The sequence below is a fragment of the Triticum urartu genome, chromosome 7A, assembly GCF_056163025.1.
Source record: "Triticum urartu cultivar PI428250 chromosome 7A, HENAU_Tu73, whole genome shotgun sequence".
NCBI classification, from domain to species: Eukaryota; Viridiplantae; Streptophyta; class Magnoliopsida; order Poales; family Poaceae; genus Triticum; species Triticum urartu.
The window spans coordinates 579,103,408-579,174,666 of NC_141879.1; the positions used below are offsets into that span (position 1 = coordinate 579,103,408).

At 47.3% G+C, this 71,259-nt stretch overlaps 4 protein-coding genes across 6 annotated transcripts; 3 read left to right on the top strand and 1 right to left on the bottom strand.

The window, feature by feature from the left end:
- Positions 1-38,256: 38,256 nt before the first annotated feature.
- Positions 38,257-43,544, top strand: LOC125525704 (uncharacterized). Its single transcript, XM_048690708.2, has 3 exons — positions 38,257-38,657; positions 42,130-42,389; positions 43,117-43,544. The coding sequence occupies exons 2-3, from the start codon at positions 42,131-42,133 to the stop codon at positions 43,194-43,196; spliced, it is 339 nt and encodes a 112-aa protein (XP_048546665.1). The 5' UTR covers positions 38,257-38,657; position 42,130; the 3' UTR covers positions 43,197-43,544.
- A 957-nt stretch (positions 43,545-44,501) lies between these two features.
- TSBTYPE2 (tryptophan synthase beta type 2) lies at positions 44,502-47,422 on the top strand. Of its 2 annotated transcripts, none has more exons than XM_048690706.2 (5): positions 44,502-44,839; positions 45,617-45,941; positions 46,010-46,764; positions 46,845-46,943; positions 47,042-47,422. In XM_048690706.2, the coding sequence occupies exons 1-5, from the start codon at positions 44,806-44,808 to the stop codon at positions 47,290-47,292; spliced, it is 1,464 nt and encodes a 487-aa protein (XP_048546663.1). In that variant the 5' UTR covers positions 44,502-44,805; the 3' UTR covers positions 47,293-47,422. The 2 variants fall into 2 exon arrangements, with proteins under 2 accessions (XP_048546663.1, XP_048546664.1); XM_048690707.2 differs by having other exon boundaries at positions 44,503-44,839; positions 45,620-45,941.
- Positions 47,423-49,904: 2,482 nt separating this feature from the next.
- Positions 49,905-52,710, top strand: RDM1 (RNA-DIRECTED DNA METHYLATION 1). Of its 2 annotated transcripts, none has more exons than XM_048685609.2 (3): positions 49,905-50,099; positions 50,178-50,327; positions 52,137-52,710. In XM_048685609.2, the coding sequence occupies exons 1-3, from the start codon at positions 49,928-49,930 to the stop codon at positions 52,532-52,534; spliced, it is 720 nt and encodes a 239-aa protein (XP_048541566.1). In that variant the 5' UTR covers positions 49,905-49,927; the 3' UTR covers positions 52,535-52,710. The 2 variants fall into 2 exon arrangements, with proteins under 2 accessions (XP_048541566.1, XP_048541567.1); XM_048685610.2 differs by lacking the exon at positions 52,137-52,710 and adding an exon at positions 51,590-52,112.
- Positions 52,711-62,617: 9,907 nt separating this feature from the next.
- LOC147960512 (uncharacterized) lies at positions 62,618-63,472 on the bottom strand. The gene has a single exon (XM_087532958.1). It carries the CDS (start codon positions 63,470-63,472, stop codon positions 62,618-62,620), a length of 855 nt encoding a protein of 284 aa, XP_087389084.1.
- Between the last annotated feature and the right edge of the window lie 7,787 nt (positions 63,473-71,259).

Below are 71,259 nucleotides of genomic sequence, written 5' to 3' on the forward strand. Positions count from 1 at the left end.
GAGTCGAAGTCGAGCATGTCGGTTAAATCATCGACAGTGGCTACGAAGTGGGTGGTGGGTGGGCGTCAAATTTCTTCGTCGTCCGCATCCCAATCCTGTTGGCCATAATCCGGCCAGGGCTCTCCTGACAAAGAGAGAGAGACCTTAGTGAATTCAGAATGTCGCCGAAGGGCGAGTGCTGAAAGATATCCGCGGCGGTGAATTCCATGATCGGCGCCCAACCGGATTCGATTGGCAGGGGCGCGGGCGGTTCGGAGTCAGAAAAAGAGTCCGGCACCTTGGAGTCACGGGCTGCGCAGAGGATTATGCTGGTGTTCGGCTCGATCGCCATTGAGACTGCAGCCCCTAAGGCAGTGTCTAACCACCCGTCCTCGATTGGCGCAGTTGGCTCCGAACTAAGGGTCGGAGCTAATGCGGGCGCGGCCTCTGGGGTACTGTTCGGCGGCAGAGCTAGGTCATACCCATCGTGACAGTGCGGTGCGCCCGGCTGTGGCTCGAATCCGTCGAAGATCAAGTCTCCGCGGATGTCGGCCGCGTAGTTCAAACTTCCAAATCTGACCTGATGGCCAGGGGCGTAGCTTTCAATCTGCTCCAGATGGCCAAGAGAATTAGCCCGCAGTGCAAAGCCGTTGAATACGAAGATCTGTCTGGGGAGAAAAGTCTCACCCTAGACCGCATCGCTATTGATGATAGTAGGAGCCATCAAGCCTAACGGCGACGACACAGAAGAACTCTCAATGAAAGCACCAATGTCGGTGTCAAAACCGGCGGATCTCAAGTAGGGGGTCCCGAACTGTGCGTCTAGGACGGATGGTAACAGGAGGCAGGGGACATGATGTTTTACCCAGGTTCGGGCCCTCTTGATGGAGGTAAAACCCTATGTCCTGCTTGATTAATATTGATGATATGGGTAGTACAAGAGTAGATCTACCATGAGATCAGAGAGGCTAAACCCTAGAAGCTAGCCTATGGTATGATTGTATGTTGTGATTGTTGTCCTACGGACTAAAACCCTTTGGTTTATATAGACACCGGAGAGGGTTAGGGTTACACAAGGTCGGTTACAAAGGAGGAGATATCCATATCCGTATTGCCTAGCTTGCCTTCCACGCCAAGTAGAGTCCCATCCGGACACGAGACAAAGTCTTCAATCTTGTATCTTCATAGTCTAACAGTCCGGCCAATGGAGATAGTCTGGCTGTCCGGAGACCCCCTAATCCAGGACTCCCTCAGTGGTCATAGCACGCACGTGGGGCTTGTTTAAGGCCATAGAGTGCCTTATTGAGTTGATACACATGATCGGGAAAGTACGGATCCTCGAACCCGGGGGGTTGCTTGACATAAACCAATTCACTAATAGGACCATTAAGAAAAGAACTCTTCACATCCATTTGTTGTAACTTAAAGTTATGATGAGAAGCATATGCAATCAACATGCGAATGGATTCAAGACGAGCAACGGGAGAAAAGGTTTCACCGTAGTCGATACCCTTGACTTGGGAGTAGCCTTGTGCTACCAAACGAGCCTTGTTGCGAATGATAATCCCATGGGCATCTTGCTTGTTCTTAAATATCCACTTGGTTCCAATGAATTTGTGGTTCCCCGTTGGTCTTGGCACCAATCTCCACACTTTGTTGCGCTCGAAGTTGTTTAGTTCTTCATGCATGGCATTGAGCCAATCCAGATCTTCGAGCGCCTCATAGACCTTGTGGGATTCGACACAAGAGACAAACACGTGATGCTCACAATAGTTTGCTAATTGTCTACGAGTGCTTACCCCCTTTCTTAAGCTTCCAAGCACATTCGTCATGAGATGATCCTTGGTGGAGAGCTTGGAAGCAACCTTGGCGGCACGACGCTCCAATTCCTCCTCGGGGGTGAGACGAGGAGTGGTCAATTGATCATCTTGAGCGTCGTCTTGAGCTTGTTCTTGTTCTTGAACTTGCTCGGGGGAGATAACTTGACCTTGGGCATCACTTGGTGTGTCAACACCATCTTGAGCATGATCTTGCCCTTGGTCTTGTTCTTGAGGATGAGGGCCTTCATGTTGTTCTTCAGAAGCGTGTGGGCCTTGGGTTGGTGATGGCTCCACTTGAGTGGAGCATTGTCCTTCTCCTTCAGCCACAAGGGGTTCCTCAATGGGTAGGATAAAGCCAACACCCATTCTTCTTATGGCTTGAGGAGGAATTTCATCACCTACATCACAAGTGCCACTTTACTCCACTTGGGAACCGTTATTCTCATCAAACTCCACGTTACACGTCTCCTCAATAAGTCCCGTGGATTTATTGAGGACACGGTAAGCATGAGAGTTTGTAGCATAACCAACAAATATGCCCTCATAAGCTCTAGCTTCAAATTTAGACAACCGAACACCTTTCTTGAGAATGAAACACTTACACCCGAACACCCGAAAGTACTTGAGGTTGGGCTTGTTACCGGTGAGTATCTCATATGGAATCTTGTTCAAGCCCTTGCGGAGGTAGAGCCGATTGGATGCATGACACGCGGTGTTGATGGCTTCGGCCCAAAAGTTGTATGGATACTTGAACTCCGCCATCATGGTCCTTGCCGCATCCATCAACGTCCGGTTCTTCCTCTCCGCGACACTATTTTGTTGGGGGGTGTAAGGTGCGGAATATTGATGCTTGATCCCCTCATCACTAAGAAACTCATCCAAGGTGTAGTTCTTGAACTCGGTGCCGTTGTCACTTCTTATTGTCAAGATCTTTGCATTGTGTTGACGTTGTGCTTCATTTGCAAAGTCAATGATGGTTTGTTGGGTCTCGCTCTTCCTCTTGAAGAAATACACCCAAGTGTATCTTGAGTAGTCATCCACAATCACCAAGCAATACTTCCTATCCCCAAGACTATCGAAGGATGGAGGCCCAAAGAGATCCAAGTGAAGGAGCTCCAAAGGCCTCTTTGAGTAAATGATAGTCGTGGGAGGGTGAGCCTTCTCATGTAGCTTTCCTTCGATACAAGCACTGCGAGCATGATCTTTAGCAAAACTAACATTCGTTAGTCCACAGACATGGTCCCCCTTGAGAAGACTTTGCAAAGATCTCATATTGACATGGGCTAGACGGCGATGCCAAAGCCACCCCACATCAACTTTAGCCATTAGGCATGTCGCGGTCTTAGTGGGTCGCTTCGAAAAGTTAATCACATATAGACCGTTCTCGACATGCCCAACAAAGGCTACTTTAAGAGTCTTGCTCAACAAGAGGGCCACGGTATCGATATCAAAGAAAGTGGCAAAGCCCATGATTGCAAGTTGATGAACGGAAAGTAAATTGTATGCAAGGGACTCAACAAGCATGACCTTCTCGATCGTGAGATCATGAGAGATGACTACCTTGCCAAGTCCCAATACCTTAGAAGATGAGGCGTCACCCCACTCAACATTGGTGGGCATAGATGGAATCTTGTGCACGTCCACCACCAAGTCCTTGCGTCCGGTCATATGATTTGTAGCTCCTCTATCGAGCAACCATGATCCCCCACCGGAAGCAAACACCTACAAGAGATCAATGCTTGGTTTTAGGTACCATTTTGTAATGGGTCCTTTGATGTTAGTAACATGGGTCTTTGGAACCCAAATAGACCATTCAATGTACTCATGAGGAGAACCAACGAATTTGGCATAGACATGCCCATCACTAGCATGACATAACATATAAGATGGATTAAAGTCGCCGGCTTTGATGGGAGAAGTGGCATTGCCCTTTTTGACACCGCCACCCTTCGCATTGTTCTTCTTCTCCTTGGAAGCACTCTCTCCCTCCTTCACAAAGGTTTGCATGAGAGGAGGAGGTCGTTTGGTCTTGTCATTCTTCTTCTTGTGCTTGGACTCGGGCACGTACCCAACCCCTTCCTTGGCCACAACTCCCTTTTGATTGATCAAGAGGTCGTTGAGGTTCTTCTTGCCTTGTATGCAAGTCGCAAGACCTCTCTCAAGTTGCACCTTTAGCTTAGCGTTCTCCTCAACAAGATTCACATGCTCACAACACGGGTTAGTAGCATTTGCATTATCAATTAACATGACACGAGGAAAAGTGGCTTTTTCCTTGGTTAGCTTTACTTGAAGTTGATCATGAGACTCTTTGAGGCTAGCATGAGCACCCTTCAAGACCTTGTGAGCCTTGTCAAGTAGATCAAACTCCTCTTTGAGTCTAGCAAGATCAACCTCAAGTTCGGCCTTCTCGGAAGCACATCAGAAACAATGAGAGGATGATCATAATCTTTCTTTAACTTAGCATGATCAATGTTGTGTGACTCCTCAAGAGCCAAACAAAGACCACGCTCTTCCTCAAGAGTATTGCAAAGATCCAAAATCTCATCAGCATAGTCACGACTATGCCCTTCCATCTTAGTGATGGTATCTTCGTGAGCCTCGATCATGTCATTGGCTTCACCAAGTTGTTCCAAGAGAGCAACAAAGTGCTTATTGGATTTACCCTTAAGTTTTCCCATAAAGGCCTCAAACTCATTCGCATCCACATTAGCTCCCTCATGTTCATCAATGCTATCCATCGAAGAAGGATGATTAATGATGGTAGTTTTGATGTTGGGGGTTACCTTGTTGGTGGCTTTAGCCATGAGGCACTTGGCGGTGATGCTCTCATTGGGTGAGTCGGAGAGAGACACCTGTGGAGTCGTCGCAATGGCAACTGAGGCCATGGCAACTGACTCACCATCTTCATCATCATCATCATCCTCATTGTACTCTTCTTGTACCACCAATGCCTTGGGAGGAGTCTTCTTGGTGAAGTTGCTCTTGTTGGGGAACGACTTGGCCTTGTCCTTTCGGATGAGCTTGCCACCATTGTCTTCCCTCTTCTCATATGGGCACTCCGCAACAAAATGACTCACATTGCCACAATTGTAGCAAGTGCTTACACGTTGCTTGCTCTTCGTGCCACTTGAGTTGTTTTTGTAAAAGTTTGGCCTTGAGTTTTTCTTGCTCCAAAATCGCCTTGAAGCGAGTGCCATGTGTTCATGATATGCATACTTTGTATCTTCAGGGTTGCTCTCCTCTTCTTCCTCTTCTTCTTCTTCAACGCAGAGCTTGGCCCTTCAATGCAAGGTTGGGCTTCTTTGCCCTTTGAGAACGAAGCACCACATTGTCGGTGGTCTTGTCCAAAATGTTCATGGCCACAAACTCATCCAACACTTCGCTTGAGGTCAAAGTGTGGAAGTCCGGCCTCTAACGAATGACGGAGGACATGGCCTTGTGGTAGGGCATCATTGCCTTGAGGAATTTGCGCTTGATCCAATTGTCATCTGTGTCCTTGCTCCCGTGATCTCGGAGTGAGACCGCGAGTTTGGTTACTCTCTAATAAAGCTCACAAGGTTCTTCATCTTCTTTCATTGCAAACTCATCGGCCTCATCTTGCACCACTTCATAGTTGGAGCATTGAATGCTTGCGCTTCCCCGGTAGAGAGAGACAACACGAAGCCATGCGTCTTTGGCCAAGGCGAAGGGCCAAAGATGAGGTAGATCTTCGGATGGAATTGCATCTTGAATAATGAAGAGAGCATTTTCATTGAACTGATTATCCGCGGCTTCTCGAGGAGTGAAGTTGCTTGGATCATGCGGATAGAAACCTTCTTCAATGATTCTCCAAAGATTAGTGTTGACATGATTTAAATGACGTTTAAAGCGGTAAACCCAAGAATCAAAGTCCTCATTTTTCACAATCTTAGGGGGAGGACCAGCATGATTCAAATGAGTGGAAGGAACCGGTCCACCATAAACAAGTGGTGGTTCCACATGAGCAAAGATGCCGGTGCCATTCTTACCACTAGAAGAAGGAGCCTTTTCACTACTAGCTTCCCCCTTATCGGAGGTAACATCCGTCACCTTGTCGGTGGGATCACTGTCGGTGTCAAAACCGGTGGATCTCGGGTAGGGGGTCCCGAACTGTGCGTCTAAGGCGGATGGTAACATGAGGCAGGGGACACGATGTTTTACCCAGGTTCGGGCCCTCTTGATGGAGGTAAAACCCTACATCCTGCTTGATTTATTCTTGATGATATGAGTATTACAAGAGTTGATCTACCACGAGATCAGAGAGGCTAAACCCTAGAAGCTAGCCTATGGTATGATTGTATGTTATTGTGTCCTACGGACTAAAACCCTCCGGTTTATATAGACACCGGAGAGGGTTAGGGTTACACAAGGTCGGTTACAAGGGAGGAGATATCCATATCCGTATTGCCTAGCTTGCCTTCCACGCCAAGTAGAGTCCTATCCGGACACGGGACGAAGTCTTCAATCTTGTATCTTCATAGTCCAACAGTCCGGCCAAAGGATATAGTCCGGCTGTCCGGAGACCCCTAATCCCGGACTCCCTCAGTAGCCCCTGAACCAGGCTTCAATGACGATAAGTCTGATGCGCAGTGTTGTCTTCGGCATTGCAAGGCGGGTTCCTCCTCCGGATATACCACAAAAGAGTTTAAATAAAAGGATAGTGTCCGACCCTACAAAACAAGTTCCACATACCACCGTAGAGAGAATAATATTTCCACAAATCTTAATCTGCTGACACGCTTTGGCAACATGACATCAGGCCACGGCTTGGTGACTATTCGAACCGTTTTTCTTCAACCAGCTCCACACACAATGCGAGGCAGTTTCTTGACACGTCTTGTCAAAGTAGAGATCGTGTTCCCCTAATTACGGGATTCTCATCAATACGGTCGTGGGTAACCCAACCGTGCCTAGGACTCCTAGATTTTAGGCAAGTCCCAAACGGCCACTAGGAGGACGCTTGATATTCACCCTCTTTATAAAGGGACAAGGCTTTTACTTTTTTCCCTCCCGTCCTCAATCGAATCCTTCCCCCGCCTCGAGATCCAACACCCAAAGCCCAGGTCAGGTGCTTCGGACCTTCAATCATGTACAGATCTAGCCTTCAAGGTCGGTGGATGCCCTCCTCCATCACGGAAGAGGATATCAAGAAGTTCAGGGAGGCCAGATACCTGACCGCCGAGGTTTCGCATCGGCTGCCTGCCCGAGGGCAGGTTGTCCCTACTCCCGAACCCAACGAGAATGTTGTGTTCATCTCCCACTTCCTCCGAGGTCTAGGCCTCACTCTGGATCCCTTCGTTAGGGGTTTGATGTTCTATTACGGGCTAGATTTCCACGATCTAGCCCCGGACTCCTTTCTCCACATCTCGGCATTTATTGTCGTATGTGAGGCCTTTCTCTGCATTACCCCTCACTTCAGCCTGTGGCTCAAGACCTTTGACGTGAAGCCGAAGATGTTCGAGGGGCAGCATGTAGCATGCGGAGGCGCATTAATAAACAAGATCGCTGGAGCTCCATGGTCAAAGGGTTCCTTTCCAGAGGTGTCCGGATTATGGCAACGGGAGTGATTTTACATCACAACTCCCAGAAGTGCCAAGTGGGTGGCTGCCCCTGCTTTCCGCTCGGGCCCTCCACCACAACTGATGTCATGGATTAGCAGAGGGCTGAGCTGGGGTCTAGCCAAGGACGTGCCTATACTGCAGAGACGCATTCAAGATCTCTTCCAAGGAGATTTCAGTCTGGTTACGGTGGTGCAAGTCATGTTGGTTCGTCGAGTCCAGCCTTGCAAACGTCGGCCCCTCCGCATGTGGGAGTTCTACCCAGAAGGACCGTGCACTATTCAGAATTTCCTCGGCCTGACGCATGAGGAGATGTATAAATCATTCTTCGGACCCCAAATAGAGTGTCTGGATACTACCGAGGACGTGGGCCTGAGCAGCAACCGTATCGCCGACCAAGTAACTAATCCTCTAGTCGAACACACCGTCTTTCATTTATCATGACGTAATTCTGAGAAATCGCTCTTTGACCAGGACTGGCTAACAAAGGCGAAGATGATTCGGTGTTCGGCCCCCCTTCCTGGGGGTTTGTACAATCCGGTACTGGAAAAGAGGCTCGAGCTAGCACCTTGCCCGGAGCCCTCAAAGGAAGATAAAGGGGGGAATAATGAGGGCGAAAGCGGGCCTGCATCGCTACCAATTCCAACCGAGGGAATGAGCGCCTCCGTGAAGGAGGATAACCAAGGGGAAGAATCTGACCTTCTCTCACTTTGGGGAAGGAAGAGGACTGCCTCTGAAGATCCAGAAACCAAGGTTTCCAAATGGGAGAAGAAATCTCCAGCAGAGGGTCCTGCCTTGGAGGGTGCTCTTGCCGCACAAAGTCCGCGCGGGGATCGGCCCTCTAACGAGCTGTAAGTAATCAAAAAGTACTTTAATAGTGAAGATATTATACCTTATTTCTGAGGAAAATACCGAAGCGTTTATCTTGCAGTTCGGATCTTAGCCCTTCTCAACAGAGCTCGTCTTCAGGGGATCTTCTTCCGGAGATGATGGAGAGCGAAACGCCTCCCCCGGACTCCCCCGCTCAAGAAGCGGGTGACCTTGAAGTGTCGTCACGGAGGGCCTCTCTAGATCCGGTGAGGCCAGAAGATAATCCTATAGTCACCCGAACTCCCCAGCATCCCGCTCTTGAAGAGAGCAAACAATAGAGTCCGGCGCCGTCTGGTGTGCGGTCGGACTCACTGAGGGATCTGCTAAGGCGGGCGACCATCTCGGAAGAACACCATACATTGATGGGTACGGTGATGGAAAGGATTTCATCCGCCAAAAGTGGGTTGCATGACGCCTTTATGAGTCTACTGACGGGTTTTGAGGTACGTAAAATGATGTACATTTGTGATGGTAGCGTACATTTTTAGGTGTGCCCTGTGTAGATAGTAGCCCCTGAGACTCTGGTTGTCGCCGAGAACGGCGGCAAACAGAGGATCGTAGTCCCAGGTAATAACCATACCGCTTTATGTGCAGGTGATGGAAGCTCCGGTGGCTAGCCGGACTAATGAGTTTGCCGAACTAAAGCAGCAACTAGATGCGGCAAATGCTGACATCGAGCTTGTTAACAAGCGGCTTGACGAGGCACAGGGTAAGTGATATTTTCTGGTGAATGTCACATAGTAAGAGCAGCGTGATGCCAGTATCTTTAATATTTTATGACTGCAGATGGAGCTGCCACCGTGGAAACCCTTCGGGCGGAACTTGCCCGAGCCAAAGAACAAGCAAGGAGTAGTAATGCAGCTGCTTTGAAGGCGGCCGAAGAGTTGAAAGCCGAGAAGGCCGTGCATTGCGAGAGCAAAGAGAAGATGGCCGAGATGGCTGTAAAGTTAAAAGACATTGCCGACCGTTGCCAGTTCCTTGAAGAAGAAAACCGAGCGAAGGCGACGGACCTCGAAAAGGCCACGATGGCGACCAAAGACACCCGCTCTGCCATGAGAGCGAAGAAGGAGGAGCTACGTGAAGCTGGTGATATTGTGGCTGGGAAGCCCTTTTTGCTGCGGAGGAAGTTCGGAGATCCGTGGTATGCCCCTCTGGATCGGCTGTGGAGTTCGGCGGACGCATATCTGGATTTGACGGCAAGTGCTGTCGATGCGGTCGAATACTTCCGAGAGCAAACAGATCGTGAAGTGGACAAGCTATTCTAGTCGCAGTTTAACGTTCCAGAGCGTCCGCTTCCACTAACTGATCAGCTTGCCGAATGGGCCGAACTCAATAGATTGTCCGGACTTGCCATGAGGTCCGTCGTAGATCATCTGTGGTCGGAAAAGCCGAAGCCGAACAGCTATTTCAGCTTAGTGCAGCAGTTCCTTGGTGCGGTGCCGCGCATTAATGCGATGAAGAGGTCGGCGTGCATAGAGGGCTCGCAGATGGCCCTTGCCCATGTCAAAGCATACTGGGCGGAGATGGATGCTACCACTGTTGCGGCGCAGGGTTCGGCCATAGGCCGAGTGGCTGCCGAGCACTATTTTGAAGAAGTTCTTGAGGGTGCTCATTTGATAGAGGCCTAGTGCTCGAAGAATATTATGTTTGAGTGACATGTATTCCCATTGTAAAAACAATGTTTTATTGAATTTATCAAGGCTATATTTATACTTGTGCCCGAAAGTATTGTGATGCCTCCTGTGCGGTCGTTTATGTATACATGTGTATAACCTGAAAGATTGCAGTCGTCGGCTTCAGCCCCCACGCATATAATGTGGGGGTGTTCGCAAAAGACGCGTGTTCACACTTAATCCAACGTCTTGGTCCTAATAAGGAGGTGATAGCGCAGCGAACTAGGCAACCGGACTATAATGCTTTAACACTTTCACTTAGCCATAGGAGTTTGATAGTGGGGCTACTATATAGCCCCTGGTGGCTCCGCACTCGCCTGAATTCGGGGTGCGTACATGCCTGGCCAGGAAATGGCCCTTCGTTAAGGCGGAGGAATTCTAACATTCCGGTAGGTCATCGAGTGGTTGACCAGTCTCACGCTATATCATGACAGTCAGTTTTCGGCTTTCTCTACTAAGGTGCTCGTCCGGATGAACCAGGGCACAATCACAGTAGTTCTCCTGGTGCCGCCTTAGCTGATAGAGCGGAACGTAAGGCAGCAAAACACAGGAGTCAGGCAAACCCAACATTTGACCAAAGACATGATTCGGAGCTGATGCATATAAGGACAAACTCGCGACGTCGAACACTCCCTAAGGTATTCGGTCTTTATGGTGTAAACCAGGCCTAAACAGTGCCCTTTGTAATAAGCCCCTGGTGTCCAGGTACGCGCATTATTCTGACGTGGCCACATGCCAAGACGTCAGCATCCTTCTCAATAGTACTGAGAATCCGAGGGATGTGTATCAACAAGAGACAGTAAAAAAGGTTGATGCAGGGTCTTAATCTAAAAAGAATCCTTTGAACGGGGTCCCTGCTGCACGTCTGCGCCTGTGTCTCCGTTGTGCCGTATCCTAGACAGGTGTAGCACGATGGTCATCTGTAAAAGAGAGGAACTTAGGTGAAAAGTTGTCGTGCAAAAAGGTAGGTTTTAAAGAAACCATGTACAATTCAAGATGAGTAAAAATTGCCACTTGTCTGCGCGCGTTGTGCCCCTTGTATTTGTAATAGGGGTGTGGCCATCAAGCCTGTATGAATTACATATAGCTGCGCCGGACTCGTCTAACCGTGTCCGTGGTCTTGACGACCTATCGAATGCTTTAGTTGGTGAGGCCGTTTTAGTGTGCGGCTGCCAAGGCAGCCGCACTCTCTTCGGCGCACAGGGATCGCTCAATATTTCCATTTACTGTAATGATGCCGCATGGACCGGGCATCTTAAGCATGAGGGAAGCGTAATGCGGTATTGCATTAAAGCGAGGAAAACTTCTCCAAGTAGTGCTTGATAGCCACTTTGGAACGGAGCAATGTGGAAGGTTAAATTTTCGCTACGGAAGTTATCGGGGAAGCCGAATATAACCTCTAGTAGCAGGGAGCCCGTGCAATGAGCCCATGGGCCTGGCGTTACTCCTTTAAAGGTAGTATTGTTGTGGAAAATTTTCGTTGGGTCTATCCCCATTTTGCGGACTGTGTCCTGATATATCAGGTTTAGACTACTGCCACCGTCCATCAGGACTCGTGTGAAGAGGTATCCAACAATTATTGGGTCTAATAACAAGGCAGCCCATCATGCACGCCAGATACTTGCTGAGTAATCCCGATGGTCGAAAGTGATCGGTTGAGACGACCAGTGGCAGGACTCCGCGGTGATAGGCCCTTGGGCATATTTCTCTGGGAGTGCCGCTTTGTTTCTCCCCTTGATCACGTGTAACACGTTTACTGTTTTGACTTCTGGTGGAAATTTCTTTTGTTCCCCAGTGTCTTGCTTGAGAGGCTCATCCTCGTCTTCGCTTGGTGTATCCTCCCCCTTGTGTACGGTGTTGAGCTTGCCGGACTGCTTGAAGACCCAACATTCTCTGTGGGTATGATTAGCGGGTTTACCAGGGGTGCTATGGATCTGACATATTTGGTTCAGAATTTTGTTTAAGCTGGATAGTTCATCTCTGGCGCCTTTAGGGGGCGGCTTTTGCTGACCTGGCCGAGAGCTTCTGAATCCGGCGTTTACCGTCGTGCTCTTCGGGCTGTCTTCTTTATTCTGGCGCTTATTATTTTTGTTGCGTCGTGATTTCCCGTTTCCATCTCTAACTTCGAATGTACTTGGGTCGCTGGTGCTGCATCGGGCTAGCCAGCTGTCCTCGCCCGCGCAAAAGCGGGTCATGAGGCTTGTTAATGCTGCCACTGTTCTCGGCTTTTCTTGGCCAAGGTGTCTGGCAAGTCATTCGTCTCGGACGCTGTGTTTAAAAGCTGCCAAGGCTTCGACGTTCGGAGAGTCGACTATTTGGTTCTTTTTCGTAATAAACCTGTTCCAAAGCTTTCGGGCTGACTCTCCGGGCTGTTGAGTTATATGACTTAAATCGTCAGCATCCGGAGGTCGGACATAAGTCCCTTGAAAATTTGCCCGAAAAGCATCTTCAAGCTCTTCCCAACTTCCAATGGAGCTTTCGGGGAGGCTTTTAAGCTAGTGCCGAGCTGGCCCTTTGAGTTTGAGGGGTAAATACTTAATGGCGTGGAGATCATCTCCTCGAGCCATATGGATATGGATGATATAGTCCTCAATCCAGACCCCAGGGTCTGTTGTTCCGTCGTATGCCTCTATGTTTACGGGTTTGAATCCCTCTTGAAATTCATGGTCCAACACCTTGTCGGTGAAACATAGGGGGTGTGCGGCACCCCTGTATCTGGGTGTACCGCGTTGTTCGGATGTTTGTTGTGTTGCATCGTATGCTAGAGCGTGCTTGCGTGGTCCATAGATGGATCTGGTTGCGCCGTCCTTTTGATGCGAGCCCACGCGTGGGTCGTGTATTGGCTTATGTGCGGCGTTATTTGCCGCTCTATGTTGGCCGTGAGGTCGTCTATCTGGCCAGATGGCCGTTTTAATTTTTGGCTGCGGGGGATCTAAGGCCTCCTCATCGAATTCAGGTAGCAACTTCCGCTTCGGGTAGCTCTTGGTGGGGCGATTACAGCCGTACTTCGCTGCTATGTTGAGTACTTTACTCCATCTAATTTTGAGTGTGTCTTGCGCAACCTTGAGCCTTTCCTTCTGCTTTTTTAGACTCCTCGCGGTGGCAACAAGCCTTTGATGGGCATTCTGTTGCTCCGAGTGTCTGTCCGGTGTGATGTCGTCCGGACTATTATCTTTGACAGAGTCGGGTTGTTCGGTTTGATTCTCCGTGTTGCCGTGGTCTGGCGATGGTTCACCCTGCTCTAACGCTGGGTCTATATGATCGTTGTTTCTGCCGAGGCAGGATTTGGAGCGGCGCTTACGCCGCCGCTTTGACTGCTTCTCGAGGGGACAACCATTCGATGTGTCCTTCCGTTCCTCGTCGTCGTTTTCTTTTGGTGTGTCCACCATGTATACGTCATGTGATGAAGTGGGCGTCTAATGCCCTGTGGGTAGTGGTTCTTGTTCGTCTCCTGCATCGTTGTCCATACCGTCGATGTCTTCGGAGTCAAAGTCGAGCATGTCGGTTAAGTTATCGATAGTGGCTACTAAGTGGGTGGTGGGTGGGCGGCGAATTTCTTCGTCATCCGCATCCCAATCCTGCCGGACATAGTTCGGCCAGGACTCTCCTGACAAGGAGAGAGACTTTAATGAATTCAGTATGTCGCCAAAGGGCGAGTGCTGAAAGATATCCGTGGAGGTGAACTCCATGATTGGCGCCCAGTCGGATTTGATAGGCCCGGGCGCAGGCGGTTCAGAATCCGTGGTCGGGGAAGGATCCGGCAGTTTGGCAACACGGCTCTCGTGAAGGGTAAGGTCGATATTCGGCTCCATCGCCGCTGAGGATACGGCCTCCGTGATGGGGTCTATCCACCCGTCCATGGATGGCGCAACTGGCTCCGAATTGAGGCTCGGAGCGGCTGCCGGTGCGATCTCCTGAATACGGTCCGATGGTAGAGCTAAATCGTACTCATCGTGGCCGCGTGGTGCACAAGGCAGGGGCTCGAATCCGTCGAAGATCAAGTCTCCGCGGATATCAGCCGTGTAATTTAAGCTTCCAAACCTGACCTGGTGGCCAGGGGCGTAGCTTTCGATCTGCTCCAGATGGCCAAGAGAGTTGGCCCACAGTGCGAAGCCGCCGAATACAAAGATTTGTCCGGGGAGAAAAGTCTCACCCTGGACTGCATCGCTATCGATGATCATAGGAGCCATCAAGCCTAACGGCGACGACACAGAGGAACTCTCAGTGAAAGCACCAATGTCGGTGTCAAAACCGGCGGATCTCGGGTAGGGGGTCCCGAACTGTGCGTCTAAGGTGGATGGTAACAGGAGGCAGGGGACACGATGTTTTACCCAGGTTCGGGCCCTCTTGATGGAGGTAAAACCCTACGTCCTGCTTGATTTATTCTTGATGATATGAGTATTACAAGAGTTGATCTACCACGAGATCAGAGAGGCTAAACCCTAGAAGCTAGCCTATGGTATGATTGTATGTTATTGTGTCCTACGGACTAAAACCCTCCGGTTTATATAGACATCGGAGAGGGTTAGGGTTACACAAGGTCGGTTACAAAGGAGGAGATATCCATATCCATATTGCCTAGCTTGCCTTCCATGCCAAGTAGAGTCCTATCCGTACACGGGACGAAGTCTTCAATCTTGTATCTTCATAGTCCAACAGTCCAGCCAAAGGATATAGTCCGGCTGTCCGGAGACCCCTAATCCCGGACTCCCTCAATCACCCACTTTCAATGGTGCGGTGGATAGTTTAAGCCCTTCAAGGAATTTAGTAAACATGCTTTCAACCTCGATCGTCATGGAGGTTTTCAATGTCTCCAAGGCCACATTGAACTCCTCACGTGAGACCGAGGTTCCCCCATCGCCCGTAGACAAGATCGGATTCACACCGGAGTGTTCCTCCACACCGTCTACGGTATCAACCATACTCTTCGGACGGCAAAGTCCTTAATAAAGAGACGAGGCTCTGATACCAATTGAAAGGATCGATATGGTTGACTAGAGGGGGTGAATAGGCAACTAACAATTTTTAGCTTTTCTTTAACAATTTAAACTTTGCATCAAAGTAGGTTGTCTAGATATGCAACTAGGTGAGCAACCTATATGATGCAACAAGGATAGGAACACAAGCAAGCAAGAGATATAACACAAATAAGTTTGCACAAGTAAAGGCACGAGATAACCAAGAGTGGATCCGGTGGAGACGAGGATGTGTTACCGAAGTTCCTTCCCTTTGAGGGGAAGTACGTCTCCGTTGGAGCGGTGTGGAGGCACAATGCTCCCCAAGAAGCCACTAGGGCCACTGTATTCTCCTCACGCCCTCACACAATGCGAGATGCCGTGATTCCATTATTGGTGCCCTTGGAGGTGGCGACCGAACCTTTACAAACAAGGTTGGGGCAATCTCCACAACTCAATTGGAGGCTCCCAACGACACCACGAAGCTTCACCACAATGGACTATGGCTTCGCGGTGACCTCAACCGTCTAGGATGCTCAAACACCCAAGAGTAACAATATCCGCAAGGGATTAGTGGGGGGAATCAAATTTCTCTTGGTGGAAGTGTGGATCGAGGCCTTCTCAAACACTCCCGAGCAAATCAACAAGTTTGATTGGCTAGGGAGTGAGATCGGGCGAAGATGGAGCTTAGAGCAACAATGGAGCTTAGGGTTGGAAGAGATGAGTCAACGGGGAAGAAGGGGACCCCTTTTATAGTGAGGGACAAAGATCCAACCGTTATCCACCTACCAGCCCGCAGCCAGCGGTACTACCGCACCAAGCCAGCGGTACTACCGTGGGGCCACGCGGTACTTCCGCTTGCTGCCAAGCGGTACTACCGCAAGGTCATGCGGTACAACCGTGCAGGCCCGCGTTACTACCGCTGCACCAGTAACAGCTAGGGCAGACCTGTAGCACGTGCTGAGGGCGGTACTTCCGCGGGCGCGGTACTACCGCTCCCCCTTGCGGTACTACCGCAAGGCAGGAACCCCCTAGCCTGGGAAGAGTGTGGATAAGGAAACATACGTGCCTACTTCCGCTGAAAAACGGAAGAAGCAAAAACCCGACATAGTACTACCGCAGAGGGGCGGTACTACCGCCTGACAGCTGAGCATGGTACTACCGCGGAAGGAATGCGGTACTACCATGGTAGGCGCGGATGTAAAAAATTACATCCGCCCCTACTACCGCGGGGGAGCGGTACTAGCCTGGTGGGCCACGGTAGTGCAGCTCCAGGGGAGCGGTACTATCGTGGGCACCTGCAGTACTACCGCGCCGCAGCACGGTACTACCGCTGGTGCCTACGATACTACCGCTCACCTGGGAGCAGTACTACCGCGAGCCAACACAGCAGCCAGAAACAAGGTGACGAGATAACAATGGAGGAAGCTCCAAGGTGCAGGGGGAAGGAGGGGACTAGGAAGAAACGTGTACGTGATGATTCCACCCAAACCTTTCCGACGCGGACCCCCTCTTAATAGTACGGATTTCCTACGACTCAAATCCACCAAAAAGAAACGTAGAAAAGATGCCGTCTTCAACAGTCTTCGAGGGGCACCCAACCGTCTTGTGCCTAGCGATGAAACGTCTGGGATACTCAAGGCACACGATTAGTCCGCAAACGCATTGTCATCAATCAACAAAACACCTTATGGATAAATATGCCCTTACACCCAAGCTTTGGCTTTTAGGTGTCCTTAGATTATCTTGGGGGTGCCATGGGCATCCCCAAGCTTAGGCCCTTGCCACTCCTTGTTCCATAGTCCATCAAATCTTTACCCAAAACTTGAAAACTTCATAACACAAAACTTAAAGTAAAAAATCTCGTGAGCTCCGTTAGCGAAAGAAAACAAAAGACCACTTCAAGGTACTGTAATGAACTCATTCTTTATTTATATTGGTGTTAAACCTACTGTATTCCAACTTCTCTATGGATTATAAACTATTTTACTAGCCATAGATTCATCAAAATAAGCAAACAACACACGAAAAACAGAATCTGTCAAAAACAGAACAGTCTGTAGTAATCTGTAGCTAGCGAAAGATCTGGAACCCCAAAAATTCTAAAATAAATTTCTGGACGTGAGGAATTTATCTATTAATCATCTTCAAAAATAATTAACTAAATATCACTTTCCAAATAAAAATGGCAGCAGTTCTCGTGAGCGCTAAAGTTTCTGTTTTTACAGCAAGTTCAACAAGACTTTCCCCAAGTCTTCCCAACGGTTCTACTTGGCACAAACGCTAATTAAACACAAAAAACACAACCAAAACAGAGGCTAAATAATTTATTTATTACTAAACAGGAGCAAAAAGCAAGGAATAAAAATAAAATTGGGTTGCCTCCCAACAAGCGCTATCGTTTAACGCCCCTAGCTAGGCATAACAAGCAAGAATAGATCTAGGTATTGCCATCTTTGGTAGGCAATCCATAAGTGGCTCTCATGATAGATTAATATGGTAATTTTATTTTATTTCTACGGAAGTGTTCCATGCCCTTTTTTAATGGAAATTGAAATCTAATATTCCCTTCCTTCATATCAATAATTGCACCAACCGTTCTAAGGAAAGGTCTACCGAGAATAATAGGGCAAGAAGGATTGCAATCTATATAAAGAACAATAAAATCTACGGTCACATAATTCCTATTTGCAACAATAATAACATCATTAATTCTTCCCATAGGTTTCTTAATAGTGGAATTCGCAAGATGCAAGTTTAGAGAGCAATCGTCAAAATTACAGAAATCTAGCAAATCACACAAAGTTTTGGGAATAGTAGAGACACTAGCACCCAAATCACACAAAGCATAAAACTCATGATATTTAATTTTAATTTTAATAGTTGGTTCCCACTCATCATAAAGTTTTCTAGTAGAAACTTCCAATTCAAGTTTTTCTTCATAAGATTGCATCAAGGCATCAACGATATGTTTAGTACACGCTTTATTTTGACTATAAGCATGAGGAGATTTTAGCACGGATTGCAACAAGGAAATACAATCAATCAAATAGAAATTTTCATAGTTAAATTCCTTGAAATCCATAATAGTGGTTTTAGCAACATCTAGGGTTTTAATTTCTTCAATCCCACTTTTATCAAATTTAGCATCAAGATCAACAAATTCCGAATTCTTAGAACGCCTTCTAGGTAAAGGTGGATCATATTCAGTCCCATAATTATCAAGATTAATATTGAAAAACAAAGATTTAATAGGGGACACATCAATAACTTTTAGATCTTCATCATTATTTTCATAGGAACTAGAAGAACACGCTTTTATAAAGGCATCTTTCTTAGCACGCATCCTAACGGTTCTTTCTTTGCACTCGTCAATGGAAATTCTCATGGCTTTGAGAGACTCATTGATATCATGCTTAGGTGGAATAGATCTAAGTTTCAAATAATCAACATCAAGAGCAATTCTATCAGCGTTCCTAGCCAAATCATCAATCTTAAGCAATTTTTCTTCAATCATAGCATTACAATTCTTTTGCGGAGAAATAAATTCTTTAATATTAGATTCAAAATTAGAGGGAATCTTATTATAATTTCCATAAGAATTGTTGTCGGAATTACCATAATTATTAGAGGCATTACTAGGATAAGGCCTAGGATTGAAATTTCCTCTATACGCGTTGTTACCAAAACTATTCCTACCAACAAAATTCACATCCATAGATTCATTATTATTCTCAATAAAAGTAGACAAAGGCATATCATTAGGATCAGATGAAACACTCTTAGTAGCAAATAATTTCATAAGTTCATCCGTCTTTCCACTCAAAATATTAATTTCTTCTATCGCATGCACCTTTTTATTAGTAGATCTTTCAGTGTGCCATTGAGAATAATTAACCATAATATTATCTAGGAGTTTAGTAGCATCTCCTAAAGTGATTTCCATAAAAGTGCCTCCCGCAGCCGAATCTAAAAGATTTCTAGAAGCAAAATTCAATCCGGCATAAAAATTCTGAACAATCATCCACAAATTTAAACCATGAGTAGGGAAATTACGTATCATTAATTGCATTCTATCCCAAGCTTGTGCAACATGTTCATGATCAAGTTGCTTAAAATTCATAATATCGTTTCTAAGAGAGATGATCTTAGCGGGAGGAAAATACTTAGAGATAAAAGCATCTTTGCACTTGTTCCAAGAATCAATACTATTTTTAGGCAAAGATGAAAACCAAGCTTTAGCACGATCTCTAAGCGAAAAAGGAAATAGCTTCAATTTAACAATATCATTATCGACATCTTTCTTCTTTTGCATGTCACACAAATCAACGAAGCTATTAAGATGGGTAGCGGCATCTTCACTAGGAAGGCTAGAGAACGGATCTTTCATGACAAGATTCAGCAAAGCAGTATTAATTTCACAAGATTCAGCATCGGTAAGAGGAGCAATCGGAGTGCTAAGGAAATCATTATTGTTTGTATTGGTGAAGTAACACAATTTAGTATTATCTTGAGCCATCGCGACAAAAAAGCAATCCAACACACGAGCAAAGAAAAAGCAAACGGGCAAAAAGAGGCAAATAGAGAGGGAGGATAGAGAGAGAGAGGGAGAATAAAACGGCAAGGGTGAAGTGGGGGAGAGGAAAACGAGAGGCAAATGGCAAATAATGTAATGCGGGAGATAGGGATTGTGATGGGTACTTGGTATGTTGACTTTTGCGCAGACTGCCCGGCAACGGTGCCGGAAATTGTTCTTGCTACCTCTTGAGCACTGCGTTGGATTTCCCCAAAGAGGAGAGGATCATGCAGCAAAGTAGCATAAGTATTTCCCTCGGTTCTTGAGAACCAAGGTATCAATCCAGTAGGAGGCCACGCACAAGTCCCTCGTACCTACACAAAAACAATAGCTCAACGCAACCAACGCGCTTAGGGGTTGTCAATCCCTTCATGGTCACTTACGAAAGTGAGATCTGATAGAGATCATAAATAATATTTTTGGTATTTTTGGTATAGAGATGCAAAGTAAAAAGTAAAAGCAAAGTAAAAGCAAAGCAATAATAAAGTGATGGAGATTGATATGATGAGAAAGAGACCCGGGGGCCATAGGTTTCACTATTGGCTTCTCTCAAGAGCATAAGTATTCTATGGTGGGTGAACAAATTACTATTGAGAAATTGACAGAATTGAGCATAGTTATGACAATATCTAGGTATGATCATGTATATAGGAATCACGTCCGAGACAAGTAGACCGAAACGATTCTGCATCTACTACTATTACTCCACTCATCGACCGCTATCCAGCATGCATCTAGAGTATTAAGTTGAAAACAGAGTAACGCCTTAAGCAAGATGACATGATGTAGAGGGATAGTTTCATGCAATATGATAAAAAAAACATCCTGTTATCCTCGATGGCAACGATACAATACGTGCCTTGCTGCCCGTTCTGTCACTAGGAAAGGACACCGCAAGATCGAACCCAAAGCTAAGCACTTCTCCCATGGCAAGAACAACCAATCTACTAGGCCAAACCAAACTGATAATTCGAAGAGACTTGCAAAGATAACCAATCATACATAAAAGAATTCAGAGAAGATTCAAATATTATTCATAGATAGACTTGATCATAAACCCACAATTCATCGGTCTCAACAAACACACTGCAAAAAGAAGATTACATCGAATAGATCTCCACAAGAGAGGGGGAGAACATTGTATTGAGATCCAAAAAGAGAGAAGAAGCCATCTAGCTACTAACTATGGACCCGTAGGTCTGAAGTAAACTACTCACACTTCATCGGAGAGGCTTGGATGATGATGTAGAAGCCCTCCGTGATCGATGCCCCCTCCGGGGGAGCTCCAGAACAGGCCCCAAGATGCGATCTCATGGATACAGAAAGTTGCGGTGGTGGAATTAGGTTTTTGGCTCCGTCCCCGATCGTTTGGGGGTACGTGGATATATATAGGAGGAAGAAGTACCTCGGTGGAGCTTTGAAGGGCCCACGAGGCAGGGGGCGCGCCCTCCACCCTCGTGGCTTTCTTGATGGAGGGTCCAAGTCTCCTGGATCTTATCTGATGAGAAAATCACGTTTCCGAAGGTTTCATTCCGTTTGGACTCCGTTTGATATTCCTTTTCTTCGAAACCCTAAAACAGGCAAAAAACAGCAATTTTGGGCTAGGCCTCCGGTTAATAGGTTAGTCCCAAAAATAATATAAAAGTGGATAATAAAGCCCAATAATATCTAAAACAGTAGATAATATAGCATGGAGCAATCAAAAATTATAGATACGTTGGAGACGTATCACCGGGTACCTGGCGAAGGGAATAGCCCACCGCCTTCCGACCCAGGGACAAATCATTCCCACAACGAAGCCCAACGAGAGGGTAGTATTCATCCCTCATTTTCTCCGCGGGTTAGGATTTCCGCTCCACCCCTTCGTCTGCGGGCTGATGTTCTACTACGAGATAGATTTCCATGATCTATCCCCAAACTCCGTCCTCAACATCTTGGCGTTCATCGTCGTGTGTGAGGCCTTCCTTCGCATCCAAACCCACTTCGGGCTGTGGATCAAGGTCTTCAACATGAAGCCGAAGGTGGTGGATGGCCAGCACGCGGAGTGCGGAGGCTCCATGGTTAGCAAGCTGGCCAATGTCTCCTGGCCGATAGGCACTTTCGTGGAGACTGTAAAAGAATGGCAGAAACATTGGTTCTATATCACAGAACCCCGCGGCACCACCTAGGACGCAACTGCCGAATTCAAGTATGGCGCTCCCATGCGACTCACCTCCTGGGTCGAGAAGGGCACGAACTGGTGTTCGTCAGACGAGCTGACAGCGCTGCAGACATGCATTCAAAGCATGGTGGATAGAGATATCAAACTCGTCGATATAATCCAGGTGATGCTAGTTCGCCGGATTCTCAAAGCCGAAGCTGCCCTCTCTGGGAGTTTAATCCGAAGAAGCACCATACCCTGAAGAGGCTCTTCGAAACCACTAACGAAGATGCCTGGAGGTTGCTTTTAAGGGCAACGAAACACCGCCGGCCATAGATTCGGACCGCGGGCATGACATCAACCACCTCGCCAACGAGGTACATTATTCTTACTGCATCCCTTACTTTGCTTGTTTCAAGGATGAGATCTAAGCCTTTATTATCATGGCTTCCTCAGGAGTGGACGGAGAAGGCGAAGCTGGTCCAATGTCCGGCTCCGCTGCCTGAAGAATCAGTCATCCCGCGTTTAGCGAAGATGCTGGTGTCGGTGCCCTATAAGGTGCCGGAGAAGAACGCCACCGGGAAAGCCAAGGGGGTCCGAAGTGGCCCCCGCTGTAGGGGCGCTTCGGACGCGGCGTCCGAAGATAAGACCCGCTCCTCCGCCGCCGAAGACGACGACGATGAAGAGAAGGAGGAGAACAACCCTCCCCCTGATGAGGGAAGGAAGAAGAGGGCAGCTTCGGCAAATCTGGAGGTGGAGACGTCCAAGAAAGGAAAGAGCTCCCTTGCGGATAACACTGCGTGGGACGTCGGCAGTAGTCCGGAGAGACGCCCCCGCGCTAAGCCTCGGGACGCATCGTAAGTGCTAAAACCCATATCTTCCCGTAAACCAAGTCTTTCCTCTTCGTTGTATTGATATAATTAGTTATGCTATTGCAGTCCAGCCCACGACGGTTCCCAGCAATCCTCATCACGAGGTTTGCTAGACTCAAAGGCGATGGCCAGCGATTCACCGCCGGCCACGCACTCCCCCAAGGCCAAGGACGATGCGGAGGTGCTGTCCCGAAGGACTATTCCAGGCGGGGGAGAGGCTCAGGAGGCGCCAGAAGGCGAAACCCCCATCGCCGGACACCAGGGGAGTCAATCCCCATGGAGACTGGCGGGGAGGGCTGTATTCAGTTCGGCCCTCAGCCGAACTCGATTCTGGAGTCTGATGTGGCTCCGGAATCCGGCACGCAACCTCCTTTGAAAGAAGGGGGGATGCATGTTCCCCCGGTGACCCCTGTCCAACCAGGGGCACCGGATAATCTGCTAGAAGCGCTGCGAGGTGCTTCCATTGTGGATGAGCACCGTGTCCTTATGGGCACGGTAATTGAAAAGGTTCAGTCTGCCAAGAGTGGACTAACCGAAGCCTGCAGCAACCTGTTGACAGGTTTTGAGGTAAGCGGCGCAAAAAGGAGAAAATCCCAATATAAATAGTAGCCCCTGAGACACTGTCCGGTGTTCGGAAAGAAAAAACCAGATAGAGGATCAATCTTCTATTGCAGGAAACTAACTGAATTTGTCTGAAATATATACACAGGCGTCGCTGTTGGCCGTAGCCTCGCATACTGTCGAAGTCTCTGGAATGAAGCATAAACTGGCGTAGGCTGTCGGAGTTATTGGTGACGGGTATCCCGAAGACGGCAAGACGATATTTCAAGACATCGGGGCTAGCAAAGCCCCTTAGTCCGACTACTCGGCCGGCTGCCGGCTGCTGTCTGCTGACTGCTCCACCTGGCCGACTGCTGGCTGCTGGCTGCTGACTGCTCCACTAGGCCGGCTGTTGGCTGCCGACTGCTGGCTGCTGGCTTCTGGCTGCTGGCTGCCGACTGCCCGCCGCCCCTGCCGGCTGCTGGCTACCGACTGCTCCACCAGGCCGGCTGCTGGCTGCCGACTGCCCGGCCGCCCCTGCCGGCTGCTGGCTGCCGACTGCTCCACCAGGCCGGCTGCTGGCTGTCGACTGCTCCAACCAGCTGGCTACCGAAGTCAGCTGTAGACCGACAAGACACCGACGGGACGACCGTACCGCGACGTCATCTACAGTGTACCGTGTCCCCTGGGTACTGATTTATAAAGTACCCCACGGGACAAGCATGACATGCACCATGCCTAGCCCATGCCACTACATAGCTTGGTTTGTAAGCTACCCAAGGTAGCTTACAACCAACGCTACCACCACCCATGCCTACCACTATATAAGCTAGCTCCATCCATCCATCAGGGGATGGACTCACACACACATGCATACATGCTCACGTATGGACACACACCCATACGGCCACAAGCTCCACCCACGGCCACTAGTGCCAGGTGCACCACGCCACACACTCTAGTGCACACATATTTACACAGATACGAGGCCAGATGCCCATGGCACTGACCTCGGATACAGCTCCAGAAGCACACTGTAACAGATATACATACCAGATATACTCAGACATGCAGGAGTAGGGGTATTATCTCTCGGAGAGCCCCAAACCTGGGTAAACTAGCGCGTGCTACTCGCATACCCGTCCCTGGATATTCCGGCAGTAGTCTTGCCCTCACACGAAGCCACCTTATGGCATATGTCGTCTTGCACCCCCTGTGAGAATACCACGACATTTGGCGCCCACCGTGGGGCGGTACTATGCTACCGCGCTGCTGCTGGTTTCGCGGTCCGGGCAGGACCATCTTAGTCATCTCCACCGCGACGTCACCGTCATCTCTCCGGTAGCGCTCGGGGGCCCGACATCGACGCGCCCCCGGAGCGGCCGCGTGGGGCGGCGTGTCCTCGTCGTCGGCCTTGTCATCTTCATAATCACCATGACGTCGCCACCTCTCCGGCGCCGGTCGAGGGCTTGACATCAGCACGCCCTCGGCACGTCCGTGCTGGGCGGTGCGTCTTCGTCACCACTGTTGCAACGCCGGCCGGCCGTCCACGCGCGCGCCGCATGCGGGACCTCGCTTCGGTCGGCCGTGTCCAGTGGCACCGCCGCGCCCCTGCGTCCTCCGTCTTCTGCGATGGGTCCGGCTGCCCCTGCGTTGCTGCGCCGACGCCTTCGGGCCGGCTCGGCCTCGCCATGGCCGCCTCCGCCTGCTCCGCTAGCGTGCCAGGCCGCCTGTTCCGCCTGGCCGATTGCCGGCTTGCACTCGTGTCGACTGCTCCTTCGTCCAGCTGCGCCCTGTAAGCCCCCGCCGGGTCCTCCCCGCCGCCTGGGCCGCGCCTCCGCCTTCTCTTCTGCGCCGCGCCTCCCGCTCGCTGGCCCCGGCCTCCCGCGCCGTCTCCGATCGACGGTCGGCTTGCCGTTCGCCATTTCCGCCGTCTGCCTCCCGGCCGCGTGCCGCCTCCCCGCGCCGCGTGCGCCTGCCCAGGGCACGCTCGCACTCCCACGTTGGCCGGCCGTTCGCCCCGCACTGGCTCCCCTGCGCCGCCTAGCCTCGAGTCCGCTGGCTCCCCATCGTCACGCGGGCCGGCTCCGCCTCGCTTCCGCCGGCTGCTCCTGCGTCCGGCTGCGCCCCGCGAGCCCCCGTCGGGTCCCGCCGCGGCCGCCTGCTGAGAAAGAAGGAAAGGAGTGGCTGGCTGCCCACGCTAGCTAAAAGAAATTCAATGGCGGCTAAGAAAAAAGAAAGAAGGAGAGGAGCCGGGTGCTAGACGAAGGAGGGACGGCTGAAAAAGTCCAAGACCGGGTGCCAAAGGCCGGCTGACAAAAAGAGTCCGACTACTGAGTCGGTAAAAAATAAAAGATACTCCGCATCCGGCTTCCCGTAGCTAGCAGAAGAGAAAGAGAAGGAAAAAGATTGTCGTCGTGTGGAGAAAAGTCAGGCCGGGTGTTCAGCCGGCTGACTGAAAAAAGTGGCCGACTGGTAAAAAGGAGAAAAGAGGGAGGCCGGCCGGGTCAGCGCAGTACGCCGGCAGTAAAAAAAAGTCGGCTGGAAAAATATGGCCGGCTGCCTACCCGGCTGGACAAAAAGAAGAAGTATCCGTCCGGCTATGTGGGCGGACAAAGAGAAGAAGAAAGCACAAACTTCAACGACGAAGACAAAGTAGTTGCCGGGAGATCCGGCCCGACTACTCAGCAGTCGGCCCAGATCTCAGGGGCTACACCCAGCGGGTGCACTGACGCGCCCCCGCGAAGAAGAAGACAAAGTAGTTGCCGGGAGATCCGGCCCGACTGCTCAGCAGTTCACCCAGATCTCGGGTCCTACACACAGCAGGTACGCTGACGCGCCCCCGCGAAGAAGCGGACAAAGTAGTTGCCGGGAGATCCGGCCCGACTGCTCGGCAGTCGGCCCAGATCTCGGGGGCTACACCCAGCAGGTACGCTAACGCGCCCCCGCAAAGAAGAAGACAAAGTAGTTGTCGGGAGATCTGGCACGACTGCTCAGCAGTCGGCCCAGATCTTGGGGGCTACACCCAGCGGATGCGCTGACGCGCCCCCACAAAGAAGAAGACAAAGTAGTTGTCGGGAGATCCGGCCCAACTGCTCAGCAGTCGGCCTAGATCTCGGGGGCTACACCCAACGGGTGCGCTGATGCGCCCCACAAAGAAGAAGACAAAGTCGTTACCGGGAGATCCGGCCCGACTGCTCAGCAGTCGGACCGAATCTCGGGGGCTACACCCAGTGGGTGCGCTGGCGCGCCCCCACGAAAGATTGCAAGAAACAAAAACAATAGACAAAAGAAGAGTTTTGTCCAGCTGCCAGCAGCCGACAGAAGAGAAGAAAGAAGAAAAAGGGCGCTGCAAGATGCCTCGCCGCCTGGCCGGTCGAGCCTGACCGGCCGGGACCCCTTTGAGCACCCGAAGGCTCGAAGGCTGCATCCAGCGGGTGCGCCGGCGCGCTCAGCAAGCGTTGAGCCACGCCGGCTGACTTCGGCAAACTCCGCCTGGCTACACGAAAATCAATGTGAGCTCCTCAGCCGCATATTTTTGCACCACGCAAGCACGGATAACCCCGAGCGATGCTCGGGGAGCCATCTCCGCATTTCATTACAGTTGCATCACTGTTCGCCCCGGCGCCAGCCAGAGTTGTCCCAGAGGCTGGCCGCTTGGCCTGAGACGTAGTTCCCGCAGGCGGCTTAGTAGCGTGCGCGGTACCAAAGGCCCACTCTTGGTCACAGACCGCAGAGCGGCTGTCCGACTAGCAAGAGTGAACGCTGGAGGCCACCCACGCGAAAAACGTCCGGGAAGAAAAACGGCTCGGGCGACCTGACCGTTTTCTTTACAAGTATCTACTCGGTTGAATCTGCTCCCAGACTCTGAGTACTGTACACTCCACTTCGCGGCCCACTCTCAGCCACAGACCGCAGAGCGGCTGTCCGGGAAGCAAGAGCACAAGCCAAAAAGCGGAGGGAACACGAAAAGATTAAGGGGGCTCGGACGAAACCGAGTCGGCACCCTCCGCATAAAACTTGCAATGCTAAAAGCAAACATTTGATATATCTGCGTGGACTAACTTTGTCTTTTTCATGATCATTTCCATGAACACTCGCCAAGAAACCTCCGCCCAACTTTGCCAACTTGCCTAGAGGCTTGGGGGCTACTGTCGGAGTTATTGGCGACGGGTATCCCGAAGACGGCAAGACGATATTTCAAGACATTGGGGCTAGTAAAGCCCCTCAGTCCGACTACTCGGCTGGCTGGCGGCTGCTGGCTCCTGGCTGCTGACTGCTCCACCCAGCCGACTGCTGGTTGCTGGCTGCTGGCTGCTGACCGCTCCACCAGGGCGGCTGCTGGCTGCCGACTGCTGGCTGCTGGCTGCCGACTACCCGTCGCCCCTGCCGGCTGCTGGCTGTCGACGTATGGACACACACCCATACGGCCACAAGCTCCACCCACGGCCACTAGTGCCAAGTGCACCACGCCACACACTCTTGTGCACACATATTTACACAGATACGAGGCCAGATGCCCATGGCACTGACCTCGGATACAGCTACAGGAGCACACTGTAACAGATATACATACCAGATATACTCAGACATGCAGGAGTAGGGGTATTATCTCTCCGGAGAGCCCCGAACCTGGGTAAACTAGCGCGTGCTACTCGCATACCTGTCCCTGGATATTCTGACAGCAGTCTTGCCCTCACACGAAGCCACCTTGTGGCATATGTCGTCTTGCACCCCCCGTGAGAATACCACGACAGAGGCCGAGGAGGAGCTGGGCCAGGTGAAGAGGCAGCTCTAGGAAAAACAAGGTAAGTGATAACCTGTTATGTATTCGAAAAAGGGAAAATGATATCTAATGACCGAAATGCCATGATGTGTACAGAGGCGACGACCGAGGTCGAGGCCCTGAAAACGGCCCTGGTCGAGGCCGAGGGGAAGGCTGTCAAGGAGTAGGCCGCCCGTAAGAGGCTCAAGGCCCGGGTTAACGAAGTCCAATAGGAGCTCCAGGATGTGGTGAGGAAGTGTGAGACCTTGGAGCACAATGTGTCGGCTCAAGAGGCCGAACTTGCCAAGGCTCGTAAGAGTGCGGAGACGGCCCGGAGTGAAGCCCAGGGCGCTCTCCAGGAGATCCAGGAGGCCAGGAAGATCGCAGCGGGTAAGGCATTCAATATGCAAAGAAAGAATGTGAAGAGGAAATATCTTTTACTAACTCGGGTTCGAAGTTCTCCAGGGGCTTTTGTTGATATGCCATGCAGTGTGACCAACGCCGCAGAGTCCTTACGAGCCGAAGAAGGGGGCTCCCCGGAGAAGCTGTTCTGGTCGCAATATCTTGTGCCGGAACATCCGATGCCCTTCAGTGATCAGCTAAAACAGCTGGTCGAACTGCACAGGGTGGCCGAACTGGCCATGAAGGATTTAATAATCCGGTTGTGGCCAGCCGAAGCTATACCCAGCATTTACTTCAGCCTTGTGAAGAGGCTGGTTGATGCCTATCCTTGGCTGGACGTCATCAAGCGGTCCTTCTGCATTGAAGACGCGCATCTGGCCTTCTCCTATGTCAAGGTCTGGTGGGCGAAGATGGACGCCGTCAAGTTGGCGACCAAGGGGCCGCCGGAGGGCAAGGAGCACCACACACCCGAGGGATACTTTGGCGATGTCTTGGAAGGGTCCCGTATTGTTGCGGATCATTGTGCGAAAGACAATACCTTTGAATGAATGTATTCGAGCTCCCTCTACCTTGTATGATGAAACAAAGTGTTTATGCAATATAATGCTTGTTATGTTTTTAAATTTTTACTTCCTGTGCGACCGTGTTGTATGAAATCTAAGGGTTAACAAGTCGTCGGCTTCTGCCCCCACGTAGGTAGTACGGGGGTGTTCGGGATGGAATCTAAACAATCTTGATCCAATTAGATGGTCCATGAAGGAGTTGTTTAGCGCAATGAACCAGGCAACCAGACCATGCGGCTATAATGCCCTCACTTAGCCATAGGAGTGCGACAATAAAAACATGGGCGCAGCCCCTAGTATCCAAACTAGGGTGTTATATGCGTCTAATCGGGAAGTACCAATCCTTCGTGTAATGCGGAAGAAATCTCCAACGATTTTCATCCTCCGAACAGTTGACCGGCTCTCGCCGCATCATGACAGTCAGTTTTCAGCTTTCTCTACCGAGGTGCTCCGTTGGATAAGCTAAGGCACAATCGCAGTAGTTCTCCCTTTACTACCTTAGCCGATATAGCAGAACGTAAGCTAACAAGCACAGGAGCCGGGCAACCCAACTATTGACCAAAGACATGATTCGGATTGCCGAACTATACTTATAAAAAGTGTTCGGACTTTTGTTGTCGTAAAGTGGGGCGCTATGAAGCCCCTGGCAAACATCAAACGTACCAAAGTGTACGGGTGCTACCTGATAGGGTTATCCACAGGGGAGCTGAAAAAGGGAAAGAAAACAGAAAAGGTACAAAGGTAAAAAGTTGGGGTCGTACAGCTCCAACCGCAAACTGTTCTCATTGTAATTTAATTAGTATGTCAAGGCACATTAATACACTTAGTGCGATAAGCAACATGCTATTTGACATGCTGAAACCAAGGGAGAGCTGCATGTGGGTCCTAAAAAATAGGTAGAGTTATCGTTAACGGAATCACCTAAAAAGTCCCCCATATGTCTGTGTTTCTTGCCGTCTTGGTGTGTTTATCCTTCAAGAGGACCGACGACCAAACCACCAGATGGTGCCTGTGGGATTGAGACCTGAAAAGGAAACAAGTAAAAGTGAAATTATGTGTGTATCCGATGTCGGTTGAGCCGTAATATGGACCACAAGCTAGCTATGCCTCGGTCCATGCCCATGGGATTTTGAGTGTGTAGTTATGTACGCGCGGCACGAATGCCACCACTTGATCGAGACTGAGACGGAGGCCGGATTGCTAGTCAAGCTCCTGACGAGCCGAGCTCTCCTGCTGCAGAGTAGTTCGGACCCTCTTAACGGTGTTCGTGGGCTCGGCAGTCGAATTAAGGTTATGCTTGAGAAGGCCGCTCTGTACTTCTGCTGCTAAGGCGGCTGTGTGCTCTTCTGTATGGAGGGAGCATTCCGTATTTCCATTGACCGTTATGACGCCACGTGGACCGGGCATCTTGAGCTTGAGATAAGCATAGTGTGGTACTGCATTGAATCGAGCAAACGCAGTTCGTTCAAGCAGTGCGTGATAGCCGCTGCGGAAGGGGACGATATCGAAGATTAACTCCTCGCTTCGGAAGTTGTCCGGAGATCCAAAGACAACCTCTAGTGTGATTGAGCCCGTACAGCGAGCCTCTACGCCTGGTATGACTCCTTTGAAGGTAGTCTTGGTGGGCTTGATCCGTGATGGGTTAATGCCCATTTTTCGCGCTGTATCCTGATAGAGCGGATTGAGGCTGCTACCGCCGTCCATAAGGACGTGAGTCAGGTGGAACCCATCAATTATTGGGTCTAGGACCAGTGCGGCTGAGCCACCATGACGGATACTGGTCGGATGATCCCGACGATCAAAGGTAATCGGGCATGACGACCATGGATTAAATTTTGGGGCGACTGGCTCTATCATGTAGACGTCCCTGAGCGCACGCTTGTGCTCCCTCTTGGGGATGTGGGTAGCGTATATCATGTTCACCGTTTTGACCTGAGGGGGAAACTTCTTCTGTCCCCCTGTGTTCGGTTGTTGGGGCTCTTCGTCATCGTCCTCGCTTTACGATCCCTTTTCCCTGTTCTCGGTGTTTAATATGCCGGCCTGTTAAAAAACCCAGCAATCTCTATTTGTATGATTGGGTGGTTTGTCTGGGATGCCATGAATCTGGCACGGACGATCAAGTATGCGGTCCAAGCTGGATGGGTCTGAATTGTTCTTTTGGAACGGCTTCTTCCGCTGACCGGACTTAGAGCCCCTGAATCCGGCATTGACTGTCGTGTCCTTGGTGTTATCACTGTTGTTTCAACGCTTGTATCTGTTGCGTCGAGACTTGTCTTTGCTACTTTTAGCTTCAGGGGTGCCGGCGTCGCTTGCATTGTTTTTGCTACGGGCCAACCAACTGTCCTCGCCCGCACAAAAGCGGGTCATGAGTGTCGTGAGGGCTACCATGGATTTTGGCTTTTCTTGGCCGAGGTGGCGAGCGAGCCATTCGTCGCGGATGTTGTGTTTGAAGGCTGCTAGGGCTTCGGCATCCGGACAATCGATGATTTGGTTCATTTTAGTTGAGAACCTAGTCCAGAATTTCCTGGCGGACTCTCTAGGCTGTTGAACTATATGTCTTAAGTCATCAGCATCCGAAGGTCGAACATATGTACCTTGGAAGTTATCGAGGAAGGCCTCTTCCAAGTCCTCCCAGCTGCCAATAGAATTTGCAGGCAGACTGTTGAGCCAGTGCCGAGCTGGCCCCTTGAGTTTTAAAGGGAGGTATTTGATGGCGTGGAGGTCATCGCCGCGGGCCATATGAATGTGGAGAATGAAGTCTTTGATCCACACCACGGGGTCCGTGGTTCCATCGTATGATTCTATATTCACGGGTTTGAACCCTTCTGGGAATTCGTGAACCAGGACCTCATCAGTGAAGCAATGAGGGTGTGCGGCGCCTCTATATCGGGCCGTACCGCGATGTAGCTCTGATGGAGTCCATATGCGGTTTTCAGCCCACGCATGACTAAGTTTGTCACGTCCGAATAGGTGGCCGTCATCGCGTGTCGAGGTCGTCCTCGCGGTCCGTAGATTGATCTGGTATGTCCTGCTTTATTGTTCAGGTTTTTCCTGAGGTCATATGTATGACCGTGGGCTAATTTACCTCTACCTGCGCGATGAGGCGGGGCTTGCTGGTGTTCGACATGAGTTGCCATTTTGTCTCGACCACGTGGTGGTCCGTCAGCCGCATTGTACGATGGAGGTATGTATTCCGGCGCCTCCTCGTCAAACTGAGGTAGCAATTTGCGCTTTGGGTAGCTTTTGGTTGGGCGCTTGAGGACATATTCTTTGGCTGCTAGGACATCGGTCCATTTATCATTAAGCAGATCTTGGTCAGCTTGAAGCTGCGGCTGCTTCTTTTTCAGGCTCCTTGCAGTGGCGATTAGCTGGCGCTTGAAGCGCTCCTGCTCAAGAGGTTCCTCAGGCACGATGAAATCGTTGGTGCCGAGGCTCACCTCATCCTCGGAGAGCGGAAGATAACTTCCGTCCTCTGAGTCTTCATGCGTGGCCTGCTTACCAGGGCTAGCCTGCCAATCTTCCCGTTCATCTTGTTCATTAGTTGTTTCAACGGGGTCTTCGTTGTCTTTGGCACCTTCTGGAGTGTTATCTTCTCCTGTGCCGGTGTTGCTATCTTTGCTGCGACGTGACTTAGAGCGGCGCCGCTGACGTCGGTGCTTGGATTGTATTTCGGAAGGTTTATCGTCAGTTGGATCTTCCTTGTCATCGTCGTTGTTCTCCTTTGGTGCATCCACCATGTATACATCATACGAGGAAGTGGCCGTCCAGCGTCCGGTGTACGGCGGGTTCTGGGCCTCTTCTTCTCCAGCATCATCGTCCATACCGTCGATGTCCTCAGAGTCGTAATCAAGTGTGTCGGTCAAATCCTCAACCGTGGCTATGAAGTGGGTAGCGGGTGGGAAGAGAAATTCTCCACCGTCAGCCCCTAGTTTGAACCGGATATAGTTCGGTTGTGAGTCCTCCGCCAAGGACAGGTTCTTTAACGAGTTTAGCACATCGCCCAAAGGCGAGTGCTAGAAGATGTCTGCGGCAATGAACTCGAAGATTGATAAGTGATCAAGTTCAGCGTCTGCGGCTCACGTGGTTTGGAACTTACGACCGGAGATGAGTCCGGAGTTCCGGTGACAAAGACGTCGTGAGAGGTTAAGTCTATGTGCGGCTCCAACGCCGTGGAATCTGTGGCCTCCGTGGTGGGGTTGATCCTCCCGTCCTCGGATGGCGCAGTCTGCTCCGGCTCTAAGGCCAGAGCGGTTACAGGAGCGATATCCTGGATGCGGTCTGATGACAGATTTAGGTCATGATCATCGGGTTGACCGGGAGCGGTCGCCGCGGTCTCAAATCCAGCGAAGATTAAATCTCCACGGATGTCCGCCACGTAGTTCAAACTCCCAAGTCTGACGTGATGGCTAGGGGCGTAGCTATCGATCTGCTCCAGGTGGCCAAACGAGTTGGCCCGCAGTGCGAAGCCGCCGAACACGAAGATCTGTCTGGGGAGGAAAGTTTCTCCTTGGACAACGTCACTATCAACGATTGAAGGGGCCATCGAACCTTTCGTCGATGGCACAGTGGAACTCTCAATGAAAGCACCAATGTCGGTGTCAAAACCGGCAGATCTCGGGTAGGGGTCCCGAACTGTGCGTCTAAGGTCGATGGTAACAGGAGACAGGGGACACGATGTTTTACCCAGGTTCAGGCCCTCTCTATGGAGGTAATACCCTACGTCCTGCTTGATTGATATTGATGAATACGAGTATTACAAGAGTTGATCTACCTTGAGATCTTAATGGCTAAACCCTAGAGGTCTAGCTGGTATGGCTGTGATAATGATTATCTGCCCCTCCGGACTAAGTCCTCGGTTTATATAGACACCGGGGAGATCTAGGGTTACACAAGGTCAGTTACAAAGAAAGGAATCTACATATTCGGTCGCCAAGCTTGCTTTCCATGCAAGGAGAGTCTCATCTGGACACGGGTGCAGCCTTCGGTCTTTGCATCTTCACAGCCCATCAGTCCGGCCCATGGCTAACAGGCCGGACGCCCGAGACCCCTTAGTCCAGGACTCCCTCACTTGCAATGGGAGAGGTGCTTAGTTTTGGGTTCAATCTTGCGGTGTCCTCACCCAGTGACAGAAGGGGTAGCGAGGCACGTATTGCATTGTTGCCATCGAGGATAAAAAGATGGGGTTTATATCACATTGCTTGAGTTTATCCCTCTACATCATGTCATCTTAATTAAAGTGTTGCTCTGTTCTTATGAAGATGTAGGCAGGAGTCGGTCGATGTGTGGAGTAATAGTAGTAGATGCAGAATCGTTTTGGTCTACTTGTCACTGATGTGATGCCTATATTCATGATCATTGCCTTAGATATCGTCATAACTATGCGCTTTTATATCAATTGCTCAACAGTAATTTGTTTACCCATCGTATGTTTTCTTTCAAGAGAGAAGCCTCTAGTGAAACCTATGGCCCCCAGGTCTATTTTCCATCATATATTTTCAGATCTAGAAACCAAAAAACCCAAAAATACCTTGCTGCAATTTATTTATATTTACTTTAGTTTGCTCTTTTATTTATCTTTTATACCTATCTCTTTTAGATCTTGCTCTTGTTCGTGACCGTGAAGGGATTGACAGCCATTTTTTCGCGTTGTGTGCAAGTGTTTGTTAGTTTGTGCATGTGCATATATTGGGGACTTGCCTGTGCCTCCTACTGGATTGATACCTTTGGTTCTAACTGAGGGAAATACTTATCTCTACTTTGCTACATCACCCTTTCCTCTTCAAGGGAAAAATCAACGCAAGCTCAAGAAGTAGCAACAGCTGGCTGAACAGGCGCCCACATGGCTGGCTATAGCCTGGCCGGCTGAATGGGCATCCGCACGACTGGCTGAAGCATGGCCGTCTAGGCTACCCTCCAAACAGTCGGGTGGCCATAGAGCCACTGTACGCGGGCGACGCACCATGAACGGTGCATGCATTTGGTCACATGGAGCCAACGAAATAGCTCGCAACGAGTCCCACGTGAGAGTCGGGCACTATGACCATGACCCAGCTCACGTGCACCCGGCTGTCCCGACCACACTAGCCCAACGTGAGGTGAGGGCGTCGACAGGAGGGCCCGACTACAACTTCCTACGTGGGGCAACACGTGACAAGACCCTCGCGGGTGTGCCCAATGCCGCCCAATGATGGTGGCCCTTGTCTTACTAGGCGGTTCACCCCATTCATGGACCTGCCAGTCAAGCCTGGTTCACCCCGCGCGCGTGGGACAACACACGTGGCCTCGCTGGCAGACGCCACCGAAGCTGCCGAATGACGGTGGCCCTGGGTGGGCACACAGTCCACCCTTCATGGACCCTTCGGCCGTTTCGCCTGAGTTCGAACCATCCAGGCAGATCGTACGACTCAAAGAGCCCCCGAGAAGCCCCTGCGGCAAGCCACCACTGGACGCATGGCCAGGAGGCTCTCTCTACCCGCAAGGTGCCCAGGTAGGTGGGTACTCCATCCATCATCCTTTCTATGAGCAATTTGTTTCTTATTTGTACTTGGATCCATGCCTTCTTCCGATGCAATGATTGATGTGATCTTGGGTCGTGTTGACCTCTAATTGGTCAAATATTTATGTAGTGGCATATGTTTGCCATAATGTTATCGCGTATTATCTCTTTTATTCATGAGTATTTGTATTTGTTGTGATGTCCACCTTGTTACCAACATATGATCCTATGTGCATGTTATGAAGTCAAATGGGGCTACCAATATGTGCTTCTATCCTTAGAGGAGATTGCAAAGTCTTCGATGGGGCTAAGACTACATATTGGGTGTTATAGTTATCTTCACAAACTGGATTGGAATACGTCGTAGTCCCGGATGATCTGCCACCATCAACAAATTTTTCGAGGGTACGCAATAGTGTACCATAACGTTATACAAGGTTAAATAAGTGTACAAGGCAACAAAGAGTAAGCTCACACCACACATGGTAAAGGCAGACTCAAACTCCACCCCACTCCTAAACACAACACGAACTACTCACAAAAGACTAGAAACTTCTCTATCGCCGGCTAACGTCCATAACCCGAGATCCTCGAAAATGCGAGATGTGATATCAGAGGCTATGAAAATGCCATGACTATTTCCAAACACCCGATCATTGTGTTGCTTACTTGCTTCCATAAATTCTAGTAGACAATTGCGATCAAGGAGTCGAATCCCTTCCTATGCAGCTTGCGCAGACGGTTCCGAGCATTGCACCACCAATCTCCAATGTAATCCTCGTCCGATGGCAATAGTGATATATCAGTCCATGCCAAGGTAAAGCACTGGAACCAAACCTGCCAAGTGTACACACATTGTAGGAGGATGTGATCCACAATGTCCTCTTCTTAGTCACATACGAAGCAAGGCGAGATTTGATCCTACAGTCTATAATGCAATCTCCTATTTGAGGTCCATAGTCAATATTGAAATGCCAACCACATGAAGATCTTGCAAGATAATGGGGCCCATCATTTCCATATGGCATTGGCATTGACACATGTGATACTCCTAGCCCACAACATTGCATAAGTGGAAGCCAAATTATACACTCCCATAGGGCAACATCTTTTCGCTCCTGATCAAGCTGAACCGTCACCATGATTTCCCCTAGTCTGGTTAGTTGGACAAGGCCATCCATTGAGAGCTCAGTGTCAGATGCCCAATGATGCAGATTCAGACCCTCCTTAACCGTGCGGCGGTTTATAGTTTGGGTCCTGACATGGACGATGAGAGCGGGCGCAATCTCATCATATGTTTCATTAGTAACCCATTTGTCCTTCTAGTGCTCACCGGATCCAATTTGCCAATGTACTAAGCTATTGAAAAAACCTTGAACCTGGGAATCCACAACTAAGGGCAACCCCTGCAAGGTCCTAGACCGATCAGTTCGCTGAAGCCGTAACAATGAAGACGAAGAGCAAGCCTGTGCTTCCTGAGATCGATAACTAGAAGTGAAAGTGATTAGGATAATTTTTGACTGAAGCTATCAAATAAAAAATGGAATGTGGGAACACATTTTTACTATCTATCAGATTCAACAACTGGTACTAGATATCTTTGTTGGATACGAGATAGTATACCATACATACATTATCCAACGGATATCGGATTATCCTTATAGTGGTCCGGTTATCCGACCTAGAAACTTTGGTAAGTATCGGTTTTTCATCAACTCGACTGTGTTGCCCACACATCCCAACCCAAAATTGGCCCACAACCAACCTAACCTAGACATGTGCGTGCGCAACCCCCTCCCCTCCCCAGCCGCACAGACACATGCCTGCATTTACCGGTAAATTCCGTTTGTCGCTCTGTTCAACACTTTGATGGGCAAACACATACAAATGAGCGCACTATGGTCAGCCCACATTGGCGATCGTTGTATCATCAATTTTCCTTTCTCCATTGTGTCCTAAGCGTTTCAGGTGGGTTTCTTCGTAGTTTTTCATTTTTTTTCCTTTTGGTTTTTTCTCGGTTTTCTTTTTCTTCTGAATTTTATTTCTTTCATTCTTCCTTTTCTATTTTTTCTATTCTAAAATTAATATTGTTTACGAACACATAGAAAAAAATAAATACTTGAAAATTTTGAAATGCATGATCAATTTTTAAAACTAGATGAACATTTTTTATACTATATAACAATTTTTAAAAGTTGCAGGAACATTTTTAAAAACTACAAGATTTTTTAATATTTATTTTTACATGTGTCAGTATATTTACACGAAGCTATCAAATATTTATTTTTAAGAAAAGGGGAACACTTTATCTAATGACATGTTTTTTTAAATGTAAGAACACTGATTTTCATTTTAGTTATGTATTTTTTCCTTTTTTTAGTGTTTAAACAAAATATGAAAGAAAACTGACAAAATTTAACAATTACAGGTACACTGATTTGGATCTAAAATCTAAGAGAATATATAGTAACTCATATGACTAAGAATTACAATGAAATCTCTTGGAAACACCTTCTTCGTAGTATCAATCTCTCCTATAAAAGTTATTTCAAAGACTTCGGTAAAGAGCCTGTAAATGGACTGGAGCAACGATATTGTCACTCTTTCACTTACGCGAACATTACTAATAACGATATTTAAAAACGCCTTGAGTCGTCCATCCAAAAAGATGGGAAGCCTTGAAGATGAACACACTTGGACTAGCGATGATCCACTAGAAGTGTGGGTCGTTGAATCACAATATATTTGTCATGTTGTCGATGAAAGATTTCAACTTCATAAAGAATCGAACCAGCAAAAAAAGTTTGACACACTAATATAAACTCATCAGATCTGAAGCGAATTTGGAAGGACAGAAAACTTCTTAATCTCATGGAACCGCCAAAGAACAAGAGTAGATTTATCCTCGTATTTACGATGATCACTAGAACGCAGAACTCTTGAAGGTACGAGCTGCAGCCCTGAACGAAACCGTCGCGTCTCGTAAAAACAGGTGGAGGCAGGCAGCGCACGCCAAACTGGGCTGGCCCATGAGGCGTACCTGAGCGTTTCGCCGCGAATTGGACGCGGTGAGCGTCGAGGAGCTCTCACCTCAAGTCATATACTCGCCCTAAAAAAAGAGCCATACTCACCGACCAGAGATCGCCGGTCATCTCCCCACTTCGCCGGCCACCACCCCCGCTCGATCCCTTTCCCAGCCAACGCATCCACTGCTCCTCCAGCCGGGCATAGCGGAGGCGGCCGCTCGCGCGCGACGGCGGATGCCGGCCACCTCCCCTAACCCTTAACCTCGCCAGTCCCCACTTCGCCGGCCACCGTCCCCCGCACGAGCTCGGCGGTGCACGCCCGCCTCCTCTCCGCTTCTCTGCGGACGTCGCTCGCCGTCTCTGTTGCCTGCCGATCTCACTTCACCATCGACAACAGGCCCGCGGTTAGTGCGCTCTGTTTATACATTTTCTGCTAGATTTAATCTATCTACATGCTTCGTTCTCTGATGTGCCATGCCGTTTCTGTTAACTGAGTTCGAATTCCATGTTTTTTTTTGCCTCATTCTTTGTACCACTAATGCCTATTCAAGTCAGCAACGCATGTAGAAGCACACATCAACCACAATTTAATGAGTTCATAAGTAGATCCATATTGCCAGGAGTACCTTGAGGAACAGGTATGATAAAAAAAAGTAAAAAATATCCATACCTTGAGTCCATATTATCCATCCCATAGATTGAACCTGTGTCTATACTGAACTTGTTTGCCATTGATTGAACTTGTGTGCATTTTGCACAGTAAGTTCCATACCAAAGGTTCCGCAAGATCTCACTCACAAGTCACAAATCACTGCTGAGGGATCATCCTTGTTTATCCAAGGAAATAAGATGTTATTACTGTTCTTTTTAATATTAGTTTCCTGTTTTCTCTGTCTTGCAATCAGAGTCGGGCTTATACAGCAGAAATGTTTTGGACTTGAGTCGTTGAATGGTCTTTGTGAACACAGATCAATATACGCTGTAGGATAGATGACACAGTTTGTTTTAACCCGAGATGCATGCCTAAGGTTATTGCAAGTGGTAGCTACTGTGAGAATACTGCTATTTCCTGACTAGAGTTAAATTTGTGCATTGCTGTTATACGCTTGGTAGGAAGAAATGATATCTAATATGTTGTGCTAGGTTTTTATTTGTATTCCAGCATATAAGGTTTGCATGTAGATATGATGTTAATTTCTCTCCTTTCATCCCCTTATGTCATTTGCCTTTCATCCCTCTGCTGAACATTTATACATCACCGCCTAAGCAAACAGTCATCTTTCCAATACACTTAACTAAGAACACATGCCGTTATATCTTTCATCTTCCGAGAGCACTTGACAATGGTTCATATAGCATTGTCTTTACCAAATCCACGGTTTCCTGAACATGAGAACTTTCTTAAACACCATGCCTATCAAAGTATTCCAATCTAAAAGGTCCACACAAAGTTTTATGGAACTGGAGGTCGAACTCAACATATAAATGCAAGTTATAATCATGTTCTTTTACCAGTCGCATCGATATACTTGATGCATTATATGATGTCTAATGCTTCCATACAACAATATATTGTTTAAGTGGAAACCATGATACTTCGTCCACTCGTTAAAGAACTCTATCCAGCTTTGACCAAAGATACCATCACGAGTTTCTGGATTACATGTATGAAAAGGAAATGACATCCGTATATTTGAGATATAAATACTTGAAATCGTACCTTCATTTTTTTCCTACTACTTATGGTAGAAGTATTGCAGAAAATTTAGCGATTGAAGCTGCATATTCTTGACTTTGAATTGTAATAAGCACTATTATTTTATTTTCTACCGATTGTGTACCAGAGATTTGGGACTAAAATCATAAGCGAAAGGACTGAATTGAATGTTGAAAGTTGTTACGAGAATCCCAAATCTCCACTCTGCTAAATCTGCAAATCCGTGATCTGCTGGGGTTTCCAGGTCGAGTGAAAAACGTTCGGCAGCCAAACTCTGGCTCCGATCAGTAGTCTGGGCTGACAAGTGACAACCCATTTAGCACTGATGCCAGCCCGTTCGCATGGAGAAGCTGGCCAAGGTCAGCGTAGTCGATTCGGGATGAACTTGGGAACAGAGGAGAGGCCGGCCGGCACCGATGGCGAGGACCACCCCGTCATTGTGATGCTCGGCTGGGGAAACGGAGGTGTCCGGGAGGTTTAGGGCGAAGCGCTGGATCGATTTTGTGGGTTTACAGGAAGGCACACGTGGTAGGTGGGGGTTGGTGACAACGGGTGGATCCGAGGGTCACCTGCCGGAGCGGGAGGACGGTAGTGGTGCTGGGCTGTTCTGGCGTGAGTGTCGCTCTTCCTTGCACGCGTTGGCGAACTAGGGGCGGTTCAGCCGTGGGTGAGAACTTGGCTTCGGGGCACGTCAGGAGCAGGATGGCTGGAGGTCGGAAGAGAAGCTCGTGGCGGCGAGCTCGGAGCTTAGGCGGCGGGTTCGATCATCCGCCCATTCTCTCACGTCGGCAGCTGTTCTTCTTCGTTTCCCAGAAGACGAAGGGCACCGGCAAGGAAACCGACAAGAGTTGTACGGGCATATTTTGTGCCGCTTTGAGAAAGAAGGGAGAGAACAGGCGCCGAACCGGTACGCTGTTACTTGGCGGTGGCAGCACTTCGTAATCTTTTCAACTCCACTGAAAACGATTCCCTGGATCCAGGAAAATGTCGCTCCGCATTTTTACTGTGGCACTGTTGAAACAGTTCCTGGATCCGGGAAAACATTTGGTCGGGCTCCACCGAGTAGGCTGAGCACGGAGCTGGAGAACTTCCGAACAGGCCCTTATGGTTTATAATACAAGTATTATGCCATTGTTTCTATTTGTTCTACTTCTACATATTTAGATGGTCTCCTATCTGGATGACTTCAATTTTATGAACCATGTCAGTATCTGCAAAGCCTTACACAACCAATACAAACTGTAGCTCCACCAGATCCAAATGCTCCTCTTTGGAACATGCTCGAGAATATTGCATTAACACCTGAAGATAGGATGGCAGTAGGGATGCACCTTTGCAAGCCAGAGTTTCAAGTTCATTGTAGCTTCCTTATAAGCATGGGTGAGGATTACATCTCATGTTGGGTGTTGAATCATTTATCCGGTGATTATCCTGCTGATGGCCGTACTGATGATCCTATTGATGACCATACCGATGATCCTACTCATGGTCGTACTGATGATCCTGCTAATCTTTAAGTTATTGTTGATTACAAAAGATAAGTACACGAGTTTCCTTTTGGTGGACTTCTGGTTATGTGATTGATGCACTATTGTGTTCAAACAATCTAGTACTGATCTGGTAGGAAATGTGACTTTTGGACATGTTAGTGGTTAACAATCTAAGTACTGATCTGTTCAATATCTTCAAGGTATGATGTAAACTGAGACCTGAAATGTAATGATAATTGGATCTGGTTATGTTTGGTCTTCTCTGATTATTAATTCACTCCTGTAATACGTGACCAACAAGTGGTGAGTGTAACCCAGGGAAAAAATGAACCAAACACTGCGTGGAGCTTCTATCCACACAGGCATATCTTCAGGACATCACCAAACACGGCCTAGGATTCTTTGTGTGCCTGCCTGGGCAATTTGTTAAGCACACTCAGGTTACTCTCAGGCAGGGAATATTCTCAGGCATGTTGCTCAGTGTAGGAATCAAACAGACCCTGTTTCTTTCCTTGAATGGCATTTCTCTGTTTTTTTCATGCTTTGGTGATGATTTCTTATCGTGGTTTCATATTAGTCATTTCTCAGCTGTTCTGTCTTATCTTGTATAACCTTGGTCATTTTTTGTACTTGTACTCACTGTATGTGTTTCCAATGCTGATACTGCAGCATGGCGGCCAGACGCAACATTCCTTATTCTGTTCTTCCTACGGAGGACAGGGATGAGGACAATATTGACCGTCGGTTCACATACACCCCAAAATCCTTGAGGAGGATCCCATGGAAGTCGATTGCCCTAGCATTATTCCTCCTCTTCCTGGGAAGCTCTCTTCTGTTCCTTTCGTATTTTATATTCACAGGTCACATGGAGGGTGATAGCACTCAGGTGTATGGTCTATTGTTCCTGGGTATCCTTGCCTTTCTTCCTGGTATGTCAATTATACAATTATATCACTTCAATTTCCGTATTGTGGTTGATATGCCACTGTTTCATCTTCCAGAGTGAATATTATCTTATTCAAATTATTCGATAAATATTCCTATAAAAACAATGGCCACTCTCATATGCTTCCTGTAAAAACTTCCTACGTAAACAATGGCCACTTGCACCACTGGAGTAATTAAGCATGGTGCAGTTTTTTTCTCTTCTCATTACATATGTACATACTTCCTACAAAAATAGGACCCCACTAGCTGGCGACCGTTCGCCAGCTAGGGGTGGCATTTGCGAATTGCCGGGGTGGCAGTTTTAGTGTTTTTTGGGATGGCATTTGTTTAATTTTAGTGCAGTTTTCACCCAAAAACTGCCACCATCAGATCTTGATCGAGTGGCGTGTGAGGCGGTTCGTTGGGGGTGTTCCTGGCAACCATTCGCCAGGTAACATTACCATAAAAATAATGTGTCCACTTGCATTACTGGAGTATGCAAGGCAATGTTTACTGTTGATATATAACCGTAACTGGTATAGGCTCTTCCATTTTAGACGAAACAGGCCCGTTTTTGCATCTCAATTATTATGCTGAAAACAGAACTTTTCCCGTTCTTCTGCATCTCTACTGTTACGCTTGAAACAAATTATCTCGCTCTTTAGGGCTGTTCTACTTTCCAAACAAGCATATAACTCTTACATGTACATATTTACATTGCTTATGCAGGATTTTATGAGACCCGAGTTGCATACTATTCATGGAGAGGAGCACCAGGGTACACCTTTGCGTCCATTCCAGATTATTAGCCTTTGATTTTAACTCATCGACTGGGCAGTAAAGATATTGAACAGCAAGAACAAAAATATGAAACTTGGTCTCAAATGGAATGAGCACGTGTTGTTATGTTAGTACTACAAATAGTTGACATGTAGGCGAAGCCACCTTCTGTTGACTATTGCTCTCTTGTGCTTTGCTTGCTTGTTCATTGCTACGTAGATTGGTGTTTTGGAGTTACTTAGATATGATTTTAGTATGTTATAATCTAGAAATATATTCTTAGGGCTTTGTTCTGTTTTGCTTGCTGAAGATAACTAGTATGTATATTACCCCATACTTTATCTGTGGTTTCTGTCAAGTGCATTATCGTTTTTGTACTTTCTTTTAATTGCTGACATTGCAAAGGGACGCTGTGGGTTGGCTTCAGTTTAACTGGCGGCGTCACGATGTAATCTTCGGACAATCTAACGTGTCCCAGCTACTCCTTCAGTGCTACGACTCTTGTCAAGGAAAAATTCCCCGCAGAGAGAGGATGTGCATGCAGTGATATGGCCACACCCCAAGGAAGAGCAATGAGAATTTGAGCAGCTGGCTGGCCGCACGTTCCATCTCGTCAAGTTGTACACTGTTGCACCGTCTGCTAACCACCGGACCATCAGCTTCGACAGGGACACGCACACATGGTTAAACTAAATTATCAGTACTGATGCGATCACTTTCAAGTACCTACTTACTACATTCCTCGAAACAAACAAACAACAAAAAATCAACTCTAAAGGTTTCTTTCTCAAGCTGCTGCATTGCCGATTGGCCACATGGTGAACCGGGAATCAAACCAGCAATTGACGATCTGCTGATAATGTGGCTCGCTCTCTGCCGTGGTCGTCGCTGATGGCTCAGCATGGCGAGAATGGTCGAGAAGATGGACTTCTCCAGGAAAAACGATCTGCAAATTGCAACCGTGTCAACACCCCCTTGGAAAAAACACCATAGCATCCAAGAAAAATGACGCCTCTTTCGCCGAAAAGAAAAGAAAATGATGCCTGGAAGACAAGTGCATAATCAGCTCCAGCCACGGGCTAGTGTTCACCGTGGAGTACGTATTGTATGTTTAGCCTTATTGCTCTATTCTATCCCCACATGGGTGATTTTGTGCAACATGGATCGTCCAATGTCACTATCATCAAATCACACACACACAAAAAGAATGGTCCCGGATCTGATCTTCCTGACCTTCGATAATAAGTGCGCCAAGCGCTGCTGTCCTTGATCGACAGATCGCTTCACGGTTCAGTTTTTAAAATTGGTGACGCCGGCGGAATAGCCGCCACCATCCACCCACCAAAGTAGAAGTAAAGGACACCGTGCGTGGCACGTCGTCGCAGGCAGAATCCAATCCACCATCAAACAAAAAGAAGGGCTGCCTGCACGAGGCAGGCGCGCGAGAAGCCACCCTGCAGCGTTAACTACTCGCCCGACACCACTCGGCGGCAGGCAGAGGCAAGCCACTCTCTCACTCATCACAGCCCGGGCGGTTGACTACTACCCACTGAGCAGAGCAGCCTTCGGGGCGCGATCCAGGAAGCCAGGAACGGCAAAGCAGCCCCCGCGGCGGCGGCTCGATCGCGACGACAAGAAATGGCCACCGCCCTCCGCCCTCCCCGGCTCCCAGGTGCGTCCGCCCGTGCATGAACCCCTGATCTCGCCCGAAAGTCAAAACGATTTCGATCCGTAGGTTTGATTCGGTTTATGCGGGCTTGGATTCCAAGGATTTTCTCTCTCACCATGTTATTAGATTCTAGTTGTGCTGTTATTCACTTACGTATTATTCTTGTCCAGTCCCAACCCCCAGCCAATACAACAGCTCCTCAATCCTCAAAGTTTTCCTTTTCCCTTTGGAGTTTCAGATAATACTAGATGTCTAGCCATGCAGTTTCAGATAATAGATGAACTGAGAGAGAGAGAGCATAGGTGATGACAGTAAAAAGAAAAAGGAAAATCTATTTTCTGCAATGTGTGCAAGGTGGTTATTGCCGGCCGGCGATCTTTGTTCAGTAAAAGAACGTGAGGCCATTCCCAACACGGGTCGATATCAAGAAGGGCTATCTCTATCTATCTGTGGAGCTGGATATACAGATCACAAAATCAATTTTGGTTAGGCGTCAAGTCAGCATCGCGCTGGTCCAAGTTGGATGAATACAGAGCAGAACAGTGTAGATGGGGGAAGCACGCTTGTGTCGTTGGCACCTACCAATAATCATTTCATTCCATGAGACTATCAATAGTTTCTAGATCAACAACATTTTCAATGCTTATTATTCAGCCTGAAATCATTAGGCACATCTAATCTGTGTTAATTAGTAATTATATACTATCTAATTGTTTCAGTTAGATTTTTCACCGTTGTGGTTTCTGAATTCTGGCGTTGCGAACACCACCTGCATTGCAGCAGTCCCGGAGCAGGCTTCCTCGCTTCATCGCCTACCAAAGCACAGAGTCGCTGTCACCGGGCGTAGGAGCTTCGCCGCCAGGGCCGGCTCGTATCCAGGCAACGTGGGCGTCCCGAAGCAATGGTACAACCTCATCGCCGACCTGCCGGTGAAGCCGCCGCCGATGCTGCACCCGGGGACGCACCAGCCGCTCAACCCCAGCGACCTGGCCCCTCTCTTCCCCGACGAGCTGATCCGGCAGGAGCTCACGGAGGAGCGCTTCATCGACATACCCGACGAGGTCCGGGATGTCTACGAGCTCTGGCGCCCCACGCCGCTGATCAGGTAAAGAAAGATGCTGTTGCTGTCGTGATTCAAGGGAGCGTGGAGTAAACAAGGTGTTGATATGGCAGGGCCAAGAGGCTGGAGAAGCTGCTCGGCACGCCGGCGAAGATCTACTACAAGTACGAAGGCACTAGCCCGGCGGGGTCGCACAAGGGCAACACCGCCGTGCCGCAGGCGTGGTACAACGCCGCGGCGGGGGTCAAGAACGTGGTCACCGAGACCGGCGCCGGCCAGTGGGGCAGCGCGCTCTCCTTCGCCAGCACCCTCTTCGGCCTCAACTGCGAGGTGTGGCAGGTGCGCGCGTCCTACGACCAGAAGCCGTACCGGAGGCTGATGATGGAGACGTGGGGCGCCAAGGTGCACCCGTCGCCGTCCGACGTGACGGAGGCCGGCAGGAGGCTCCTGGCGGCGGACCCGAGCAGCCCGGGGAGCCTCGGGATGGCCATCTCCGAGGCGGTGGAGGTCGCGGCCACCAACGCCGACACCAAGTACTGCCTCGGCAGCGTGCTCAACCACGTCCTGCTGCACCAGACCGTCATCGGCGAGGAGTGCCTGGAGCAGCTGGCGGCCATCGGCGACACCCCGGACGTCGTCATCGGCTGCACCGGCGGCGGCTCCAACTTCGGCGGGCTCGCCTTCCCCTTCATGCGCGAGAAGCTGGCCGGCAGGATGAACCCGCAGTTCAGGGCCGTGGAGCCCGCCGCGTGCCCCACGCTCACCAAGGGCGTCTACGCCTACGACTACGGCGACACGGCCGGGCTGACGCCGCTGATGAAGATGCACACCCTCGGCCACGACTTCGTCCCCGATCCCATCCATGCAGGTGTTCATCACTGCAACTCCTTATCTGTCTCCATTAATTGGCTTCCTGCTCTGTTTACTGACGCAAAGCCATTTGTGCAGGTGGGCTTCGCTACCATGGAATGGCGCCTCTTATCTCCCATGTGTATGAGCTCGGGTTCATGGAGGCCATGTCCATACAGCAAACTGAGTGCTTCGAAGGTACATGTCCATACATTTTGCAGTCGATTTCTCGTCTCTTGACCGTGTATTTGAACTCACTCAGACATTCCTTGCCTTCGTTGATGAATTATCTGCAGCTGCATTACAATTTGCACGGACGGAGGGCATCATCCCGGCGCCGGAGCCGACGCACGCGATCGCGGCGGCGATCAGGGAAGCGCTGGAGTGCAAGAGGACCGGGGAGGAGAAGGTCATCCTCATCGCCATGTGCGGCCACGGCCACTTCGACCTCGCCGCCTACGACCGGTACCTGAGAGGCGACATGATTGATCTCTCACACTCCTCTGAGAAGCTCAAGGAGTCTCTGGGTGCCATTCCCAAAGTTTGATGTTAGAGGTTCAGAGATTGATAGAAGAACAGTGTGGGAAGTTGGGATACAATAAGATGAACAATGTGACGTTTTCTTGGTGCATGGCACAAATAAATTTGATCAATAACAGATGTTACCTTTTGGCTTCTGCTCCCTCAATTCTTGATACATTCCATCCTAGTTTTAAAATTTTGTTTGAATTTTTTTTTCTAACTTTTCACCATTGCCCCCACAATATAACTCCCCATTTGGCTATTACATTGTCTGACTGTCATTTCTTAGGGCTCATTGGGTACAACAGTTTTTTCTAAAAAAAATCATAGGATGAGAATACTATAACATTTTTTTCTTTAAGAAATTAACCTATAAATTCCTGTAGGAAACATCAATTTCCTCTAAATTTTGTAGGAGTCGAAACCTAAGATCAAACCACATATTAAATTAACTTTGAGATGTCTGAGGCAAGATATTTATGTAAATTTCTTAGAACAACTACACGACAACTTTGTAAAATCCCCGTGTTTCTTTAGAAATACAATACAAATAATACAAATACAAACACTCACAAACAAGTACATATACTCACCCTATAAACGCACACGCACACACATCGTATCCCCGTGAGCACTGAGTCGATGGGTTTTGATATCGATAAAGTCACCACAGATGCCTCACTACCAACGGGAACATTGCCTCCATTAAAAGAATATTTTGCTTTTAGGAGACACCATAGCGTCTAACCTGAGATTGGTCCCTGGTGCTGGGTACCACTACCCTCTTACCCATCCTATAGCTATCAATAAGCTGGTCACTTCCTCTAGCTTTCTATTCCTTTGTTCGTGGGATGGTAATATTGTAGTAATAGGAAAATCATAAGAAATGAGGTTTTATGTATCTTAATTTCTATAGAGAAAAAGATGTCATTTGACACACATGATAGAATTTTGTTGTTGAGTCTAGGCTATTGTTTTTTCCTTTGAAATGCGAAGGATTGGTTCCTATCCTACATAGGAATAGGAATCCATCCCTACAAACCAAAGGATCCAAAGAAAATTTTAATTTTTCTTTAAAAATCCTATCCTATAGAATTGGTGCAAAAATTTCTACAACCAAGGAGGCAGGCCTAATAGGGCAATTGGGCTGGCATGGGGAAATATCTAGTGATACTAGTGCACCCGAGTTAAATTGTCATATTTATAGTTGTTGATTTTAAAAAAATCATATAATAATAGTAGTAGTAGTAGTAGTAGTAGTAGTAGTAGTAGTATAAGAATTCATCTAAAATCCACATTCGAACATAGTATTAGAAAAAGGACGCCGCTAACTGCCACACATGTGGACGTTAAGAAATCTGCTCACACGTTCTGTGTGGTGCCTAAGAGGACCAGCCCACACGTCTGTGTGTGGGCAAAACAACTAGCGCCCACACGCCTCTTTTTTCTCCTCCCGGTCCCTTTTACACGCGTGCATGTGGGCGAAATAGATAACGCCCACACGCCTGGTACGTCAGGCCTCGTACCTCGTGGTCCCGCACGCCCCACGTGACACTTTACCGCGCGCCCCGCAGTTGCCATTGGTCGGACCCTCGTCCATGTTCGTTTAAGTGCAGTTGCCATGTCGCTGAACTACGGTTGCCATGTCGGACAACTACAGTTGCCATGTTTGCTCAACTGCAGTTACCATCTCAGGTCAAAGTTCCAGATTGCCATTTTTTGGATAACTACAGCTGTTGCCATGCGTGGTCTGATCTACTGCAGTTGCCATGATTTCAAAACTTTAGGAGTTGCCACCTACTAACACTAGGCAGTTGCCATGTAGCGCTACAAAAAAAGGCATGGCAAAAAACATGTTTGGGTAAAAGAGAGAGTTGCCATGTGCTCACAAGCACGCTAGGGCAGTTGCCATTTAAAAAGAAAGAGTTGCCATCTGCTTATGTGCACGCTAGGGCAGTTTGCCATGTACCATGCCAAACATATGGCAATGACATGTTTGGATAAAAAAAAAGAGTTGCCATCTGCTTGCAATCACACTAGGGCAGTTGCCATGTACACTGCAAAACGCATGGCAACTGGCAACTTGGTTGTGGGAGAGGAGGCAGGCGTGTAGGCGAGATGGCAAACGCCCACACACCAGCCCTTGTGCGTGACTGAAAACTGGTGTGTGGGCGAACTGCTAAACGCCCACACACCGGCCCCTCCGTGTGGTAAAATGGATGTGTGGGCGACCTCTCTTACACACCACACACGCGAGTCGTCCTACGTAGCATAGAAAATCAGTTAATTCGTGCCAAGATTCGTGTAGAAGTTATTGGACGGTGATGGAGGCGTGTGGGTGAGTTGGCTAACGCCCACACGTGTGGGCGTTAACATTTTCGTAGAAAAAATAATTACAAATTTCATTTACGATAAAGAAAATGGACCAGATCGGTGACCCAATTTGTATTATCTATAATTCGCATCGTGATTTGTCTTTTTTCAGGTATTTATTTTAAATTCTGAATCTGATTTTAAATTTATACAAGCGGCGCTTTTTAAAATTAATATTTTGAGCGCTTTTTGAAAATTATGTCGTTTTTTAAGGAGAAAAATAAACCAATTACCTAGGACGCCCCAGGAAGAGAACTCTCTCATCCCAGCCCAACAACCCCAGGGACATGTTAAAAAAGGGACAGGCCTCTTCTAGAAAAAAAAAAGGACAGGCCAAGCGGAGAATCGAGGGTTTCGGCTTCCTTGTCATCTCGCCGTCTCCGACGCCGGCGACCCGGGAGCGAGACCTCCAACCCCCGCCCTCTCGCCGGCGGCGTATTTCCCCGTTCCGTAGACCAGGTGAGGGCGCAGAACTTCGCTCTTCTACGGTCTTGTTCGGACGGAGTGACGCTGACGTCGTTGTGGGCCGGTGAGTAGGTATGAAGAGGGCCGCGCCGTCGGAGGAGCCGGTGGAGCTCTCTTCGGGCGACGACCTGAGCTCGGATTCCGACGATGAGGCCGGGAACGGGAAAGGCGAGAACTCCTTCCGGCTGCCCATGTCCTCCAAATCTACAGCTCCAGCAAAAGGTGAGAGCTATTTCGGTCGCTTTTTGTTACAAAAATAATCGATTTGCGCGCTCATTAGAGTTGATATAACGTCTCCGACTCCTTGTTTATGCTAAATTTTGGTGTGATTTTAGCTTGTATCTGCCCAATGGCTCTAAGATGAATTAAACGACTCTAAAATTTATAGCTTTTATTTGCTTGTATTGGTGCGCACAAGGCACAATTTAGTCTATGCACAGCGTTTGTTCTTAGGGGTTCGCTATTTTGCCTTCTTGGAGAAGCAACAATGTTGGGGTTAATAATTCACCAAAAAGTCCAAGAGAATTGATTTCCTGCCTAGGATTAGATATTGGGGTAATAATTCTGCACGCACCTAACAAACTGGCTTAGATGTTAAATTGTTATGACTATCTTTCTTAAGTAGTTGTGTATTGAACCCCCACTTTAGCAACATATTGTATAGGTCCATATTTGAACATGTTATATATTTATTTCATGTGATTGAGTGAAATTTTAATACTGTGCCATATATAAATGTTTTTTGTTGTCATGTAATCATGAGCTATCGCAAGTGTTGTGGAGTTATTGCCTGTTTATCATGTATATTTATCTTATTAGTATTTTGTATACTTGAGATTTGGTATCCAGATACCGCTTATCTTGTTTGTTACCATTACTAACAGAGGAATAGCTTAGGTTGTGTCGGAAATAATAGTTTTTGTTACACACTAGGGCATACGCTAACTGATTCTGATCAGCCTGGACTGGTAACCACTGTAGCATGTTTTACTGGGTGAGGCCAATGTCTGATTTTTGTTTATTCTTATGCGAGGAGAGTGATATCTAATTAACATGCTAATTTTCGCAATGTGTTTTGGGTTCATTCAGCGATAAATTTGTGCAAATGGCAACATGCTTATAATAATTATGTATACAAGATTCTTAATTTCGTAATGTTCACCTGGGCAAGAAATCTCAGTGTTTCTTAAACCTGTTTGCTTCAAGTTGTATACTTAGTTGGGGCCCAGCCTTGACCTTCAGTGCTGCACCTTCTCTATATACCAATGGAGTAAACCAGAAACTAATGTCAGCAAAAAGGTTTCAAGTCATGTTTCTGTCCTCAAACACTGCTTGAGATCCTGGGCTAGAGTTTGCACTCAACCAGCCATGGACAGTAGAGATCTGCATTGGATTAGCTCCTGTGGTTTTAAGATTATATGTTTTCTGCATAGAGTATTAGAGTTGCATATTTGTACTCTTACTATTATGAGATAATACTGCAGGTGCATTGATCAGGAGGGCTGAAATGTATCAAGAGTACATGAAGCACATCCCAATTCCTGATCACTGCAGCTCCTTGATCCCATCCACATCATGGCTGGGACTTGGAAGATCGGTGAAGCAGTTGTACGAGCAGCCCTTGCATTACCTCACCAACATCCTCTTGAGACAGTGGGATCAACAGAGGGTTGGGAGCGATAATGAGCACCAGCCTCTGGATGCTATCATTCACCCTATGAAAGCTCAGGCCCTCATTTGGGCCACTGAAGAAGTCCATAGGCTGACCACCTCTAGTGACCACTTAGAGAAGCTCTGGGCCAAAGACCCCATGTATCATGCTAACATAGATCCAGTGTTCCCTTCCCTAAAGTTGCATTAGCAAACATCGCAAGTTGGACCGTCTTATCCTGTCTATTTTGTTTCTGCCTGCTGTAATCTGGCACATTTTGGTTGTTAGCGAAGTAATATGAACCATATGTCACTGATGTTAAAAGTATGATATGTGATGGTCAGGGTCTCTTTTAACGCTGCTTTTAGCTCTCTGAACAGCATCTATGTTGAAGAAGAAGAAACCTGGTGGTGTGGATTTCAGTGCTTTGAGCCGGCACGGGTATCGTGGCGGACCATCTATACTGACAGTTGCTCCTCCAAAGGTTGAACGTAACTGGACTTGGTCCACTGGGAAAGATCGCAACGAGAAGGAAGTTCTAACCGAGTCTTTTGAAGAGCGGGAACGCACAAGGGCTGCAGTAACTGAAGGAGAGAAGCTTATCGGTGTGATGAACCCCCAACCAAGGCAGACCGAGAAAGAGAAGGATGCTGCTTCATTCTCACAGAAGGAGAAGCGGAAGAGAGACCGCGGGCAGGCCAGCAGGGGGAAGAACTACGTTGAGGAGGAGAAGCGGCTCCTGAGGGGGAGTGGTGTCTACTCTGGCTTCGATACTTGACAGTGTCCAGAACATATGTTATTTGTCCGTGTTAGCTTCGGTCGTCACTGTTGGTGTGTCTGCTGTTTAGTTTTGTCGCGAAGTTCACTCCGGGCTATGCTTATTCTGTATCACCTATCTGTCTTTGGGCTGGTTTAAACTTTGACACGCCTGCTATTTTGCCAGAGCAGTGCTCCCTTTTCTGTGTGCTCCCGTATCCATCTTCGGCTATGATAGATCCTGCGAACCAGCTTTGCGGCAATGTATCATAGCCATTCTTACTGGTGAGAATCTGTGTGTTACGGTGAAGTGTTTTTTCTCTTTCTCTTTTCTGTCTCGGAAGGCTGACTAAATGGGTTTACCGACTAAACTGGTCAACTCAATGAACTCGTCCACAAAAGGCACAGCATTCTTATGTTCTTGCTAATGAAATTACAGGGAGAGATATCAAATGGTATTGGATCAGAATCATGCGTTCTTGATTTTCGCAGAGACATGCATCAAATGGTATTTGGATCAGAATAAGGGAGGCGATTTGTGACCCCATCTCTCATGCTTTTTCTTTGGACTTTCAAATTTAAATCTATTATATCTCTTGAACCAAAAGTGTAATTTATGTTTAGTTTGCATATTCGGGTTCCTTGTGACAAGGTCTTTGAAATAAGATCACTTCCAAATACGTTATAACAAGCTTTTAAAACTTCACAAAGTTTGACCCGTTAAAACTTGGTAGGAATGAACTAATTAATTCAATAACTTTCAGAAACTAAAACTTAAAACTGTACAGGGAATTGCAAGGAATCAAATGGAATCAAATGAGTTTGCGGATTGTGGGGCAATGCTCCCGGCGGGCGGTGCCGAGCAGGTGCGTGCCCCCGCACCTGTAAGCCCTTGGGAATTTCTTATCAGAATGAGGTGTCGTTGTGCCTCACATGGGAACAATCTGCGGATCTATATGGAGCTTTGGTCGATCAATCTCTTCTACCTTCGCAAGATCTATTCTAATCTCCTGCTGCTATTTTCTAGGACTCAATTCTATTTGCTTGGTTTGCTCGAATATCTCAAGAAACGTTTCACTACGACAGCAAAAGATAAAGAAATATTTTTTGCAGGGATATATAAGTGTCATCCTGAGCTCTCACTTGAGAAGAGAAAAAAAATGCTCTTGTGGCTCCTAGCCACACGCTATTTGCGGGCATATATAAGTGGAGGGTGCATCCCAACACAAGTCAGTCTTATACACTTTTTGCCCAGTTATCATGCGTAGATTGCCTTTCCTGGGAAAAAAAAATCTCAGCATAAGAGAAGTGGACCGTGCTTCTGCTTACGGACCACATCATTCGGTTCGTCTCAGCCTCCCTTTGCTATGGCAATTTCAGGCGGATTTATGGGCTGATCACGGATAATCTGTGAGGGATGGTGGCAAAGGCTCGTGTATCGATATCATCAACTAAAAACTTCAAGGTAAAAACACAAGCTGTAATTCTCCAGCTACCGAGCAGGATTTCCGTCATGAATGTAGAATAACTTTACCATCTACACGTAAGATGCATAGGCTTCGACAAAGCTCTGCAGTGGATACATAACAACATGCGTACATAGAGTGTATAATAACTACTGTGAATTTGTACTTGTTTGTAAAGGGATAAAAATAGTAAACAAAATATGATTCATAAAACTTAGGTGAAGGATGTCTTGTAAGTGCACAGGGCTGGTTGTAGCTGCTTTCGAAGTAAGAATATTGATCCTACAAAGAGCTGAGAAAATGGTCACTTGCCTCTATAGAGATTGATCGCAAAGTGCCTGCAAGTTCTCTAAGGGCATCTCCAACGGCGTACTCCAAAGTGTCCCTAAACATATGGACCACGATGTTCGGACATTTTTTGTCATCCAACGCCGTGCACAAACATCCGCGGACACGTCCGGGTGTCCGAATTCCTACAAACCGGCCACAAATTGGTAGGAGGTTTGCGGGAGTCCGGACATGCGCCATGTAGGCTTCCGACGCCCCAGCCCACCCAACCCTTTCTCCAAAACCACCCCCCCCCCCCACTCCGTCCTCCCCCTTGCTCTGTATCCGCACCTTTCGAGTTCGACGTTGCCACTCTACCACTTCGGCCGCCGCCCAGGCCTTGCCGGACATCTGCCACCGTGAGGGCTTGCCGGATGTCCGCCTCGGACTACCCCACCATATGCGTTGGATCCGTCCGCAACCAGGTATACTCCCCCCTGCCGGCGTCGTCCATGGCGGACACCACGTCTGACAAGTATTCGGCCAAATGCTAATGAGATTTTCTTTGATGTTATCGATGTTTACTTTGAACCAAGCACAATGGGTGTACTCGATAATGAAGGATGGGTTGTTGTGCGATGCATGGTTGCGAGAAGTGCGGACTTTGTATGCCTAAAGCAAGAGGGCACAATATTTTGGCAAAATGTGCATTCTTGGTTTCATGAGCAAAAACACTTCGCGCCCGGCAACTTGCACGTGATCTATGAATGCAATGTGAAATCGCTAGCCCACCGACGATAGACCATCTCAAACTCTGTCATAAAGTATTGTAGTGCGACTACACGGGGAAAGAGGGTGGCCACCGGGATAACAAATCATGGAGATCGTAAGTTTTTCTTCTTGTTGCCCCACATATTGGTCAATTTATTGATTCACTCAATGTTCCAACTTGATGATCACGTGCTTGTATAGCCTGCACGCGCTGCCATATTGTATCAAATAACGGAGGGTGGACCATTCATGTTGATGCATTGTTGGATGAAGCTCAAGGGGTACAGACTGTGTATGAACAGTACTTTGCTCTAGGATTATTTCGGACGTAATATTTATATTTGAACTATTGTTGTACTAGAATATTTGCATGCTATTTATTGATGGATTATGTTATTTATATAATTATTTTGAGTGCTCGCAACATACGAAAAAAATAGAGGTGAACATTTGGTGCATAGGATTGGATCTCCGGCTTCCGTATAGGGGTCTGCGGACGCGTCCGCGAACGATTTAGTGTGTCCATTTGAGGTACACCATTGGTATGCCCTTAGATATCAAGCAGAAGTGATGCGATGGTTGAGAGGTTAAAAGTGTGTTTGAGAGCAATAACAAAAATAGAGGTGAACATATGAATACACAATAGGTTTTGGTATTACAACAAGATGGATGGGAGAGTCGACGACGATGGGATTGATAGTGATGGAGAGGATCAAGCTTGATGTCGTGTCCACCGTGATCGAAGCAGTGGTGAGAAGGACGCCCTTCCGCTGATTCTCCATCCGGATCCCTTCCGGATGTGAGGTTACCGGACTGTTTCGTACGATAGAGTCTATATGTTTGTCGTAACTGAGATTCGATTGCAGGGGTGGAAATAGTTAACCAGGAGAAGGCGATAACAAGTGGTACAACTGTTGGTACGAGTAGGTGCACACATACCACCCACCATCTTCTCTTCTGGAAGGCCAAATGCAACATGTTTTTTCTCACGTGTTTGTCTTTTTGTATGGAAGGTTTTATGAGGTCCAATAAATATATTTTTGACTAAAAATGGGTGTTTTTGAATGAACAATCCAAATCTACTGATTCTAGGAATCCTGGTGAAATCATATGAAAACAGGTGAGCGATCATGGTAAAATACAGAAAATCTTACATCTACGATGCAAAAAGACTAAGTAAAGCATGATGCAAGATGCATTCATTAGTGAACACAATAGTGTAAGTCATTAATTAGAGGAGTACCTAAACCTTTAATTTGGATTATATAAAGAAACTTATTCATGTGCTAGTATATTATGAGAGAATATTAGGCATGCTTCTAATATATGACGTATTCTTTTTGTGTGGAAAGGATTCAGATCTATTATAAAAGTTCACTCGAAGCACAAAACAACTCAAACATAATAAAAATTGCATCAAGGTCTTTGAACCACCAAACAACCACTGCCACCGCTAGTGTGCCGCTGTCACCACTCCCATACTGCAGTAGGCCTGACCTTGTCGATGACAACTGAAAAATCTTCGTGCACGTGCCTCTAAGGACCAACATCCCAGAACCATTGTTGTCTCCATTGAACCTTTGAATCAATCTGAAGAACCCGACACCAAATCTTATCGTCACGTGCACACGACGAGATGCCCTAACCTTGTCGCCTCGAGGAGCTGGCAGGAATCTACGTGGGAGCACCGTCTGGTCCGTCCCGACATACGAACTTGAGAGGGTCAGAGCTCGAAAGACTTACTAGAAGAAGAAGCGCCGCCATCTTTCCGAGTGCCGCCAACTAAAACCCTAACCTACCTACTAACTGGAACTGAGACACCGGAATTCCCGTCACTGCTACTAGCCACTGGAGTGGTGGGTAGAGGGGTGGCAAATCCACGGGCTCGCCTGCGTAGATCGAGGGAAGGAAAGCTTTGCCCAACTGGCCTTGCGACAGGAGAAATAAAAACAAAAGGGGGATACATTTTCAAGCGTAAGATGTCTAATATATAACATCTAACATGGAAGATATATAGGGGTACATGTGTGCAATATCTCATCCATAGCTTTACTCCCAATACATCTTAAAAAACTTGCAATAGTTAATCCTAGTACAACTTAAAAATCTTGCAAGTAACACAACCGTATAAACAATTCATGTCTAGTTACATTGTTGCACGGTATGCATGCTAGGTAGAGAAAGCACCATTAACATAGAATGGCTTGGCGAACCAACCTGTGGTTGGATGGTTAGGAGGACAGTGGTATCCCAGCCCACGAGAGTTCAAGTCCTAGACTTGACATTGTTGCTCGTATTTTTCTGGATTTATTTCAGGCCTTCCGGCAATGTGCGTTCAGTGAAATGAGATGTTTCTGTTGACTATGAAGGCATCTGTGGCTACTTCGTCAATCTTAAGATCATGTGCTGGCTGAGTCTTTCGGAGGTGTTCATAGAGGTAGGGTAGATGTGCGTGCATTCATAGGGATGAGTGTATGCCTGTGTATGTGAACAACTTCGATTGTACCGTTAAAAATATAGAATGGCGTGCTTTAGAGAAAAAACAACCGAGATGTGTACTCGGTGTTACTAAGTGCCAGTTCTTTTGTTGGCTTATAGAAAAAGCTGGAATAAGCTGCCCCTATCCAGCTTATTCTAGATGCCCAACTAAGTTTAATTTTTTAGAAGCCATCTAATTAAGGCTTGACTAGTAGGCTCTAAAAATATTTTTGGTTGGCCTTATAGAATAAGGTGGGTAGGGGCAGCTTATTCTAGAAGCCCAAAAAGCCACAAAAAACCTGGCCATAATATGAAAACAGAGCGACACCTCCTTGGTGCAAGGTCAGAAACAATTTGAGTATGTATTCCATACAATTTATGTGTATAATTTACAAAGTCTGTATTTGATAGACTCGTCAACACAGATCCAGCTTTTACTATCTAGTTAGGGCATCTTCAACGATGACCTCTAAAATAGATACACCATTTGTCCACAGACTCATCCGGACCAGTTTGCAGGTACGGATATGGAAGCCAGTCATCCAACCGCATACCTTGAACGTCTTCCCAGGTCTGGTCATTCTTCATTTCAAATGCATAGCAATATAAGAAAAATAAAGTGTGGTCTGTATACCGTGTGTTCGCAATCAAAAAGAGGCGGATGTTCATAGTTATTACATGCACCTAATCACATAAAATCCAGTCTGGTAGTCCATGCAAAAAATATGCATTTTTGCCCTTCCAGACCGGTTGTCCGAGCCTCCTCTCTCACTATGGCACCGCCTCCTCCTCACCATCCTCTTACTTCTCGGCTGCCAAGCGCTTCAATATCCTAACACGGACAATGCGCATGATCATTGCCGCATCAGGATCCTACTGGTCCACCCTTATGGTCAACATCTTGGTATCCTCCTAAGAGGCTGCGAGCTCACCTTCTTCTCTTCGAGCTTGATATTCTTCTCGGCCGCAGCCATCAAGATGTTAAACCTCCCTGCCTTCTTTTCCTCCTTCACGTCATAGTGCTTGCCACATGCCTCCTCCTTCTTCGCCCGGAAGTCCTCGAATCTCTCCGCCATCTTGACCGCTGCCCCTTCTCGCTTAAACTTTTTTATCCTCCCACTTGTTTCTCCAGATCCCTCTTCTAGCCTTCTTGCACGGCTCTTTTGTTGGGTCAATTGGATCACCCGCTTCTTCCTCATTGCCAATGTCAACAGTCTTGATAGAATTGGCAATGCAATTTTGCCACATGGGTTGCATATTCAAATTCAACCAATAATGCATGAGGACGAAAATCTTGTTTTTCACTTTCAAAGGCAAGTTGCATGCATGGGAAGACTAATAAACAGACATTGTCATGAAGGTGCATATGGCCAATGACCAACACATAGAGCATATCCGGCCAACAAGTTGCATATCCGGTCAAATGACATAGAGCATATCCTGCCCCTCATTGACCTGTATAGGGGAGGTAGGGGCCTCCCAAGTCGACATCCAATTTATGTCAAAATCTCTCATACGAAATATCAATCAATATAATTTGACATGCATGACGTAGGGTATTTACCTCCACCATGAGGTCATGAACCTTGGTAAATCATTCGTCCTGTGTGCTCCCAATATAATATTCATGTGTATTGCGCCCCACGAGAAATCCTATAAATGGATATGCCAGTATTATGAACCAGCAATTGCTTTGCACCCAACGCAGTATATTCCCTTCACTATTTTTGGCGATGATTCCGGATGCATTAGGATCTCTTCAACACTATTGCAAGAGTTGTGGTGGAACACGACCATTGGTTTCAATTGAGAAGGAAACGTTAAATTTGATATGTATCTCAACTGTGTGTACTTGAATTTTTAAGTTTTGAATTAATATGTTGCAAACATAAATGTTCAAATGAAGTTTGTATGAAAAACGTTTGGCTGAATGGGAAAAAACAAAAAACTGATGATTAAATTTTAGGCGTTGGGCTCTATGTACGAAAGTTTAATTCCTACAAAATGAGCAATTAAAGGATGGGGAATAAAACGGTAAATTATGTTACTGTGGATGGGCTAGAGATGGACAGATGCAAACCGCTTCCCATCAGGCGAGACACAATACTTGTTCAGGGCTAAGTGGGTCGTGCTAGGCTCGATGTTCTTATTTTGAAAAACTGTTTTTGACGTTTCTGCTATCTACAAGTCTACTATTTGATTTCACACATATACCATAATTCAGAAATCAGGGTTGCAAGTGATCGCTCCCCCCAAAAGAAAATGTCCCATATATTAACTTCTGTCATCAAGGAGGATTTGATCTCAAAGTCATACTATTTCTGCCTGCCTGATAGAGGTAAGCAATGTTTCTCTTCATGTGAAGAAAACACCTGGAGAAACAACCAGATTCCACGTGGTTTCCATTTTCCAGTAACTTCATCCCAGTCGTGAGTATGGCGTGGTTGATTGACTGCCATAATGCATTCATCACCTATTAGTAAAAAAGTCCTTCCTCTCCATGGAGCCTTCAGCTTGATCATCAATGTAATACCACCTTCCCAGTAGAGTCATTCCTAGAGTGCATCAACAGAGTCCATAACTCGCATCAGATAACCGCATCGGTTGATGTGGATGCACCGGTCTTACTTTTCGAGTCGAAAATACTAATGAGAACATCCTGATGCCATGATCCACATAGCACTGGATGCAAACAAAAGACCTCGACTTGGTCAACAGGAAGAAGCTTTTTCTTCCCTACCGTGGCGATAGGGACATCTCATGCCTCCACATCGTGGCCCCGCATTACATTGCGCGCGACGTGAACAACGAAGGATAACCTAGGATTCAAGAGCTGGATAGAGGCGACATTGGAGTTGGTGGTTGGGAGGGTGGAGGTAGCGGATGCGGAATCGAGGAAGGTGGAGGTCGATACCTATTTGTTTGGTTTACTCAAATATCTCATCAAATGTCGTACAGACAAAAAAACATTTTCATTCATCCTAAGTTATCTTTTGATAAGGAGAAACATGCTATCACGGCTCCTAGCCACACACTATTTATAGACATATACAAGTGAAGGTGCATCCCAACACAAAATCGTCTCATACACTTCTTGCCCAGTTCTCATGCGTACATTGCCGTTCTAGAGAAGGAATATAATCTTCACAAGCGAGAAGCACAATTTGTTTCTGCTTGTGGTCTGTTTCATCCGATTCTTGTGGGTCTGCCCAAGCTATGGGAACACTGGTTTCAGGTGGATTTCTCAAGTGAGATGAGCGGACCATGGACAACCCATGAGGAATGGTCACAAAGGCCAGTGTGGCAGAGTGACTAAAAACTCGAAAGATCAGCACACTTGTAGTTAGAGCTTCTCAAGATTCAATTTATTTCTCGCAAAAAGTATTTAATTTTGTAATGGTATCCCGGGCAAGAAACCTCAGTATTTCTTAAACCTGTTCGCTTTAAGTTGTATACTGAGTTTAGTGCTAGCCTCGACCCTCAGTGCTGCACCTTCTCTATATATCAATGGAATAAACCAGGAACTAGTGTCAGCAAAAAGATTCCTGAGCTAGTGTTTGCACATACCAGCCATGGACAATAGAGGTCTACGTTGGAATAACTTATGTACATGATTATTATTTTTCTGCATAGAGTTGCATATTTGTACTCTTACTATATGCATGTGCATTATTTAGGAGGGATGAAATGTATCAAGAGTACATGAAGCACATCCCAATTCCTGATCACTACGGTTCCCTGATCGCATCCACATCATGGCTGGGACTTGGAAGATCGGTGAAGTAGTTGTATCAACAGCCCTTGCATTACCTCACCAACATATCCTTCAGACAGTGGGCTCAACAGAGGGTCGGAGGCTCAAGCCCTCATTTGGGCCACCGAAGAAGTCCATAGGTTGACCACTTAGGGAGGGCTATAGGCTAAAGAACCCATTTATCATGATTACATAGATCCAGTGTTCCCTTCCCTAAAGTTGCATTAGCAAACATCGCAAGTTGGACTGTCTTATCCTGTCCACTCCCTCCGTTCCGAATTACTTGTTTTAGCTTTGTCTAGATATGAACGGATGTAGACACCTTTTAGTGTTTGATATATTTGTATCTAGACAAATATAAGATAAGTAGTTTGGAACGGAGGGAATATTTTGTTTCTGACTGCTGTAATATGGCACATTTTGGTTGTTAGAAGTAATATGAAACATATATCACTAATGTTAAAAGGACGATATGTCATGATCAGGTGGTCAGGGTCTCTTTTAACGCTGCTTTTAGCTCTCTCAACTGCAGCTATGTTGAAGAAGAAGAAACCTGGTGGTGTGGATTTCAGTGCTTTGAGCTGGTACGGGTGTCGTGGCGGACCATCTATATTGACAGTTGCTCCTCCAAAGGTTGAACCTAACTGGACTTGGTCCACTGGGAAAGATTATTGGTGCAGCGCTCTTTCTCTCAAGACTAGAGGTAGAAGAAGGAGGAGCACAATACACTGGAGTTTTACCCGGTTGCACGCACAACCTCGTTACTGTTCGAACCTTGCTATACGTACGATAGAGTGCCTGTCCAACACTGTACGATCAGAGACAATTGTAGATAATTCAGTTTGTGGGCCATAGCATTTAGAGGTGATTTGCTCTCTGGTCGTACCCGTCGGATGAGAGAACGGTCGTACGCAGAGCAGTTTCGTTACTGTTCCCCGAGCACCAAACTCTCGTACAAACACACACTGCGGCTTTGTAGTCCACAGCAGCACAGCGCCCACGTTTCCGTTGCGCACATACACATGAATGCATAGCTAACTCCGCTGCATGCAAGCATTCCGCCCCGGCCATGCAGACGAACGTGCGTTGCGCGCACGAGGTGGCCATCTAGCTAACCCACGCCGCTGACCACCACGCCACGCACATCACGAGCACACACACGCACGCACACCTACGAAACCTGACGCGGCCACACACCAGCCATACACACATATACGCCACGCCGCCGCTGTGTCCCGCACGCTCGGCGCCCATTGACGCGCCCGACGAGTCCGGTTGCACCAGTGCGTCCTGCGCGAATCCGTCACGTCCGACGAGCCCGACCACACACATCATGGCTTATTCCAACACACACCCCTTAAGCCACGGCCTAGAGAAGTCCGTCGTCGTTGATGTTGGCGCCGGCCAAGAGAGCCTGCTTCGCCGCCGGTCCTTTCCGCAGATGCGGGCACTCGCGCCAGAAGTGTCCGTGCTCCCCGCACTTGTAACAGCGTCTGCGTCTGTTGCCGCCGCTCCCCGACGCCATGCTGCGCCCGTCGTCGTCGTCCCGTGCTCCGCCATGCTGCCGCTCCCGCGCCCGCCACTGCGCCGCCGTGAACAGGAGTTGTCCGTCCGCCCGCTCGCCGTTGTCCTGCCATCGACGCTGAACTCGCTCGTCGAACGCGCGCAGCCGCCCGAGCGCTTCGTCGAACGCCATCGTCGTCACGTCACGGAACTGCTCGATGCCGGCGACGATGGGGAAGAGCTGATCCGGCACCATATCCAATAGCTTCTTGACGAGTGCCACGTCGCCCAGCGTCTCCCCAAGGTTGGCATACCTCGCCGCCATCACCGCGAGCCTCCCGCCGTACATGTCGAGCTCCTCGCCGTCCGCCATCTTCAGGCGGTCAAATTCGCCGCGCAGCGTCGCCAGCCTCGCCGCGTGGACCCGATCGGCACCGACGAACCTCACCTTCAGGGAGTCCCATACCTCCCTGGCGGTGAGCTTCGTCGACACTTGCAGCAGCACATCCTCCGGCAACACCCCGAGAAGCAACACGCGCGCCATCTTGTCCTTCCGCGCGTTCACCGCCGCGTCGCCCGGCGCCACCGCCTCCCACACGGTGAGGACGTCGAGGATCGCCTGCGCCTTGATGGCCCAGACCGTGTAGTTGTCCGCGGTCAGCATCGCCATCGCCATCGTCGCCGATCCACCCGCGCCGCTGCCGTGTGGGACGAGCGCCATGGTCTCCGGTGATCTGCCGAACCGAAGCTCCGTATACCAGTTGTTGGTGCAGCTCTCTCTTGTGAAAGATCGCAACGAGAAGGAAGTTCTAACTGGGTCTTTTGAAGAGCGGGAACGCACAAGGGCTGCAGTAACTGAAGGCGAGAAGCTTATCGGTGTGATGAAGAGTCCCCAACCAAGGTCTTTTGAAGAGCGGGAACACACACTCGCTACGTACATAGTCTATGCTACAACGACCGGAGTACCAACCACTGTTCAAGGTAGTGTGTACGCGATTGGAGCAGGTGGCTACGGAGATTTTTTCGTGACATGGGTGGCAGCATAACCTACGGATTGGTCCACCACCTTCTTCGACATAGGCATAGTGTCGGTCTATAGGACTCTACTGTTGCCGATTTGTCGGTTTGTATTTCGTAATTTTTTTGTCAGACTTTTGGTTTTGGTTATGTGCATCTTAGTTATGCAGAGGCCGGGTGTTACTCATAATGATTTGTATCCACTTGATGCTACATTTTGAGATAATAAAATCGCTCTTTATCAAAAAAAGGTGAATGATGTCTTGTAAGTGTACAGGGCTTGTTGTAGCTGCTTTCGAAGTAAGAATATTGATCCTACAAAGAGCTGAGAAAATGGTCACTTGCCTCTATAGAGATTGATCGCAAAGTGCCTGCAAGTTCTCTAAGGGCATCTCCAACGGCATACTCCAAAGCGTCCCTAAACATCTGGACCACGATGTCCGGACATTTTCTGTCATCCAACGCCGTGCACAAACGTCCGCGGACACGTCCGGGTGTCCGAATTCCCACAAACCGGCCACAAATTAGTGGGAGGTTTGTGAGAGTCCGGACATGCACCAGGTAGGCTTCCGACACCCCCAACCCACCCAAACCCTTCTCCAAAACCACTTCCCCCACTCCGTCGCCCCCCTTGCTCTATATCCACACCTTTCAAGTTTGACGTTGCCGCTCTACCACTTCAGTCACCGCCCAGGCGTCGGACATCTGCCACCCTGAGGACTTGCTGGATGTCCGCCTTGGACTACGCCACCATCCGCATTGGATCTGTCCGCAACTAGGTATACTCCTGCCGACGTGGTCCATGGCGGACACCACGCCCGACAAATGTTCGGCCAAATGCTAATGAGATTTTCTTTGATGTTATCGATGTTTACTTTGAGTCAAGCAGAATGGGCATACTCGATAATGGAGGATGAGTTGTTGTGCGATCCTGGTTGGCCAGAAATGCGGACTTTGTAGGCCTGAAGCAAGAGGGCGCGGTAATTTGGCAAAATATGCATTCTTGGTTTCATGAGCAAAAACACTTCGAGCCCTACAACTTGCACGCGATCCATGAATGAAATGTGGAGTTGCTAGCCCATTTTGACGGTAGACCATCCCAAACTCTGTCATGAAGTATTGTAGTGCGACTGTACGAGGAAAGAGGGTGGCCACCGAGATAAAAAATCATGGAGATCATAAGTTTTTCTTTTTGTTGATCTATATATTGGTCAATTTATTGATTCACTCAATGTTCCAATTTGATGATCACGGGCTTGTATAGCCCGCACGCGCTGCCATGTTGTATCAAATAACGGAGGGCAGACCATTCATGTTGATGCATTGTTGGATGAAGCTCAAGGGGCACAGTCTGTGTATGAAAAATACTTTGCTCTAGGTTTATTTCGGACGTAATATTTATATTTGAACTATTGTTGTACTATAATATTTGCATACTATTTATTGATGGATTATGTTATTTCTATAATTATTTTGAGTGCTGGGAACATACGAAAAAAATAGAGATGAACATTTAATGCATAGGATGGGATGCCCGACTTCCGTATAGGGGTCCGCGGACGCGTGCGCGGATGTTTAATGTGTCCGACTTGAGGCAAACCGTTGGTATGCCCTTAGATTTCAAGCAAAAGTGATGTGATGGTTGAGAGATTGCAAGTGTGTTTGACAGCAAGAACTAAGTGCACAAGAATTATAACAAAGAACAAGAGAGTAACTGAATTTATGAAACTGCAATATGGCTAAAGGCATTCTCAGGGTTTCCGGATTCATCACCAATATTTAAGATAGTCGTAGGTGTAGACATCGAATCTTTGTAATATCTTTGATGTGAGGGAAAATCCAATAATAAGAGATATATTAATGCCTTAGTCTTCTATCACGCACAACTACCATTACCCATCCATAGCTGCCTCCATAGTACAATAATGATTAAGGTCTCTTCATGAATGTGGCGTAAATCATATGAGTCTTCGTTATTCCCTTACCAATGATCCTCTAAGGAGAGAGGTAGCTTCTGTCACCACAATACCTCTAACTCCTCTTTTGGAATGGTAATAATATTCTTAATGTCCACGAAGGGAAAAAATATTACACATCCGATGTTCACACAAATATCATGTAGAACGTTACTACAAACCTTATCACGTACATCAAATATCTTATTGCATCTAGTTCATATAAATACTAGGGTTCCTTCATATCTCCGAGAACTAAGGAAACTACTCAGTCATGACTGTACAATACACCATCGAGGTGTTCATATGAATAGCAAATGAATGATTAAAGTGATATGCATATGAATACACAATAGTTTTGGTATTACAACAAGATGGATGGGAGAGTCGACGACGATGGCATTGATAGTGATGGAGAGGATCAAACTCGATGTCGTGTCCTCCATGATCGAAGCAGTGGCGAGATGGACACCCCTTTGCCGAGCGGATCCCTTTCGGATGCGAGGTTACTGGTACTGTTTCGTACGACGGAGTCTCTTTGTTTGTCGTAACTAAGATCCGATTGCCTAGGGTGGAAATAGTTAACCAGGAGAAGGCGACAACGAGTGGTATGACTATTGGTACGAGTAGGTGCGCACATACCACCCACCATCTTCTCTTCTGGGAGGCCAAATGCAACTTGTTTTTTCTCACGTGTTTGTCTTTTTGTATGGATGGTTTTGTGAGGTCCAATAAATATATTTTTGACCAAAAATGGGTGTTTTCAAATGAACAATACAAGTCTACCGATTCTGGGAATCCTGGTGAAATCATATGAAAACAGGTGAGCGATCATGGTAAAATGCAGAAATCTTACATCTACGATGCAAAAAGACCAAGTAAAACTTGATGCAAAATGCATTCGTTAGTGAACACAATAGTCTAAGTCATATTAATTAGAGGAGTACCTAAATCTTTAATTAGGATTATATAAAGAACTTATTCACGTGCTAGTATATTATGGAGGAGTACCAGGCATGCTTCTGTTATATGACGTCTTTTTTTGTGTGGAAAGGACTCAGATCTGTTATAAAATTCATTGGAAGCACAAAACCATTCAAACACAATAAAATTGCATCAAGGTCTTTGAACCACCGAACGATCACTGTCGCCACCAGAACGAGCCACTAATGTGCCCCTGCCGCCACTCCTATACTGCAGTAAGTGACACTGTGTGTGGGGAAAGTTTTGCATCTAGCTGCACTGGTACCCAAGAAGTTGAGGCATCCATACTCAACTTATTATGGGGTTTGTTCTCCCTTAAGGTATGATCTGTGCCAGTTGGGTTGTAATCTTCATTATTTTGAGTCACATTATGTAAAGAAAAAATTATTTATATGAAAAACCTGGGACAATTGTTTCTCTCCTTCTGCGCCACGTAAGCCTCACATGCTTAACCGATGCGAACCGCTTCCCATTAGGTGAGACACAATACTTTCTATCATCTACAAAGGTCAACACTAATGATTTAATATGGTACTTTGCATACTCTCGTTTGGCATGATCACCTATCATGTCATTATCATGATAGCATGGGCTGAATTTTGACATGGTCCACGAGATAGCAGCTGATGTGGATTCTATAGATTATCCCGTTTTTATTTTGAAAGGTTGTAGATGATGAAGTTTCTGCAGATCTACAAGAGTTTGGTATTTGGTTTCCATCTTGGGGAGGTCTATCACACACAGACTATAATTCAAGAATAAGGGTTGCAACTGATCTCTCCAAAAAGATTGTGTTCCACACATCCACATTTTGACTTTTTCATCAAGGAAGGATTTGACCTCAAGTCATACCATATCTGCCTGACTGATACACGTAAACTACGTTTCTCTTCATGTGACAAAAGCATCTAGAGAAACAACTAGATTCCGGGCGGTTTCCATTTTCTAGTAAGTCCATCCTAGTTCTTAGTACGTGTACTTGATTGACTGCATAATGCTTTGATGACCTTCATCAAGGAAAAAAAACCTTCCTCTCCATAGAGCCTTCAGCATGATCAACAATAACACCTTCCCAGTACGGCCTTCCCACGAGTGCATCAACACAGAGTCCATTGCTTGCATCAAATAATTGTATTAGTTGACGTGGATACACCGGTCTTACTTTTCCACAAGTGGATCCCCTAAGGGCACTTGACTTTCCATCGATAGCATCTGATACCTCAACTTTCTCAATAAGAGGTGACCTGCTACAATTGTATCCACATAACCATGGATCCAAACTAAATACCTCGACTTGCGAGAGATAGTGTTGGACCTGAAAGATGTATAGTGTAGAAGGCGATGAAAGTGGTTGGAAAGGAGGAGGAGGCGAAGATGGAATCGTTGAAGGGGAAGGTGGATGACTATTTGTTTGGTTTACTCAAATATCTCATGAAACGCCATGCGTACAAAAAAATATTTTCATTCATCCTGAGCTATATTTCGACAAGGAAAAACATGCTCCCACGACTCCTAGCCACACACTATTTATAGACATGTAGGAGTTTAAGTGAAGGTGTATCTCAACAAAAAATCGTCTCATACAGTTCTTGCCTACTTCTCATGTGTACATTGCCGTTCTTGAGAAAAGAACATACACTTCATAGATGAGAAATACAATTTGTTTATGTTTGTGGTTCGCTTCATTAAATTCGTGTGTGTCTCCCTCATGGGAACGCCGGTTTCAAGTAGATTTCCCAAGTGATATGAGTGGACCACGGACAACCCATGAGGCATGGTCACAAAGGTCAGTGTGTCCATAGCGACTAAAAGCTTGAAAGATCAGAACACTTGTAGTTTGAGCTTCCTAGAAGGATTTTCATCTTTAATGTAGGAGTAAGCTGGAAAAAAAAACCCACCAGAATTGCGATTAGGGTTTAAAAATAATCACAGGGTTACATTTTTCCGAAAAGGGGAAAAAATGGCCTCTACATTGTTTGATGCACACAACTATTTGGTACTTCATTTTTTCGTCATCTAAACATGTCATACAAGAGTGCAAATGGTAGCATAACAAAAATCGTAATTAGATTAGACAACACCCTTATGCTTCACTAATCATATTATGGACCCACATCCATATCAGTTGAAAATAGTCTGCGCCATCATTTCCAATTGGCTGCACCTGGAGGCCCTAGACTCCCGGCGGCTCTCCACACGTTGTAGATAATACCATGTATGGGTCCAAATGGTAGCCTGAAGACAAACGATAAATATTTTGAAACTTTAGTTATGTTAAAAACACAATCATTTCTGACTATTGTAGATAGCTCAAACTCATACCCCCAATACAGATTTGAGTTGTTAGCCTAAGTGAATTGCCACCAACCAGTTCAGAACATAGTCATTGTACCCATAGGTCGGGCAAATTATATGCTATATGGCAATGCGCTAGAGGCAGGTGGCAAGTAGACAACACGGGAATAAGTGATGTATTATTTCATCATTGACACCAAAAGAAAAGCTTTTACACTCTTCCCATCCATGTTTGCCAAGTTGTCTTCCATTAAGGCGACACCTCTGTCCAAGTTCCACATACAATTTTTGAACTTTAACACAAATACTTAATATTTGATTATTATTTATTCTACTATGAGGAGAGCAATATTTGATTATCATGCTATTTTTCACAATATGTTTTGGGTTTATTTACTGATAAAGTTTTGGGAATGGCAACACATTTATAATAACTATGTATACAAGGTTCAATTCATTTCTCGCACAAAATTATCTAATTTCAAAATGTTCACTAGGGCAAGAAATTTCAACATTTCTTAAATCTGTTCACTTCAAGTCATGGACTGAGTTGAGGCTAGCCTTGAACATCTTCTCTATATAAACCAGGAACTACTATCAGCAAAACGAGTTGAAGTCCGGTTTCAATTCTCAAGCATTGCTTTAAATCCTTATTAGCTAGAGTTTGCACTTGCCAGCAATGCATGGACAGTAGAGGTCTGCATTAGTTTCATGTCGCAAAATTTCAGAATTTTTGGAAGTTGTTGATGTCTACTACGCAACCTTCTTATAGACTCGTGTTGGACCTCCAAGCGCAGAGTTTTGTAGGACAGTAGCAAATTTCCCTCAAGTGGATGACCTAAGGTTTATCAATCTGTGGGAGACGTAGGATGAAGATGGTCTCTCTCAAACAACCCTGCAACCAAATAACAAAGAGTCTCTTGTGTCCCCAACACACCCAATACAATGTTAAATTGTATAGGTAAACTAGTTCGCCGAAGATATGGTGATACAAGTCAATATGGATGGTAAATATAGGTTTTTGTAATCTGAAAATACAAAAACAACAAGGTAACAAGCGGTAAAAGTGAGCGAAAATGGTATTGCAATGCTTGAAAATAAGGCCTAGGGTTCATACTTTCCCTAGTGCAAGTTCTCTCAACAATGATAACATAATTAGATCATATAACTGAAGGAAATATGCCCTAGAGGCAATAATAAAGTTATTATTTATTTCCTTATTTCATGATAAATGTTTATTATTCATGCTAGAATTGTATTAACCGAAAACACAATACATGTGTGAGTACATAGACAAACAGAGTGTCACTAGTATGCCTCTACTTGACTAGCTCGTTGATCAAAGATGATTATGTTTCCTAACCATGGACATGAGTTGTCATTTGATTAACAGGATCACATCATTAGGATAATGATGTGATTGACATGACCCATTCCATTAGCTTAGCACCCGATCGTTTAGTATGTTGCTATTGCTTTCTTCATGACTTATACATGTTCCTATGACTATGAGATTATGCAACTCCTGTTTACCGGAGGAACACTTTGTGTGCTACCAAACGTCACAACATAACTGGGTGATTATAAAGGTGCTCTACAGGTATCTCCAAAGGTACTTGTTGGGTTGGCGTATTTCGAGATTAGGATTTGTCACTCCGATTGTCGGAGAGGTATCTCTGGGCCCTCTCGGTAATGCACATCACTTAAGCCTTGCAAGCATTGCAACTAATAAGTTAGTTGCGGGATGATGTATTACGGAACGAGTAAAGAGACTTGCTGGTAACGAGATTGAACTAGGTATTGAGATACCGACGATCAAATCTCGGGCAAGTAACATACCGATGACAAAGGGAACAACGTATGTTGTTATGCGGTCTGACCGATAAAGATCTTCGTAGAATATGTGGGAGCCAATATGAGCATCCAGGTTCCACTAATGTTTATTGACCGGAGACGTGTCTCGGTCATGTCTACATAGTTCTCGAACCCGTAGGGTCCGCACGCTTAAAGTTTCGATGACAGTTATATTATGAGTTTATGAGTTTTGATGTACCAAAGGAGTTCGGAGTCCCGGATGAGATCGGGGACATGACGAGGAGTCTCAAAATGGTCGAGACATAAAGATCGATATATTGGACGACTATATTCGGACATCGGAAAGGTTCCGAGTGATTCGGGTATTTTTGGGGGTACCGGGGAGTTACGGGAATACGAGAAAGAAGCAATGGGCCTCATGGGCCAAGTGGTGGAAGAGAGG

Coding starts and splice junctions, on each gene's coding strand:
- LOC125525704 (XM_048690708.2), top strand. CDS start 42,131: ATGGCGGCCAGACGCAACATTCCTTATTCTGTTCTTCCTACGGAGGAC. Junction 42,390..43,116: donor TATCCTTGCCTTTCTTCCTG/GTATGTCAATTA, acceptor TTGCTTATGCAG/GATTTTATGAGACCCGAGTT.
- TSBTYPE2 (XM_048690706.2), top strand. CDS start 44,806: ATGGCCACCGCCCTCCGCCCTCCCCGGCTCCCAG. Junction 44,840..45,616: donor CCGCCCTCCCCGGCTCCCAG/GTGCGTCCGCCC, acceptor CCTGCATTGCAG/CAGTCCCGGAGCAGGCTTCC. Junction 46,765..46,844: donor CCCCGATCCCATCCATGCAG/GTGTTCATCACT, acceptor CCATTTGTGCAG/GTGGGCTTCGCTACCATGGA.
- RDM1 (XM_048685609.2), top strand. CDS start 49,928: ATGTTAAAAAAGGGACAGGCCTCTTCTAGAAAAAAAAAAGGACAGGCC. Junction 50,100..50,177: donor TTCCCCGTTCCGTAGACCAG/GTGAGGGCGCAG, acceptor GCCGGTGAGTAG/GTATGAAGAGGGCCGCGCCG. Junction 50,328..52,136: donor ATCTACAGCTCCAGCAAAAG/GTGAGAGCTATT, acceptor CTCTCTGAACAG/CATCTATGTTGAAGAAGAAG.
- LOC147960512 (XM_087532958.1), bottom strand. CDS start 63,472: ATGGCGCTCGTCCCACACGGCAGCGGCGCGGGTGGATCGGCGACGATG.